We start from the raw sequence: 72,089 nt of genomic DNA, 5'->3' as shown, positions 1-72,089 counted from the left end.
ACAAAGTTGAGCCACAGTCATGGAATAATTTTTAAAAGAGTAAACCGCCATTTGACTGTGTATTACTACATTTATCTTCTGTACTCTCTGCATTTCGGTTTTTGTGTCATTATCGAATACAATGCTAAAAGCGAGAACCAAACACGTAACCAAATGTGTTTGGGAGGAGGGGCGGGAAGCGGCAATGCAGTGGGTCCGTATCGCCCTATCACCTAAATGAAATTACAAACGATCTAGTTGCTGTGTACTGAAACTGAAAGAGACAAGGAGCGATCAAAAAATTTCCGTTTTAGGGTAGTGTCGTGATGTATATACTACAAAGCGCGACTCTGATGTGGGTATACCTGTATGAGCACTGACATGCGGACAAGGGATTAGTGTCGTACTGGTGTCTTTTAGACGTGCACACGATAAATGTGGAAACATGAACTATTCCCAAACGGGTATCTTCAACTTGGTACGTCGGTGGGATGCTTGCCTAAATGCCCGCCGGCCGATGTGGCCGAGCGGTTCTAGGCGCTTCAGTCTGGAACTGCGCGACCACTACGGTCGCAGGTTCGATTCCTGCCTCGGGCATGGATGTGTGTGACATCCTTAGGTTAGTTAGGTTTAGATAGTTCTAAGTTCTAGGGGACTGATGACGTCAGACGTTAAGTCCCATAGTGCTCAGAGCCATTTGAACCATTTGAAACTAAATGCCCACTTTTGCATGAGTAGAATACCAATGCTGGACTGTACGGCCTTCGAATGGAAACTTTTGATCGCCCCATATATTTTGACTGTCGAAAAAGCAATCTGCACTACCGATAGTCAATAAGGCCATTGATAGTTTTTCACTATCGATATATCGATAGCTCAGTCTGTTATCGCCTATCCCCACTTTAGACAACTATTGCACATTGTTGGCCTTACTTGAGGTCACTTCGTACTTGCAGTTGACTTAAATGCAAGTGCTGGCGTTTATTGTTTTGTGCCGTGATCTGTTCAAATGGTTCAAATGGCTCTGAGCACTATGGGACTTAACATCTGTGGTCATCAGTCCCTTAGAACTTAGAACTACTTAAACCTAACTAACCTAAGGACGTCACACACATCCATGCCCGAGGCAGGATTCGAACCTGCGACCGTAGCGGTCGCGCGGTTCCGGACTGAGCGCCTAGAACCGCTAGACCACCGCGGCCGGCGTGATCTGTTCCGATAGTTTCTAATTATGTATAAGTTTGTTACAAGAAAGAAGAGAAAAACCAATTTTGATTCATCCACTAGCGTTATGGTAAGTAAAAAACTTGTGCCCACTTCTATAATAGCCAATTAACTGTCTATAGCACGTTAGGGTTAGCACTTGAGTCGTTGTTTGGACATGGGTAGAACTTTGGGGTACAAATATTTCAGTTTTTAAATTACAATGAAATGGATACCCCTAGCTGCATACAGTCGTGCATATAAGTCAACGGGAACAGTTGAAAATGTGTGCCTCGACTGGGACTCGAACCCGGGATCTGCTGCTTACATGGCAGACGCTCTATCCATCTTTTTTTTTTTTTTCGATGTAGTTCGTTGCGTTTGGTCTGGGCGGACGTCACAAGACATCCGTTCAAGTTGATCGTTGATTCTTTAACTCAGTTTTTTTTTATTACAGAGAGCACACAGCCATCTGGCCGAACACGCTGAGCTACCGTGGGGCAAACTTATCTCTTGCACGCCTCCAGTGAGACCCAAATTCCCAACTTTTTGTCCCGCACTATATTCTGTAGTGCCCTGCCCATTATGCTCATTACTCGCGGCTTTCTGCCGATTCCCGTAAGAGTTCGGACACTGTTTGTGCATCCGCATTCGGACATGTCCGAAAGAACAGATACCATCTTCATACATATTTTGCTGTGTTTCATGCAGCGGAGCAGTAAACATCAATACAAATAACATAAAACTGAAATCGGTGCCTAAAAGTACATTTGAATTTTCTGTGTCGCCCAAAAATCACAGTTATAAACAGAAATATCGCCCAAACGGCGATGGTTGCATTTCATTAAAAATTCCCTCAAAATTCTACAATTATTAGCCCAAATGGCACAATATGGCCCATTCTGGTCACCCAGGCGGTATTGAATCATGAAAACCAGTTCCGACATGGAATGATGGGGACAGGTTTATGGAGAGTTGAAGGGGTATCTGATGACAGCACATTCTGTAGTTCGCTCGTTTGTAAAAAATTTTTTAGGCAGGCTGCTAGAATTCGCCGAGCAGACTGCCCTCCCTATTTCCTCCAAAATCTATTTACGCTCTTATAATAATATAATAACTGAAACGACGAATTCCTTGCACAATTAAATCTTAAAACATGCATGCATTCATGCATTATCGGATGACGAAACATGTATAGTTAGAGGAAAAAGGTGCAGTATCAGAATTCCATCTTTTGTTATGATGCATTTTATTTTATTTGGAAACAACGTACAACGACCAGTTATTCCAAGCTCTCCACCGAGCGGGGTAGCTCTGCGCCTAGAGCCTCTGAAGCAGTACCTGAATTTGGGTGGCGAGGTGGTTCCAATCTTTCCCCAGGCAACCTTGAAAACGATTTTCTGTGGTCTCCTATTTTCAGTTCAGGCAAATGCGAGGACTGATCCCTTACTAAAAGCCAATTCCCTCCGAATTCCTTTCTTTCCTGACAGATTCCTGTTCCCTTTAAGATGCAGCTTCTCTGCCTAAATGAAACAGAGCTGCATCAAAGGCGAACCAAACATCTCTTCGGAGACTCCCTGCACTAAAACTCATATTTCTACTGGAAGACTGCTACCGACTGTCATTTTGTACTATGTATCTGTGCATTAAGATGGCTCACTTGTGGGACGGCAATGTATCATGTCTTCAAGTTTTACTGCAAGAACGATGTGCTACTGTGAAATGTCTTTATTCGTAATATCCTTGGAACACTGAGTCCAACAGTCACAACTTCAACGTATTTGTAAGTAAACGTCAAATAAACGACATTGTATGTTGTGTATCATTGCAATGTTTAATGGCATCAAAGACCGTATAACCACATTATCATGGATAAGTAAAAACTCATTTATGATGTTCAGTGCGTTACAAATGTAGTTGAAATTAATGCTTGAATCAGTATTAAGATCGCAAAACTGTAGCTCACAGCATTTTTTAGTCCATTTTGTTTTATAAGTAAATTTTGTTGCTATAGTTTTAAGCTGGCTATTGAAATAACAGATTTTTTAAAAAAGTTTCGATCACTTAAGGAAACTGAATAATTTTAATGAAATGATGTTTGAGAGTGCGTTGTGGAGCTAGGGGTAGTTTGATGTGCTTGAGAAATTATGACTTGGCTTGAAATGAGTCGTAAATTTAAATACAAGATTGTATTAGAAGAAATATAATGAACGTCAAAAGAAAGTTGAACCCATTTAACTTTACAAGTTATTCAGCTGAACGTTAAGATTCTTCTGCTCTGTGATAGTGATCCTTGCACCAGAAGACCTCGCTGTGTTGTGTTACCAAAAAAGGCAGCATATGATATTCGAATTTTTATTCGTTTGCCAACAGAGTGAAGTTATCAAAGTGCCAACTAAAGAACTATGGAATTGCGCATTTGGTTTTCTTTTTCTCTATATTGCGTTCCGAAACTATTCTTTCATATTAATACAAGAGGAGAGAACATCAAAACAAATATATTCAGTTATAGTACATATGATCCCTTTCGGCAATTTGTGATTCTAGGGACCATCTACATCTACATCCATACTCCGCAAGTCACCTGACGGTGTGTGGCGGAGGGTACTTTGAGTACCTCTATCGGTTCTCCCTTCTATTCCAGTCTCGTATTGTTCGTAGAAAGGATTGTCGGTCTGCCTGTGTGTGGGCTCTAACCTCTCTGATTTTATCCTCATGGTCTCTTCGCGAGATATACGTAGGAGGGAGCAATATACTGCTTGACTCCTCGGTGAAGGTATGTTCTCGAAACTTCAACAAAAGCCCATACCGAGCTACTGAGCGTCTTTCCCGCAGAGTCTTCCACTGGAGTTTATCTATCATCTCCTTAACGCTTTCGCGATTACTAAAAGATCCTGTAACTAAGCGCGCTGCTCTCCGTTGGATCTTCTCTATCTCTTCTCCCTTCTATTCCAGTCTCGTATTGTTCGTAGAAAGGATTGTCGGTCTGCCTGTGTGTGGGCTCTAACCTCTCTGATTTTATCCTCATGGTCTCTTCGCGAGATATACGTAGGAGGGAGCAATATACTGCTTGACTCCTCGGTGAAGGTATGTTCTCGAAACTTCAACAAAAGCCCATACCGAGCTACTGAGCGTCTTTCCCGCAGAGTCTTCCACTGGAGTTTATCTATCATCTCCTTAACGCTTTCGCGATTACTAAAAGATCCTGTAACGAAGCGCGCTGCTCTCCGTTGGATCTTCTCTATCTCTTCTACACAGAAGGTAGTTTAGCATGCTAATTGCAGAAGTGGAAGTCACAGGAACTGCTCGAATACGCGACCACTGACCTGTGCGTACGCAGTACATGGTCGGACTATTGACTGTCGTGTCCGTTCGAAGATTCCTGGCATGTCCGCAGTGGTACCAGCAGCGACGGCAGCTCAGGCGACGAGGTCTCGTTCTGTTTCACAACAGTTTCATTCGCTATCTGTTTCATATGCCCCAGAGGAAGGAACCCAGACACGCGAGGTCACGTGACCTGTGTGGTCAGGCCACAGAAGCACCTCCGCCGAGCCAGCGATTCCCGAATGTGGTGCTCAGACGATTCCTCACGGCGATGATGAAATGGGCTGGCGGCCCGTCGTGCTGGAAGTACGCACTTTGCCTAACATTCAGAGATACATCCTCCAGCAGTTCTGGCGACACATGTTCCACGACGATGCGATATCCCCATCCGTTGAGGCGGAATGGAATAATATATGGCACAATCAGCTAATTACCGATAATATCAACCGACCCATTAATACCCAGTCGCTGTTGATGAGCACGAGGTCGAGTACCTCGTGGATTCACATGTGCCCAACAATGCGAATTGTCGATATCTGAATGTCAGTACACATTCCCAGTCAGTAACACTGTCACCACACCTTACGTCAGCACCATTACCAAAATGATGCCAAAGATTACAAGTTGTCACCAGTGACCATATGACCTTCGCCGAAACATATTTGCTTTGATATTCTGTGCCTCTTGTAATAATTTGAATGAATAGTTATGGAACACCGTATGCATGAATACACTTTTCTTGCTTAATTTTTTAGATCAAATACCATTTATATGAAGGCCTCCCCAAAGCAAATTATGTACATAAAATTAACAGTAAATATATATGTTTTCATCGTAAAATGAGAAACATGAGCCTTTTGAGATCTTCCATAGCAAATTTGACCCCCTACCCCTCTTTTTACAAAATTCTGGCCTCGTCCTTGCTGCAACAAGCAAATAGTAAGAAAAATAGTAAAAAAGATTATTGTTTTTAATATTAGATGCACAGTGATATAAAATTTTGAGATATTCTCTTACTTGTTAGACCATTATTATGTCACATCCGTTAAGACAGTCCAAAGCAGGTACATATGTCTTTAAGATGTAACTGTGAAACAATGCGAACTGTAAAAGACATAGTAATTATAGATGTATCACAGATATAAGTTTACATGTGTTACGTGTAATCTGACCACATGTGGCTACCTTTGAAGGCAGCATCGTGAATCATCATCATTGCATTTACATGTATACATCAGGTCGTTAATAACATGAAGTGAGCATACGTTATACGGCATGAAGAAACCGAATTCTGTAAGGGACAGACGAAGTAAAGTAAAGAAGCCTATGAAACTCACTTAACAGTATAGTATGCGACAGTAGTAATATAAAACAACAGGAGTGAAAAAAGACGAATGAAGTATAGAAGCCAATGAATCGCACTTAATGATATACGCGGTGTTCAAAAAGTCTCTCCGGAGTGCCGTATGATTGTTAGCCGCGCGTGCCGTATGCCGCAGTGAATATACCGAAATGAAACTCAGTGAAATACGAGTTATTAATTTATTGAATATTCATTTTTACTTACAAATTTTCACATTAAATGTTGAAAGTGTTCCCCTCCATTGTCGAATACACAATTCAATTCGTCTAATCATGTTTCCAAACACAAGTTTGTTAATCAAATCTCGCACAGTATCGCGTTGAGGGAGTCTTGCCTCCGGGAAAACTGATTTAAATGTTTGAAGAACTGGAACTGTGTATTTACCGAGAGCTTTGAATACTTGTACCACTAAAAACACACGTTCTTCGATGGTTAGCATTTTAACAGTGACAGAAACGAAAGAAACGAACAAAGGAACTAAACTTAAACATTCACGAGTAACGACACACACCAACGATACTGCTGACGCTGGCTAAGGTAAACAAAACAGTGGAATGTCGGGTGAGTCCACTTGAAGGGAAGTAACCCAGGCAGGCGAACAATCATACGGCACGCGCGACTAACAGTCATACGGCACTGCGGAGAGATTTTTTGAACACCCCGTAGTAAGTGCCAGTAATAACATAAATAGTACTAAATATAATAATATGAGTGAAGAAACGGGAGGGGAGGGGGACGAGAACGTGGGCTGTGGAACTGGGGGGAAAAGAAATAGGATAGATATTATTACGTGAAGGTCGTATAAGATTAAGAAAAAGAAGAAAGTGAAGAGAGTGGCTGTAAGGGTACGAGGGGTTCGGGGGAAGGGTGGCCCAAGTATGATCAGTTACTGGAATGGATAAGTAGGAACTTAAGTGTTGCGAGTAGGTACTTTAAGGTGTGAAGGAGCTCGGGGGGGGGCGGGGGGGGGGGGGGGAGAGTGCTGTCTACGAGGTGGAGTTTCGAGGAGGGAAACAGCGTAAGGAGCATGAATGAATATGTGATTATGTGATTGAGTGCTGAAGTTGAGCAGATCAGAATGGGCCTACGGAGGTTGGGGTGGGGGAAGACTTGAAAGGGGGGAGGTCAAGAAATTACAACGGACAGTGCAATTAAGAAGGAGCTGACAGCTCCCCGTTAGTTACGTGATCTGTCTACGTAATCTTCAGTACTTTTCTGTAGGACCACAATTCAAAAGTTCCTATTCCCTTCTTGACAGGACTGCTTATCGTGCACGTTACACTTCTGTACAAGGCTATTCTCCAGACAATACATTCAGAAAAGACTTCCTAACCATTAAATTTATATTACATTTTAAATTCCTTTTTTTCAAAGCTACTTACCTTGCTACAGCTAGTGTGAATTTTATAAGTTCTCTGCTTCGACCATCACCTGATATTTTGTTATCCAAATAGCAAACTAATCTGTTGCTTTTAGTGTCTTGTTTCCTAATCTAATTCCGTCAGCATCGCCTGATTTAATGCAGCTATTATCCTTGCTTTAATTTTGTTGATGTTCATCTTATAATCGATTCCGATTAATTGCACTCCCGAATCCCTTGCCGACATAGTTACACTGTCATCGGCAAACTTCAATGTTTTTGTTTCTTCTTCCTGAACTTTAATTTCTTCTCCAATTTTTTGTTCACTTCCCAGTACCGCTCTATCAATGTGCTCTCTGAACAACATCGGAGTAGATTACAACAATGTGACTCCTTTCTCAACTACTGTATCACTTTTGTATATTTTGAATTTTACAACTGCAACCTGGTTTCTGTACAGGCTGTGTATAACTTTTCGCTCCCTGTGTTTCACTCTTACTATTTTGAGAATATCAAAGGTGTGTTACAGGCACCATTGTCAAATCTTCCTCTAAGTCTATAAATGCTGTAAACTTACGTCTGCCTTTCATTATCCGATCTTCTAAGGTAAGTCGTTGGGTCAGTATCGCTTCGCGTTTTCACACATTGCTCTGGTGCCCAGTCTGATCTTCCACGACGACAGTTTTTACCAGTTTTTCGTTTCTCCTGTAAAACATGCAACAATGACTTATTAAACTGATAGTTCGATGATATTCATGCCTATCATAACATGCTTTCTTTGGAATTACGATAGGGTATTTGAATGTTTTCTGGAAATTGTCTTAAATGATTAATTATGTCGTTTTATTCTCCAAAGACGCTTTTTTCCCTCTAGAATTTCGGTATTTTTTTTATAAAAAGGAACTGAAATTGAAATACTGAAAAGCCCGCTAAAACGCTCCATTCTAGTCATGTGATGCCTGTGACGTCACTGGCTAGCTCGCTGCTCCTTCTGTCATAATGCAAATTCACAGTGATGTTTTGTTTAGGAATTTAGGTTTCCGTGTGTTACAAATGGTGCGTAGTACCATACTGTACAAATACATTTATAAAAACTCTTGAAAAGTTGTTTTTGATTGTTCCAGAGAATGAGAAGATGCGTAAAACGTGGTTGCACTGTGCCGGCAAATTGACACCATGTCGACGCACAAGTTCACCAACTTAATTAAAAATGTGTGGCACTGTTAAGTTACCATTAACTTACCTCCGAAGTATGCTCTCCCTCTGTTGCAACGAAGAATAGCGTCTTTCAAAAAAAAAAAAAAATTGTACAAATGGCTCTAAGCACTATGGGACTTAACATCTGAGGTCATCAGCCCCTAGACTTAGAATTACCCGGTACGTAAACCTAACTAACCTAAGGACATCACACACATACATGCCCGAGGCAGGATTCGAACCTGCGACCACAGGAGCAGCGCGGTTCCGGACTGAAGCGCCAAGAACCTCTCGGCCCCAACGGCCGGCTAGCGTCTTTCAACGAAGTTAAACTCCTAATGAAAATTATCGTTTTACCCAACACATCTCAATTATTCGGTAGCGCAGTTGTTAGTACGGTAGAACGTCGCATTGTAGAATATGATGTGTACAGATCGCTCGTTCGAATCTAACCGGCCAGAACTTTTTTAATTTATTTGTAAAATGACTCGGCAGTTCTCTCATACGAAAACCAAATCACAATTACAAAACTTCACCACACCGATCAGAAACAGAATATTACTGTGTTTTCCTTCTTGTTTGCATGTGTTTTCATTTGCAATCGCTGTTCACACAAATCACGTTCGAAAATATATTTTCTAGTTAATGCGATCACACACTTTTTCATGTTATTAGGAACAATGTTTTTGTCTTCGTACTGTCCAGCTAGGATCCTTTTGGGTAAACTTTTGCAGTGTCATCACCTTACATAAAGATGAAGTGCGTGTACTTCACACGCCAACGTTTTACACTCACAGATATCGCAGCGCTTACGTTTATGTAACCTGCATGTTGAACACGCTTTATATCTCTCCGTATAACCTCGTCGTCCTACACCTCGTTGTACTTTGGGCGTATGGTGATATATTCACTATAAGCAATACCTTCCGAAAAATTGAAATGTTTGTTCGCAAAGTAGATGCATTTATCTTCTGTTGTCCAATTCTCAAACTAACACTAATGTGAAGCTATAAATGTGACATCCCACAATCGAAACACCTGCTACAATCAGCTCTTTGTAACGTTATTTTTGTATATCGTGTAAAAGTTTGAAAGTATGTAGCACTTTCACGACTCGAAAATGTAGCCTCTTTATCTGCAACCCCATGTTCTCTCCGGCGGCCGGAGTGGCCGAGCGGTTCTAGGCGCTTCAGTCTGGAACCACGCGACCGTTACGGTCACAGGTTCGAATCCTGCTTCGGGTATGGATGTGTGTGATGTCCTTAGGTTAGTTAGGTTTAAGTAGTTCTAAGTTCTATGGGGCTGATGACCTGAGATGTTAAGTCCCATAGTGCTCAGAGCCATTTGAATCGATGCGCTTTCCGTTGCACCACCAAGCTCAACTGTAGGCACAATGTCTGCTGAGTGTCTCCTGTATAGGAAGTCAGCATTAAGTTTTGCAAAGAATAATTTTGTTGTGCAGCTCATGGCTGATAGCAACAATCTAGTAATAATACACGGACTCATTTGCGAAAGTTCTACAGTTCCTTAGTTTTGCGTGAGTTTAATGATGTTGCAGGGAGCAGGGGCAATCATGTCCGTTGTTGCACATATCGCCCCTCTAAATGGGTATAACATCAACTTTCCCAAGCTTCCACTATTAGCGTTCAAAAAATTCCTTTCTATTGTGACTTAAAATTTGTAATTGCGTGTTACATCACCAAATAGCTAAACTCTTTGCAGAAAAAGTATGTAAAAACCTCGATACTTCGACTAACGCTCCTGTAGTAAACGTATAGCTTCGTCTTACACCTAGTCTGTGACGTCACCAGAGCATCAGTCAATAATAGAGCGTTTTCGATGACGTGACCAGTTCTTGATATGTAATGATTTTTAAACTTGAAGCACATAAAATTAATAGATATTTTGTGAGAATAATGACCGTAAATGTTATTTAAATGTTATAATCAATTAGAAGAACAACAATCCGAACTGTACTTCTCACATAGGAAAATAGCCTATTACGGTGTAACATTCTTCGTGAAACTATTCTTTCTCATTGTGATGGCAACAAGTTTTAAGACGCACACGGGATTACAATGCAGCCACGCGTACCTAGTGCTCAATAATTCGGATCTCCGGTTAAGCTGGGTCGTTATTATTTTTCAGAAGAATATTTCATACTCCCGAAGTAATAGCAGCAAAAAAAGAAGTTTCACCAACAGCCAAAAAAAAAAAAAAGGTTCAAATGGCTCTGAGCACTATGGGACTTAACTTCTAAGGTCATCAGTCCCCTAGAACTTAGAACTACTTAAACCTAACTAACCTAAGGACATCACACACATCCATGCCCGAGGCAGGATTCGAACCTGCGACCGCAGCAGTCGCGCGGTTCCAGACTGTAGCGCCTTTAACCGCTTGGCCACCACGGTCGGCACCAACAGCCATACAAGGATTCTGGCACGATGTAGGTTAACAATGAGCTGTATGGTACTGCACTGCCCCGTTTGTTGCGACTGTAAAATGACATTAAGAGAAAGGGGGTAGTTGTCTATGGTTGTGTACAAAGACAAGAAGTTTGATGCACTATGGACCGCCACTTGTGTGTCCACCGATGCTGTTTATGTGCTCTTCTTCTCTCATATAACAGTCGTCACTGATTATACGTCATGCAGTGGACGGATTTCAATTAAAAAGGCACTGACGATATGTGTGTACCACTTTTTGTGGTCAACGTGTGGCACTGTCTTTTAGAGGTCACAGGCTGCCTTACCCGTTGTACTAACATTACGTAAACTCCTATGAACAGGACAAGTCCCTACATGCAAAGTTTATTCTTACACTCATGCTATTCTTGTCTTATCCTTCGTGGACAACTTGAGATGTTGCCTTAACGAAAGTAGATGTGCACTGCATGATTGAAGGACACAACAACTATGTTAAATGTTTACAAATTAGACTGGCAAGTTGACTACTTATATTCCTTGAATTATGGTCAAATTAACGTATGTTCAACATAAATTACAAAGATAATGTCAAATCAAACACCTATCAGCCGACTAATTTCCACACTATTATTTTATTTGGCTACAAGTTTCTGCGATATATTACACCATCTTCAGCCCCCCCCCCCCCCCCCCGACTTGTGGGAAGATTTCAGCCTCGGTTCCGGTCAAAATATGGGCCAGCATTCAAAGACTGGTATCTGTAGATTTTTGATACAGCGATTTTTGATGAAGATGGTGTAGTATATCGCTGAAACTGGTAGCCCAAAAAGATAACAGTTTGGAAAATAGTCGGCTGAAAGGTGTTTGATTTGACGTTCTGTACGGAACAGCCTAGGTCCCGCAACCATCTCTGAACAGATGGACATACAGAGACTTGAATTACAAAAGTCAAGAAGAATTGTATGTAGGGAAGATCCATATCGGAATATTAAAACGCACAAGTAAAGATTACACACATTGGAGGCAAGGCACACATCAGAATGTTAAAACGCCTACTAGAAATTACATGAGTAAGACTAGTAATGGAAAAATCTCGAGAACACGAGAAAAATCTTAAACTGGCCTTTATAGGGTCAGAACAAGTTTCTGACCGAGTACCAAGTGAGCCGTGGCGAGCTGGCGCCAGTCTTATTTTGTTCGTGTATCGTTGAGATCGATTGTGGTTGAGGTAAGCTATCTTTGCTTTTTGCGTGTTTTATCTTGCGGCTTCGCAGGCGAAGCGAGTTGGTTGGCAGCCTTCGACGGGAACGGCCGGCCGGAGTGGCCGAGCGGTTAAAGGCGCTACAGTTTGGAACCGCACGACCGCTACGGTCGCAGGTTCGAATCCTGCCTCGGGCATGGATGTGTGTGATGTCCTTAGTTAGGTTTAAGTAGTTCTAAGTTCTAGGGGACTTATGACCACAGCAGTTGAGTCCCATAGTGCTCAGAGCCATTTTTTTTCGACGGTAACACTCGAGATCTCGTGTCATTCGCGGGGGAGACGAGTGGCAACGGCTGCCGAACAAGTTTGATGACCGTTACACGTTGTGGTGTGAAATTGGTTGGGCATTTTGCCGACATGGGCAGCTCTGAGATACGAGTTCTGTGACTTCGCTGGGAACAAAATTTGAAGGGAAGCGGGGAAGCTATGGAACCCGCTTCCTCGTATTGTGTACCTGATATGGAGTAAGTCGTAATTGTTCGTTCCGCGACGCACTCAGAGATTTTAAACTTTATTATTATTGTGGGAGACTTTATTGGACTAGTTAAATGGTGGCCGCTATGTGAAAAGTTTCTTAGAAGTTTCTTGTGTCTCTTACAGTCAAATGATTTTATGTTGCTGTTTTTAAAGCCTGCGCTCCATTAATACAGTTGTCCATGTGTGAGTCAAAGGTTCTGCCCAGTGCTTGTATTTCTCAGAGTTAATGGTATGTCTTTGTGATTTGGGCAGAAATTTCTAATTGTGCCAGCGCTTTGGCGGGGAGTGAAATGTCATCCGAGGTCTAGGCCTGGCATTGTTTAAGAGCCTGGCCACGACCGGAGTTGGTCACATACCCCCTCCAAAGTTTAGTATTTACTTCCTTCCGTCAAGGCGGGTTGAGCTGGTAGATATATATATTGTATGTATCTGTTTGTATATGAGCTTGTTTTCTTAAACATTACGGACTGGCAACTGGCTAAACCTTAAACTGCACAGTATCTGCTGAGTTCCTTGTGCAGCTTTTTCTGAGTACGTCTGAGTACGTAAACATTTTTTTTAAGATCAGTGTCTCTGTTGCAGTTTTTTTAATTAACTGATTCTATCGTGTTATGTAATGACATCTTAGTTTGGCACTAGTGCTAAAGTGTTATTAAGTCACCCTTTACCTGTAATTGTTTCATTATATCTATTTTGAGGGAAGTCCTAGATGGGAGTTTTAAGTTCTCAACTTTGTCAGTAACCCCCTTTTTTAAATTTGGAGTTGTTTGTTAGAGTACTGAGTACGTTGGGTTTCTAACTGCATTTTCAAATTTTTATCTAGTGACTAGTCCACGATTTGTAACTCTCAAATTATTTTTTTAAAGGCGTAATGCCAATAAACTGTCTTAATTACAAAGTGTGACTACCAACCATGATTCCATCCCGCTTCCTCTGTTATGGTATTTAAGATATGCTGTGCAAGAGTGGTACGACTAAGGAATAACGTATCAGCAAGAACACAAATATGAAAACTGCTAAGTGCACGTCATCTCTCGGAGTTCTATACATGACTCATCATGGATATGTACAACAATGAGCAAACTTGTGTCCTGCAGAAGTATCAAGAAAATGTGAACTTAATTTATAAGGTGCCATCAAAAAGCTTCCTTTCTAAGGCCGTACAGTCCAGAATCGGTATGTGAGTGAGGCAAAGTCGTGGTGCGCATCGATGTAATCATACCACCGACGCAACATGCTGAAGATAGCAGTTTGGTGAAAGACAGTGTCCTGCTGCGTGAAGAAGTACGTGGTGGTGGTGGTGGTTCGTGTTGAACGTCCCGTCGACAACGAGGTCATTAGAGACGGAAAGAAGTACGTAGCATCGTGCTGCACATCCCCGTCCGACAGGAATCGTCGACCATTCACTGTCTTTCTTAAGGGACCAATCGCATGGAGAGAAATCAGGACTATAGGTCGGCTGCTCGAGTGGCTCGTACTTACCTAGAATTAACTTTTCAAGTTTAGCGACTGGGGACGTGCGATGTCACGAAGCAGCAGCAACGCTTGCCGCGCGCCATTCCGCAACAGTGGTTTTGGGCAGACAAATTGTCATTCTGTGAAGGTTGTCTGCCTGTGTTTGTCGTTCGGCGGCCAAGAAAAGAATAACAGCACGTTGGTCCCAGTTGGACGCATTTGGTAACAACGTCGCCATAGTTCACGTTTCCGCATTTACCTCTCACACATACGGGATACATGATTGCCACACCTACTGCCTACATGCCGGTGCTTATGTACCCGTACCCGCGTGGGATTCGCCCTACGTTCCATATACGCTGCAGCAATGCCCTCAAACTTTTTGAGCAGCACTTATAGGTGTCCATCAAGGCAGTGCACTAAGACCCTTATTGTTTAATGTCTTAATGAATCATCTAACTACAAAAATACAAAAAAGAACACAGTGGAGTCTTTTGTATGTTGATTACATAAAAATGGAAATGTCGGGTGGCTAGGGCCTCCCGTCGGGTAGACCGTTCGCCTGGTGCAGGTCTTTCGATTTGACGCCACTTCGGCGAGCTGCGTGTCGATGGGGATGAAAATGATGATGGTTAGGACAACACAACACCCAGTCCCTGAGCGGAGAAAATCTCCGACCCAGCCGGGAATCGAACCCGGGCCCTTAGGATTGACAGTCTGTCACGCTGACCACTTTTTTTTTTTTTTTTTTTTTTTTATAAATCTCATTTTGTTCACTTTTGTTCGTTGCATCTGTTCGGGGCGGACGTCGTAAGACATCCGTTTAAGTTCGTTGTTGATCGATTAGCTCAGTTTTTTTTATTACAGAGGGCTGTTAACCCTCTGACCGAACACGCTGAGCTACCGTGCCAGCACCACTCAGCTACCGGGGCGGACGCTGATTACATAACCACAATATCTGGTAACATTATGAAATTCAAGCGGACTTTGAGGAGTAGAGGAAGGCACTTGATGCTTAAGCAAATTTGAGAAAAGACCTAGTTCATAAGGTGCTACTTCAACCCTATTGACAAACAAGCCAAAGATATCAAGCTTGATAACTGCACATTCCAAGAGTTACAGTATTTGCACTATCACAGAATGTATTAACTAAAGCAGACGTAACTCTTAGAATAACATTTGGTAGGAACAGGTGGCATATGGTTTCAGGGATTCGAAGACTTCAACCCAGCTGGTTGACGAATATGCAAAATGATATCAAGAAGCTAAGCCTTTGTGAAAATGATACAAATAGGAAAGCCGACCCTCTGCACTGCAAAAAAGACGAGGACAAAGAAGAAAAGAAGAAGACCAAGAAACAGTAAAAATTACAAACTAACAACGAACAGGTGTTGACGTACGCCGACCGTGAAAAAGCTCGTTCTGTAAGGTGAAGTATACATCAGCAAAGCTAAATAGCCTACGGCCCTTCCTAACGTGGCGTGTACCCCTACGTTGGTTCGAAGTAAATCAAGCGACTTCAATAGGAAAGTCCTTGACCCCAAGACACGTCAATGCACGTCGATATTTCAGTATCTCAAGCTATGTGGCCCAATTTGTTATGAGGCACTAAATTTTAGAAAATTCCACTGGATAAATATTGGGTCGAAATATGGTCGAATGCAAACAAAATTCACGAGGTCAACCAGCTGTCTACGGAATCTCGTTAGACTATCTCACTTGATGGTCCTACGTGCTCGGTGATGCGGATCGTACCGACTACTGGAAAATAATCTTAGTAAGCCATGTGCTGCCTCAGAGATTAGATTAGATAGATAAATTTTTTATTCCATAGATTCATAATGAAGAGATCATCAAGAATGCAGAGTATGGCATGAAACGGTAAACAATACATACTTACAGAGACAAGGAGAGATATGTTGATGTCTCTTCTACAGATCGTAAGTGAATTGCTCTATATGGATGTGCCGTTGGTCAAAAAGTCTTAAACGTGCAGTCATTTAAGAAACTGGTCGCAAAACATATAAATATACAATACACAGAGGTGCATATTAGAATTCATATTCTACTGTGGCCACACATCATAAAACAGAAGAACAGTAATACAACACTTCTCTACAGTAGCTGTGCAGAAGTTAATTTTTTTTAAGTAACAGTCAAGTTATTTGATATTAATAATACTGCAGACACATCAATCAGTTCTGCTAAGAAGTTCATCAACGAAGTAGGAGTTGGTCATAAATTAAACATAGGTTCCTTTTAAATTGAACTTTATTAGAAGTTATACTTTTCATTGCTGCTGGCAAGTTATTAAAAAATGTATTTTCCTGGTAAATGGAAATTTTTCTCCGTCAAAATAAGAGATTCATTCTTGTTTTTCATATCGATCCCGTGAACTGATCTGTTGATTTGAAAATGATATATACAGTTTATAAGCAAAAAATATCCCGACTTCTGCAGGTTTTTTTGACGTCACACAACAAATAATTTGTTTTAGATACTTTTGATTTCAGAAAATTTTAGTTTGATTTGATGAGTTACCCCGAAAAATGATCCTTCATGGCAAACCGTATTGAAAGTAAGGAAAGTATGCTAGCTTTTTTCTATTTTTGTATCACACGAGTCTGTAACATCCACATATAGAGATTTATTTAGACTCTTCAGAAGTTATGTAGTATGCATCTCCCAAGTGGAGTTATTAGCAAGTTGTAATGCCAAGAATTTAACACTGTCTACGTTTTCTGTCTCTTTGTTGTCATATTTTAGACATAGACATACTGGGAGGAAACCTGTTTCAAGATGTGAACTGCTTATAGTCTGTCTTCTCAGAGTGTATAGACAAAGAACTAACTAGAAACAATTTGCTAATATTAACATCCATAAAAATGTAATCAGTGGATCTTCCTAAAACTACAATTCATTTGCTATTTGTTGTGAAGTTTCTACCATTTGCAAATAAAATGAACTTGGCATCTGGCAGTATTATTGATGAAAGTTCATTCAACACACAATAAAAAGTAAGGGCCCTAAGATGAAGCCTTGTGGGACTCTACATGCAATTAGTTCCTAGTTGGATGCCAAATGACAGCTTAATACAGGATGTAACGTACTTGAAAGGATATTATGTTTTACACAGTCAAGTACCCCTGACAAGTCACAGAATGCACCATTAGCCTATAAGTCCTGCAACATTCTAATATTGTAACTTGCTGTTTTACACAGTCAAATACATTTGATAGATGACAGAATGTACCATTAGCCTGTAATTTATAGTCTGACGAATTAAGAACATTCTATATGCATAATTAGCCTTCTCAATACCGGAATCCCTTAGAAATCCGATTACCTTGACAATATATTATTTGTAATCAGACGGTTAAGAGCAGTTTTGTATTACCTTTTTATAATTTTCGATAACGATGGCAGAAGAGAAAATAGACAGAATTTAGGAGATATTTCTATACATCCTTTATTATAAAGATACAGGCTTAACTTGAGCCTATTATAGCCAATTGCGGAATGTTTCAGTGATAAACAACTATTTATAGAAGTAACTTAATAAACTCAGAATAATATTTTTTAATTAACGTTATTGATATTTTATCATAACTACTATAATTCTTTTATTTTAATATTTTACTGTGGATATTACTCCATAGCCAGCCTCAGTAGCCGAGGTCACTAACACACCCTTGTGCTGTGGTGCTCGACTCCAGGATAAGCCAGTTCGAATCCTGGAGGTGGATGAAATTTTCACTGACAATATTTGACCAGCACGGGAAGGATAGGTATTGGCGTAAAATTCCTATCACCAGTCTTTCCGCTAATCTCCTGGATTAAATTCCAAACCTCTCTGCACTGTCTGCAACGGAAGTCTTGTGACACGGTTGATGGTGATCCGTCTGTCGGATGGGGACATTAAGGTCAGCAGCCCCCTTGGTGCTATTTACGAGGAGTAGGCAACGTCCCAGCACCGTGTTTCACCCCCTCCCTTCCTACACCCGTAACAACAGAAACCCAGCACTACACTTTGACACAGACAACACAGACACACACTTGACATTTCGTAACAGGTCGGAGGAAGGCAGCGGCAAACCAGAAATTTATCGAGCTTCACTTCATGATGTAAGGGTGCGGGCAATGATGAAAGGAGGGAAGATAAAATAGACTTCTTCCAGGTTCTTGGGCGATAGAATGCAATATATTTAAAGTTTTAAACATGGCTGCGTTGTCAGCTACCGTTACGCATCCCGACATGTGATGCAGCCCTTAGTGGCCTACCTCTGTGTTTTCTGTTTTAATATTTTGTGACTAAAGCTTTATCGCTTCATATTTATTTTATACGTGACATGCCAGTTTTAAATGTTTTATTTCTGATGAAGGCACTGTTAGAAGTGGCCGAAACCTAGGTCAAAAACTTCGTTTTAGCGACCGAGGGCTGCAATTGTTTTAATTTGACATTTTAACGGTCGCTGACAACGCAGTCATGTATAAAGCTTAAGATTTCTGCCTGCCCAAGCAGCCAAGGATGCCTCTAAATACAAAGATCTAAAGAAGAAACTGCTAAGTACGGGTATGACCATTCAGTTTAATTAGCAATATCATAAAAGGGGGCTAGTCCCTAACTATATGAAAGCCTTTATTAATTTCACAAATTGTAAAAAAGATTCCAAGTTTTTTATACATGTAGTTAAAAATCTCATTTCTGATCGTGTTAAAAAGCTATACGCTAGAAAAGATATTCTCAATGAAGAGGCACATTATCTATATTTAGAGGTCACAAATATCTTCTGTATTAATTATAATTTTAATGTTGACGATTTCTGGATAGAGATTAACAAACATTTACAAATTTTTAAACAAGGTATATTGCGTAAGCACGAAGAGAATCTTAGTAAAATTTTTGTCTGTATCCTGCTGACAAATGTCCTCAAAGTACTTTTAAGAAGAGCAGCCATGTATTTTATAAAACAATTTTAAGTAAGACACATTACGTTTATACAGAATGAAACTATCTTACTCGAGAAAGATCTAAAGTACAGCGCCATGCTCAACTTGGCAGACAAAAATGTAATAGAAAATATGCTTGTCGACCTAAAAACTGGTCTTGATAATATAAAAATGGGAAATTCATGTTAAACTAGAATTGCCTTTCACGTAGCTAACATTCTTAGTAAAAACACGGCCTGTTTTCAAAATGTTACGCATAACGATAGGAAATTGGTTAAATCTATCAATAATAAATTTAAAGAAAAAAATGGCTCTGAGCACTATGGGACTTAACATCTGTGGTCATCAGTCCCCTAGAACTTAGAACTACTTAAACCTAACTAACCTAAGGACATCACAAACATCCATGCCCGAGGCAGGATTCGAACCTGCGACCGTAGCAGTCGCGCGGTTCCGGACTGAGCGCCTAGAACCGCAAGACCACCGCGGCCGGCAATAAATTTAAAGAAGCTGACGCTCTAATAACTAAGTGTGACAAAGGCTGTCTTTGGTTATTGCCTACAATTATGAATATATTTCTGAAACATTAGATTTTTTAACGAAAATAATAGTTCGGAACTGCCTTAGGATCTGACTCCGAAGTTACAAAAAGAAGTCATGTCAGCTATCAGTGACCTAAAATTTTTAATCAATCCTTTCAATAAGAAAATGTTTATCAACATGGACCTTCAGCCCCAAAAACTTCGTTCTCAGTTCAAAGTTCACAAACCTAACCATCCAATATGCCCGATTTCTAAGAGTATGTAGACCGCGTACCACGATTTAGCCAAATTTCTTCATGAAACTGTGAAAAAAATTATTCGTTTTCGAGAACAATTATTTCATCCACAACAGTCACGCCTTAGTTCACAAAATAAAAGATTTAGAATGCAGCCCAGATACCAAGTTGTTTTCATTAGACATCAAAAATCTTTATACAAACGTTGCCGTACAATAAATGCTTACAGCCGTTGAAAAAACTTACGTTATTTCAAAAAAGTACTTTGAGACGAACAAATCACTGACTTTATGAATCTAATTACAGTCGTAGACAAATACAACTATTTTGAATGTTATGAACAGTTGTATCAGCAGCCCAACGATCTCGCTATGGGAAATCCGTTAGTTGGGATCCTTGCTGACATTTTCATTAACTAAGCTCTTCAACTGTTTCTCAGCTACAGAGCTAGGCATTCTATCCTATTTCAGATATGTCGATGATATTCTAGTCATCTACAAAGGACCCGTTGATGGCACTGGGTGTATTTTCAATTTCTTCAATGAACTTCACGAGAAAATATTCTTCATCAGCGAACTCGAAAACGAGGCCAATCAACTGAATTTTCTTTTTATACGCTTACAGTAGAAGAAGATAAAATCTCATTTAATGCTTTTCGTGAAGAAACATATACAAATCAGATCGTACCTGCGTCTTCTATGCACCCACAACCTCTTTAAGATCGCTTTCTTGCACTCTGCTATTCACAGAGCTACTTCTACTCCATTCTCGAAATAAAAATTCGAGGAAGAAATTAATATAATCAAAACGATAGCAGTTACTAACGAATACGAGCCTGCCATAGTGGACAACACACTTGAAAAGAAAACTGTAAAAAGAGTTACTACGCACGGCACATCTATCATTGAGTCTAGCCTAAAGAAGAAGTTTTTTTCTAATCCTTTCTTGGGGCACATCTCCTATCACATCCAACGCCGACTTCGTAATAAATACAACTGTAATGTTGCAGTTTCAACCAATAATCGTTTGAAAAAAATTTTATTCATAATTTAAAGTCGACCCGTTCCCCTTTGAAAAACTCTGGTATCTATAACATTCTATGCGACACCTACTCTTCTTACTACATAGGACAAACAGGACGTGCCTTTACAGTCAGATATAAAGAACATCTTTTAAGAAAACTGGTACTAACACCCAAAATTCGTCTTTTGATGACCACGTTCTAATTACAGGTCATACCCCTAAAGCTGTTCACGATATCAACATTTTCCACAGTGAGAAGAAAGGGGCGTATATTAGATGTCCCCGAAGAATCAGAAATGTTTAAACATCTTTCTCAAAATGATGGCCTCATTCTTAATTAGCAGCTACAATTACGTAATAAAAGCTTCTTCAACGATATAAAGCCGTTACTTGATATTTGATTTCGTGTTACCTCGTGCAGTTACCGAAATACACTCCTGGAAATGGAAAAAAGAACACATTGACACCGGTGTGTCAGACCCACCATACTTGCTCCGGACACTGCGAGAGGGCTGTACAAGCAATGATCACACGCACGGCACAGCCGACACACCAGGAACCGCGGTGTTGGCCGTCGAATGGCGCTAGCTGCGCAGCATTTGTGCACCGCCGCCGTCAGTGTCAGCCAGTTTGCCGTGGCATACGGAGCTCCATCGCAGTCTTTAACACTGGTAGCATGCCGCGACAGCGTGGACGTGAACCGTATGTGCAGTTGACGGACTTTGAGCGAGGGCGTATAGTGGGCATGCGGGAGGCCGGGTGGACGTACCGCCGAATTGCTCAACACGTGGGGCGTGAGGTCTCCACAGTACATCGATGTTGTCGCCAGTGGTCGGCGGAAGGTGCACGTGCCCGTCGACCTGGGATCGGACCGCAGCGACGCACGGATGCACGCCAAGACCGTAGGATCCTACGCAGTGCCGTAGGGGACCGCACCGCCACTTCCCAGCAAATTAGGGACACTGTTGCTCCTGGGGTATCGGCGAGGACCATTCGCAACCGTCTCCATGAAGCTGGGCTACGATCCTGCACACCGTTAGGCCGTCTTCCGCTCACGCCCCAACATCGTGCAGCCCGCCTCCAGTGGTGTCGCGACAGGCGTCTTCAGCGATGAGAGTCGCTTCTGCCTTGGTGCCAATGATGGTCGTAAGCGTGTTTGGCGCCGTGCAGGTGAGCGCCACAATCAGGACTGTATACGACCGAGGCACACAGGGCCAACACCCGGCATCATGGTGTGGGGAGCGATCTCCTACACTGGCCGTACACCACTGGTGATCGTCGAGGGGACACTGAATAGTGCACGGTACATCCAAACCGTCATCGAACCCATCGTTCTACCATTCCTAGACCGGCAAGGGAACTTGCTGTTCCAACAGGACAATGCACGTCCGCATGTATCCCGTGCCACCCAACGTGCTCTAGAAGGTGTAAGTCAACTACCCTGGCCAGCAAGATCTCCGGATCTGTCCACCATTGAGCATGTTTGGGACTGGATGAAGCGTCGTCTCACGCGGTCTGCACGTCCAGCACGAACGCTGGTCCAACTGAGGCGCCAGGTGGAAATGGCATGGCAAGCCGTTCCACAGGACTACATCCAGCATCTCTACGATCGTCTCCATGGGAGAATAGCAGCCTGCATTGCTGCGAAAGGTGGATATACACTGTACTAGTGCCGACATTGTGCATGCTCTGTTGCCTGTGTCTATGTGCCTGTGGTTCTGTCAGTGTGATCATGTGATGTATCTGACCCCAGGAATGTGTCAATAAAGTTTCCCCTTCCTGGGACAATGAATTCACGGTGTTCTTATTTCAATTTCCAGGAGTGTATTTCTTCAATCTAATTCGATTCAAAATCTGTTTATTCATTAAATGGTTTATATTAACTATATTTCATGCTATACCGTTTGTCTATTCGCTAAGTTATTTAGCTCCTTTTTGTAATTCTGTAATGGCGTTTTTCCGTCCATAAACTGTACTTCTAAGCTCCTTATGTAGACAAATTGTTACCATGTCTGCTGCTGTCAGATAAAATATTGCCTCTTACTTCATGTATTACACGTTTCACCTGTCTTTATTTGTAATGTTAAGCTGCCAGTTTGTATTTGCGGCTACTAGATGACACTTTTGGTATAACGTTCTCTGCCCACATTTGCTAACACGGGCGCCTCAGTCTGATACTACCGCTGCTCAATATTTGGTGCAGCCCTTAGTGGCCTGCGACTATGTTTTCTATTTAAATATTTTGCGACTAAAGCGTTATCGCTTCATATTTATTTCATACTCGACATGCCAGTTTTAAATGTTTTATTTCTGATGTAGGCACTCGCAGAAGTGGCCGAAACCTAGGTCAAAAAGACTTCATTTTCGTGACCGAGGGCTGCAATTGTTTTATTTTTAAATAAATTTAATTTTTATACGTGTCTTGTGGACAGTCTATGACTTTATGAATTCCATCGTTACGTCCTACAACCAGTGACTATCGATCATTTGTATTTTATTAATAAATTGTGTTGAAAGAAACAGATGTTCACAAGAAAAATTCCTCGCTACTGCCAGACAACCATACCCACACAGTTTCCCAGAAACGACTGCAGGGTTATGATGCTGAATTTCTATGGACCGTGTACCAGGCCCGCTACGCACAATCTCCAAACACAGTTTCCTTTAGGTGTTGAGATTGGCGCATTCAACAAGGAAAGTCAGGGAGGACGTCACATTGGAGGAACATGTCTTTTCGTACAGACGCGGGAACATCGCCTCAACCAAAGAAAATATGATCTGAACAATACCAGGAAAAGCCTTCATACAGAACAGCCTCAACAGATAACGATCAGAAATTCCATCGCAGATGATGCAAGAAAAATCTGCTAAGGAGTTCTACCCAACACTGCATGAAGAATGTTTGTACTCAAGACGTCGTAGTTGTTAGGGTAGGCACCCATCGTGGGTGAAACAGTCCACTTGAACAAACCATGCGGGTATTGGAAACACAAGATCAGCGGTATTTCGTTACACGGACCTTGTGGTAAAGTAAGCACGAGATGGACAGTGGTTTGGCTTCAGTTTCTTTCATATTTTTGAAATACGAAAAATCTTCGTCAAACTGCTCTATTGCAACTTCCTGGCAGATTAAAACTGTGTGCCGGACCGAGACTCGAACTCGGGACCTTTGCCTTTCGCGGGCAAGTGCCTTTACCAACTGAGCTATCCAAGCACGAGTCACGCCCCGTCCTCACAGCCTTACTTCTGCCAGTATTTCGTCTGCTACATTGCAAACTTCACAGAAGCTCTCCCACGAACCTCCTGGAAGAAAGGATATTGCGGAGATATGGCTTAGCCACAGCCTGGGGGATGTTTCCAGAATGAGATTTTCACTCTGTAGTGCAGGGTGCGCAGTTTTCATCTGCCAGGAAGTTTCGTATCGGCGCACACTCCGCTGCAAAGTGAAAATCTCATTCTGCTGTATTGCAGCTAAGCAACTAATGGAGTATTTATGAAGGCGTATTAAATTCAAGTGTTGTATTTACAGAGAAGGAACCTAGAGTAGATGACAGAGCCTGAAAATCAGTGGGATAACTGAGAGAACAGACTATGGTGAAACTACTCCACCTGTTGTGCAAAATACACTGACGGAAAAAAATCGCAACACCAAGGAGATGTTACGCAACATAAACATAAGCAGGTAGGCATGTTTCTACCTCTGAAAGATGACGTCTATTAAAATTTCACGCCAGTTCGTGAGAGTGACACTAGTAGCGCCACTATGAGGAAGCAAATCACGTTTGCTTCAAATACACGTTGATGTTAGTCAAGAATGCCTTTAAGGCACAAAGGCCCCATTATCAACACCAAACTGAGTTTGAACGAAGTAGTGTTATAGGGGTACGAGAAGCTGTATCTTCATTCGGCGATACTGCAGAAAAAGACTTGGCAGGAATGTAGCCTCTGATGATTGCAGGCAGCGGTGGTCAGGAGAATGTACGGTGGCGAGAAGAAATGGTTCAAATGGCTCTAAGCACAAATGGACTAAACATCTGAGGTCATCAGTCCCCTAGACTTAGAACTACTTAAACCTAACTAACCTAAGGACATCACACATATTCATGCCCGAGGCAGGATTCGAACCTGCGACCGCACCAGCAGCGCGATTCCAGACTGAAGCGCCTGGAACCCCTCGGCCACAACGGCCAGCTGGCTAGAAGACCTAGCTCCGGAAGGCCACGTGGTACTACCGTGCGGGAAAACAATCGTGTTCGGCGTATGGATGTGGCGCGTCGTATTGCTTCTTCAGCAGCAGTTTGGTCAGCGGTTGGCACCACAGTGACTCAACAAACTGTTACAAGTCGATTACTTCAAGGACAGCTTCGAGCCAGAGGCCCTGTAGCGCTCTTTCCGTGACCCAAAACCATCGCCATTTGCTACTTCAGCGGTGTCTAGCGGGAGCTCATTGGATTGCAAGATGGAGGTCTGTTGTGTTTTCTGATAAATGCTGGTTCTACCTCGGTGCCACTGATGGCCGTGTGTTCGTAAGGAGGAGGGCAGCTGAAGGCCTACAATCAACCTGCCTGCGTGCTAGACACACTGGACCTATACCTGGAGCTATGGTCGTGGGTGCGATGTCGTACGACAATAGGAGCAGTCTCGTAGTTATCCCACGCACCCTGACTGCAAATCTCTACGTCAGTCTGGTGATTCAACCTGTTGTGCTGCCATTCCTGCCCAGCATTCCAGGGGGTGTTTTCCAAGAGGATAACACTCGCCCACATACCGCTATTGTAACCCAACATGCTCTACAGAGTGTCGACATGTTGTCTTGGTCTGCTGGGTCACCAGGTCTGTCTCCAGTCGAGCACGTATGGGACATCATCGGACGATAACTCCAGCGTCATCCACAAAATACATTAACCGTCCGTATATTGACCGACCAGGCACCAAAGACATGGAACTCCATCCCACAAACTATCTGGCACCTGTACAACACAATGCATGCACGTTAGCATGCTTGCGTTCAACATTCTGGTGGTTGCACCGGTTATTAATGTACCAGCATTTCACATTAAACTGTGATCTTTCAGTGTTAATTACTTACATATGTTACCTATAAAAAAATCTATTCCCGAAAATTAATTATTCTCTATTAATTATTTTTTGGTTTTGCGATTTTTTTTCCCCATCATTGTATATGAGGCAGAAGAAAAGACCTCAGATTTATAGTCGAATGCATAACTTCAATTTTCAAACGCGTCAGGTGCTTGCAGGTCTGAATATTACGCAGGTATTAGTTAACAAGCCTAGGTTGCAAAATAGTGACACGAATTCTATACAGTATAATGAAAAAATCTGGTGGGAGCTTAGCTGGCAAAAGATCATTTTCGGTTATGGAAAAACGAAGGAATACATGAGACAATATTAACCAGATGAATTATCTACGAAGATAGGTTCAGGGAAAGCAGAGCCACAGTTATAGAATTCTTAAATATTGAGTTATCTTTTGTCAGTGGTGACTGGATTACACTCTTTGAAACTCTACAGGTGGCAGGAGTAAAATACAGAGAACGAAAGGTTATTTACAAGTTCTACAGAAACCTGAAAGCAATATTAAGAGGCGAGGAAAGGAAAATGTGGTTGAAAAGGGAGTGGGACAAGGTTGTAGCCGATCTCCTCTGTTATTTAATCACTAGAGTGAGCAAGTAGTAAAGAAAACCAAAGACAAATTTGCAAACGGAATCGAAGTTCAGGTCTGAACTCTGCTGACGACGTTGTAACAATCTCAGAGACGGGAAAGGACTTGGCAGATCAGATGAATGGAATGGATGAACATCAACAATAATAAAACAAGAGTAACGGAGTGTAGCCTAATTAAATCAGGTGATGCTGAGGGAATTAGATTTGAAAATGAGACACCAAAAGTAGTAGCTGAGTTTTTCTAGAGTGCAGTAAAATAACTGATGATGGCCGAAGTAGAGACGACTGGTAATAGCGATACAAGTGTTTCTGAAAACATCGACTATAAAATTACAGTGTTACGAAGTCTCCTCTGAAGTTATTTGTACAGAGTGTAGCCTCCTATGGAAGTAAAACGTGAAAGATAAAACAGTAAATACAAGAATAGAATAGAAGCTCTTGAAATGTACTGCTGCGGAATAATGTTGAAGATTAGATGGGTAAATCGAATTATCAGTGAGGAAGTACTGAATCGAACTGGAATAAAAAGGAGTATTTGGCACAAACCGACTGAAAGAAGGCATTAGTTGATAGGACACATCCTATGGCATCGAAGAGTCGTCAGTTTGGTAAGTGAGGCAAGGGTGAATGGGGGATGGATGTTACAATTGTAGAATGAGGATAAGGGTTGAATACAGTAAGCAGGATGGTTGCAGTAGGTTGCAGTGAGTACGCAGAAAGAAATAGTGTTGCACAGGATAGACTACGGTGGGAGCTGTATCAAACCAGTTTGCGGAATGAAGGTCACAAGAACAACAGATGTAAACAAGTTTTACATAGCATAGAATTGCGGGTATGAACTAACTAGTTGCAGCACAACTAAGCAAACTACGTATCACTTAGGTGTTTTGGAGAATATTTCGAGACCGGACGATCCTATCGATAAGAATGACAGTCGCTTTGAAATGTACCTTTTATGTCACTGGCACTCTGCTATGTGTTTGTACCGGGACTTCTTTTTACTCATCAGTCGTCTGACTGGTTCGATGCTGCCCGCCACGAATTCCTCTCCTGTGCTACCGTCTTCATCTCACCGTAGCACTTGCAACCTACGTCCTCAATTATTTGCTGGATGAATTCCAATATTTCTCTTCCCTCTACAGCTTCCCTCTACAGCTCCCTCTAGTACCATGGAAGTCAGTCCCTGATGTCTTAACAGAGATCCTATGATCCTGTCCCTTCTCCTCGTCAGTGTTTTTCACATATTCCTTTCCTCTCCAATTCTGTACGAGACCTCCTCATTCCTTATCTTATCAGTTCACCTAATTTTCAACATTCGTCTGTAGCACCACAGCTCCAGTGCTTCGATTTTCTTCTGTTCCGGTTTTCCCACAGTCCATGAGTCACTACCATACAATGCTGTTCTCCAGACGTACATTCTCAATGGTTTCTTCCTCAAATTAAGGCGTTTGTTTGATACTAGTAGACTTCTCTTGACCAGGAATGCCATTTTTGCCATTGCTAGTCTGCTTTTGATTTCCTCCTTGCTCCGTCCGTCCGTTACTGCCTAGGGAGTAGAATTCCTTGACTTTATCTATTTCATGACCATCAATCGTGATGTTAAATTTCTCGCTGTTCTCATTTCTGCTACTTCTCATTACTTTCGTCTTTCTTCGATTTACTCTCAATCAATATTATATACTCATTAGACTGTTCATTCGATTCAACAGATCATGTTATTCTTCTTCACTTTCACTCAGGGTAGTAATGACATCAGCGAATCGTATCAATGATATCCTTTCATTTTGAATTTTAACTCCATTACTGAACCTATCTTTTATTTCCATTATTGCTTCTTCGGTGCACAGATTGAACAGAAGGGGCGAAAGACTACATCGTTGCCTTACATCATTTTCAATCCGAGCACTTCGTTCTTGGTCGTCCACTTTTAATATTCCCTCTTGGCTTTTGTACATATTGTATATTACCGATCTCTCCCTATAGCTTACCCCAGTTTTTCTCAGAATTTCGAACACCTTGTACCAATTTACATTCCTGAACGCTTTTTCCAGGTCGACAAATCCTATGAAAGTTTCTTGATTTTTCTTTAGTCTTGCTTCCAGTATCAACCACAATGTCAGAATTGCTCTCTGGTACCCTTAACTTTCTTAAAGCCAAACTGATAGTCATCTAACACATCTACCACTCATACATTTCACGTAAATCGCCTAGAAACGAGCATCTTGTGAATGAAAGCCGAAGCGATTTACTAAAACAGTGTGCCTAGCTCCTGAACTGACCACATGCCCCGGCAGCTAGTCTCCGTCGGTGCGTCGGTGTGTCGCCTTCGTCTTTTCAAAAGACGCAGTGATCGTGAGAGGGGCGACAGACCTGTGTAAGAGATTGAGACGTCACCTGCCTCTCGCCGGTAGCTGGCGGCGCGTAACTACGACGGCGTCCACCGCTCGGTAATCAGATTTACTGGCGAGCCTGCGGGCCGCCAGTGGCCGGTAAAGGCTCTTGACGAGGCCGTATTTATGACGCACGCTCCCAACACTTGCGTTCCGGACCTCTGAGCCGGGATAAGACGTCGGCCCTCACTGCAAAGCTGGCACTGGTTCCCACGCTACACAGCAGGTGTTCACGTCTGGCGTCCACCAAAACGCAGAGGTTGGTCATTGCACCTTACAGGAAAAGGGTGGGTCCCAGCGTGTGATACCACTTCATTACGATTATCGATCATCGACTCAAAGTCGATCACGACACCTAGTAAGAATCTCTTTGATCCTAAACAAAATTCATACACATGAGTCCTCAGCCAAATTCAACATCCAATTTTTTTTCTAGCAAAATCAGACCGGAAAACACATGTATGATTTTGAAAACTCATGTATGAAAACGAGGAGCTGGCAACACCGTCATTGGTGCAGAGCATCGGAATGTACAGAGGAAAGTGTATCAAGCTGCGCTACCATACCAGTCGTCGTAGCTGAGTGATTGCCGGCACGGTAACTCAGCATGTTCTACCAGAGGGTTAGCTACCCTGTGTATAAACAAAAAAAACTGAGTGAATTATCAACGATGAAATTGAACGGGTGTCCTGGGACGTCCGCTCTGAATCAGTGCAAAGAACAATAACGAGCTAAAGGAGATTAAAAAAAGTGGACTGCTAGGATATAAAACACATATCCACCTAGGAGCTATGGTTCGAATCCTCGTCAACTTCTTTTTTTTTTTTTTTTAATTTTTTAAACGTCCGTTCCCTGGCTCTCGTCGTTTGCAAGCAGGAATCATTTTGCCACATGACAATACCCTATCCGATGACAGTGGGATCCATTAAACTGCATGCATGTGTCTACTAAACGCGCAGTGCACAACCATAATTGATCCTGTCAGTTCCTGTAAGGCGGCTTCTCGATGCAGAACACAAACGATGACTACATCGATATGCTTTTTGTACTAAGTGGATCCGATGACAAAGGTGCCGCTGCTGCTACTACGCATGCTGCCGGGTACCCCAAAGACACCATCCCCATAAGAACGGTTTTCATCTCTTGGAGCAACGTCTCCGGGAAACCGCTAAATTTCGTCCACCAGCAATGGACAAAGGTCGTCCAAGGACTAGACATATTCCAAAAACAGAGAACGCGATCGCTGGAAACCATTCAACAATCGAATCGGTGAAATTCTCGCGATATTTCAAGGCAGTTCAGATATCGCAAAGACTAATCGTTGAGTGCTGCGCGATGCAGAACTTCATCCATATCATTACACGTTAACTCAACGCCAGTGGCCAGAAGACGACTTAAGCCGAGTACAGTTATGAGAATGGCTTTTTCGCCAAATGGAACATAACCACCACTGTATAAATAACGTGACATGGACTGATGAATCTGTCTTCACTCGTGAAGGTAACTTCAACCTCCACAAAAGCCGTTATTGGTCGGAATGCAATCCATATGTCATCCGTGAACGTGCCTGGCCTGTACGCTTTGGCACAAACCTGTGGGCTGGACACATGGAGGGGGTGCTTTTGGGGCCTTCCCTAACCCCGGTTCAAAAATGGTTCAAATGGCTCTGAGCACTATGGGACTTAACATCTGAGGTCATCAGTCCCCTAAAACTTAGAACTACTTAAACCTAACTAACCTAAGGACATCACACACATCCATGCCCGAGGCAGGATTCGAACCTGCGACCGTAGCGGTCGCCCGGTTCCAGACTGAAGCGTCTAGAATCGCCCGGCCACACCGGCCGGCCCCTAACCCCGGCCAAGTTGACTGTGCCCCTGTATCGTACGTTCCTTTGAAATACTTTTCCTGTCTCATTAGAAAAAGTTCCACTTGGTGTTCGGCAACAGCCGTGGTTTCAGCATGATAGTACACCGCCACACTTTGGCATGAAACTGCGTAACTATTTAAATGAAGCGTACATGCCGCCTCGTAGTGGTGTATGCATGTGTGTTGCGTAGCTTCCAGCAATGACCCAGCGAGTGGCAAAGTGTTCGCAAATGCAAGGAGGTCGCTTTGAATATCTTCTCTAAACTGAACGTTGCTCATACGTCTGCATACCGGCTCTCGAAGGCCTGGAAGTCAAACGTACAGAATAGAATTATTGTACAATCTAGTGTAGCCTACCTGTTGTGTGTTTTTTTTTTACCTCACTGGATACTGACGATGTTACTCTATGCACTATGGTTTTCTATTGGCTTTATTTGTTTCATAGACCTAAAAAAATTGGTCGTTTACGTCAGTAAGAAGTTCATGTTACTTCTTGACATTTAAATAACGGTAACAGTAATAGAAAGAAAAACACAATATACCGCGTTGTGGATGTGTCAATTGAATACAATTTGAAGTTATAACTGGAAAAAAAGTCTGGCACGAGCTCGAATCAGCGTTGATAAGTCCATATATTCGTTCCCCAAGACATTGCTACCTAAAATTACTGAAGAAGGGGAGGCTAATGCCATCGCCACTTTTACTCCAAACTTTTAACAAGAAGCCCCAAAAGAAAATTTCCACCACTTCAGGCGTTGGCCCTTACTAAGGAAGACCCCAATAACTTCTACCAAATAAAAAAATAAAATAAAAAGCAGGAAAGGTGGAAACAAGGAAGGTGCCTTTTTTATTGTTTAAGAATATTTATTTGCTTTATTTATTTATTTGTTTTATTTATGAATATTGCCTTCTTTATCATGAATGGGTCCATCTCCGTCGCACCAGCACGTCCTCGCGAAGGCTGGCGATCGCCTTCGGCATCAGCAGGAAATAAAATACCGCGTGGTGGCGACACATCAGTACATCATCGATGCACGTCTTCTCGGAAGTGTTATGAATAACCGTTGAGGGTCGAATATGAAAACGGAAGAAGGGACATCTGTCAGTTGCTCCTTGCATGGATGACCCAGCTGCGAGGGAGGTTGTGGGAATGTGCTCCAGAGAAATTTCGAGAAACATCGTTGGTACTTTGGATTCTTCACAACTGCACAATCCCATTGAACTAATGGGCCCGCTTCGACAGGTAACAGAGTTCATACAATCTGTTCTTGACCACAATGCGCTCTATTACAGCGTTGCCAGAGCCTCCTTTTTTTCTATGTTTTTCTTTATCGCATTTCTGTTCTACCTACTGAGGGAAGTAGGTTTTGTTATGTTCACCTTTGTCTTGAGGTTGGGATGAGATAATAGCAAGCCGACCGCCAAGTGCGGAATCTTTTCTTCACGCTGTATTTGTAACAATAGTACAACATTGCTTTGCTGATAGCCTACATGGTGTGGGTTTTGTGTGGAATGGTGTTTGACTTGGGGGTTGTGCGAGCGTGAGACTATAGTGACTACCGTCTTTATTAAACAACAAATACGAATATTCTTACACGTAAGAAATTTAAACTTTAGCCCTCAATAACACAAAGAGTAGGCTGAAATTTAAGACATTAGTTAGGAAGAATCAATACGCAAAGAAGAGGGGTACTAGTGAATAATGAGATAAGCTTGCAGTTTTCTAAGCCTAGATAAAGCAAAAAGGAATACCTCAGTAGACAGTACAGTTGAAGAGGAATGTACATCTCTAAGAAGGGCAATCAAAAAAGTTGGAAAGAAAAACAGATACAAAGATGATAACTGCGAAGAAACGTTGGGTAACAAAATAACTACTTCAATTGATCGATGAAAGAAGGAAGTACAAAACTGATCAGGGAAGTTTCGGAATACAGAAATACGAGCCACTGAGGAATGAAATAAATAGAAAGTGCAGGGAAGCTAAGACGAAATGGCTACATGAAAAAAAGTGAGGAAATCGAAAAATAAATGCCGGAATGACTGAGACGGGATATGGGGAAGTTAAAACAACCTTCGGTGAAACTAAAAGTAGGTGTGGTAACATTAAGAGTGCGACGGGAATTCCACTGTTAAATACAGAGGAGACATTGGATATGTGAAAAGATTACAGTGAAGGTCTCTATGAACGGGAAGATCTGTCTGATGTGATAGAAGAATATACAGGAGCCGATTTTGAAGAGATAGGGGATTCAGTAATAGAATTTAAGAGAGCTTTGGAGGACTTAAAATCAAATAAAGCAGAAGGGATAAATACCATTCCATCACAATTTCTAAAATCATTGGGGGAAGTGGCACCAAAACAACTATTCACGTTGGTGCGTAGAATGTATGAGTCTGACAACATATGACTTAGGGAAAAAATCCTTTACACAGTTTCAAAGACTGCAAGAGCCGACGAGTGCGAGAATTATCGCACAATCAGCTGAACAGCTAATCAATACAAGTTGCCGACAAGAATAATATACAGAAGAAAGGATGTGTTAGACGACGATCAGCTTGGCTTTAGGAAAGGTAAAGGCACCAGAGACGCAATTCTGACGTTGTGGTTCATAATGGAAGCAAGACGAGTTCATAGTACTTGTTGGCCTGGAAAAAGCGTTCGACAATGTCAAACAATGCATGATGTTCGAAATTCTAAGAAAAATAGGGGTAGGCTATAGGGAGAGACTGGTACTATACTATATGCACAAGAGCCAAGAGGAAATAATAAGAGTGCCGCGCGGGATTAGCCGACCGGTTAGGGGCGCTGCAGTCATGGACTGTGCCGCTGATCCCGGCGGAGGTTCGAGTCCTCCCTTGGGTATGGGTGTGTGTGTGTTTGTCCTTAGGATAATTTAGGTTAAGTAGTGTGTAAGCTTAGGGACTGACGACCTTAGCAGTTAATTCCCATAAGATTTCACGCACATTTGAACATTTTCAATAATAAGAGTTGACGAATAAGAACGAACTGCTCGGATTAAAAAGGATGTACGACAGGGATGTAGTCTTTTGCCTCTACTGTTGAATTTGTACATCGAAACAGCAGTGATGGAAATAAAAGAAAGGTTCAGGTGTATGATAAAAATTCAAGGTGAAAGGATATGAATGATACGATTCGCTGATGACATTGCTATCCTGAGTGAAAGTGAAGAAGAATTGTATATCGGCTGAATGGAATGAACAGTGTAATGAGTGCAGAATATGGATCGAGAGTAAATCGAAGAAGTATTTGTAATGAGAAGTAGCAGAAATGTGAACAGCGAGAAACTTAATATCCGAATTGATGGCCACGAAGTAGACTAAGTTAAGGAATTCTAATAATTAAGCAGCAAAATTAGCAATGTCGGACAGAGCCAGGATGACATCAAAAGCAGAGTAGCATTGGCAAAAATGGCATTCCTCGCAGAGAAGTCTACTAGTATCAAACACAGGAGTTAATTTGAGGAAGAAATTTCTGAAAATTTCTGAAAACGTTCGTTTGGAGTACAGCATTGTTTGGTAGTGAAATATGGACCGTGGGAAAACCGGAGCAGAATAGAATCCAAGCATTTGAGATGTGGTGTATAGACCAATGTTGAAAATTAGATGGAATGAGGAGGTTCTGCGCAGAATCGGAGAGGACAGAAATATGCGGAAAACACAGACAAGGAGGACAGAATGATGGGACATCTGTTAAGACATCAGGGAGTGACTTTCATGGTACTAGGGGGAGCTGTAGAAGGCAAAAACTGTAGAGGAAGACACAGATTGGAATACATCCAGCAAATAATTAGGACATAGGTTGCAAGTGCTACTCTGAGATGAAGAGGTTAGCACAGGAGAGGTATTCATGAAGGGCCACATCAAACCAGTCAGAAGACTAATGACTCAAAAAACAAAAAGATAACACACATAGGTATTCATAAAAGTGCTGATTTGTGGCACCTGCTGTACAACTTTTTTTTGGGTTCTCTATCGGCTTCGATGACTGCAACCATCTTCACATGAGGAAACCAGTTAACATCAATGGATAAAAATACATTTTCGTCAAGTATGATCGAGCAAATGTAGAACATACGTAACTGTCTTAACAGTCTGTCTTAACACAGTCCATATCAACGCGCTGTGCTGCCCTTGGCACAATTACAGTGTGAGGAAAATGTATTTTTGATCCACTGATATAAACTATTTTTCTCTTGTGTAGATGGTTGTAGTAATCGAAACTGGTAGAGAATATACATACAATTGTACAGCTGATAGCTCAAATTTGTCTTTTTTTTTCAAAATACCTAGCAGTTGTCGACAATAACCAACGAAAAAATTCTGGAAATATAAGAATTCTTAACCTAAAATTGGTATCAACTGAGCCGTGGCGCCATATTTTACTTCGCTTGGGTCTTATCTGGCGCCACTGGCTCGAGTCTGCTATCGATTTACTGTTTGTTCAGTAAGCATCTTTGGTCAAAGTCGGCCTAGGAGGGAGTGCTGTCTCTGTGGTATGTCTCTGGGTGGGGAGACAGTTGGTCTGAGACAGCGGAGTCGCGCGTTAGAGCCGAGTGGTTTGTGACATCGGGTTCCTATGTGAGAGCTGAGTTGGGATGTTTGAGAGAGGATGGTCTGCGAAAGCCGCTTTCGGCCGACACAGGAAATTGGCTGAAGGACGAGTGGTGTGCGGGGCATGTCGGTTGGTTGGTGGGGTCAGCCTTCCTCTTGTCCGCCAGCTAGTGCGGGCCTAAGGCTGTGGAAAGGGGCACTTTGCAGTCGTCCAATCGTTGGATAGTGACACCGCAATTCATCGGGTTGTATGGACTGACGCTTCACGTTGCTCAGCCTGGTTCGTCCGCTTAAACCTGGATCGATCTACTGGATACGCCAACCCACTGTTTCCAGAATGAGATTTTCACTCTGCAGCGGAGTGTGCGCTGTTACGAAACTTCCTGGTGGATTAAAACTGTGTGCTGCTCCGAGAGTCGAACTCAGGACCTTTGCCTTTCGCAGGCAAGTGACCCACCAACTGGGCTACCCAAGCAAGACTTACGACCCGTCCTCACAGCTTCAATTCTGCCAGTACCTCGTCTCCTACATTCAAAAAAATGGCTCTGAGTTCTATGGGACTTAACATCTGAGGTCATCAGTCCCCTAGAACTTAGAACTACTTAAACCTAACTAACCTAAGGACGTCACACACATCCATGCCCGAGGCAGGATTCGAACCTGCGACTGTAGCGATCGCATGGTTCGGGACTGAAGCGCCTAGAACTGCTCGGCCACTCGGGCCGGCTCCTACATTCCATACTACACAGAAGGTATTCTGTAAACCTAGCAGAACTAGCACTCCTGGAAGAAAGGATATTATGGCTTAGCCACAGCCTGGGGTCCTGAGTTAGAGTCTCGGCCCAGCACACAGTTTTAATCTGCCAGGAAGTTTCATCCCATTGTTTGTTTAAAAATTACCATCTCAAGGCACCTCTTGCATCCATGCAGCGCTGACACCTTACAGAAGATGAGTATTAAGTGTGGCTTCGTTTGCTACAATAGTCTGAAAAGAGTAACCTTGCTGTCATATTTCTCCAAACTGTGGCCTCGAGAGGTGGCATGAGCCCCCTCTCATATTTCTATCTTACTCTAATTCGATTTTCATCTCTAATTGCATGAGGTGAAAAGTTGCTACTCCTTCACATGCGGACTTCCCACGCAGTGTCTCTCGTCACCCGGGTGGTCCGGTGACAGGCAAGTTAGCTTGAAAGGGTTAAGCCGACGGGTGTGAGGGAGTCGAGTGGATACTTTCCAGACATCGACATTGTCATAAGAGCAGGGGCGACACGCCCACAGCGGCCTGACGGAGCAGCTGGGTTGGAGATTCCGTTACTTCGCAGAAACTTAGTGAAAACACTTTCTGGCGGGCTACCAGCGAGTCGTGGGAATGACTTGTGTTCCCAGGCAGTCTTGGCGGGCAAATTCCCGCCTTTTCTGCAAAAGTATAACTGTGATTGGCTTGCTCACGGGATAGCTCCGTGACGTAGCAAAATCGGCGCAGAAATTGGCGCCAAGTATCTCCATTGGTGGAATAGTAGTGCGTCAGCAATAGAGTGGAATTTTCCGCCGGTTTTCGAGTGGCTATTGGAGCGTTTAACCACGGCCACTGTCGTGGGGGCGGGAATGTTCTGTGTTTGGTTTGTACAGGTGCTCTTGACGGGGTCGGCTCTCCCCTTTCGGTCGGGGTAGGTTACAAGACTGAGCTCTCGCTGCTCTGGACAGCCTGCCATCCGTTGGCTGTCTAATACACTTTCATTTAATTGTAACTGGTTGACGGAGTTGCTGAAGTTTCTACATCAACGTAACTTTCCGAGTACAGTTGGCAATTGAGCGTTGTGCGTACAAGCGGCCTATGTTGTCTCTCTTCAGCAGTTTTGGCTAAATTTGACTGTATCGGGGTTGTGTGATTTTGCGTGTTAAAATCAATCACTGTACCAGCAGTAATTGTGTGGCAGGCCTTCTTCGTCTCCCTCAGAGGCGCATTTGTATTGCTAGGAAGTCTTTAGTCTGGAACAACCAGACCAGGATAATTTGTTTCGGGCTATACTCGCGACATTATCATCAGCACGACGGGACGTCGAAGCAACCAGTCATTGCCTCCGATACGCCAGATCGGGTTCTTGCAGTTAAGAAGACAGCTTGGTAACGTATGTCCACAGCACCCGTAGATTAGTGATTTTCCTAGGTGATAATCAGAGCTAAGCAGCGCGCCTGTTCGTCTTTACTAACTTTGTTCTGTCTTGGGTGTTCATTGTCTGAGTTCTCACTACTGTAGCAGCAATTAATGTTGGGTTGGCTGGGTGTTTCTCTTAAGATTTGAGGTGCAAGGAATTGGCTCCACATACCACTTGGTCGTAAATGTAACAATCTAGTTTATGAAAAAGCTCACCTTCACAGCATTTATTTGAATATCCAATTTGATGTATTGTAAATGTTTCATGTGTTTTGCTTATTATTTTGAGTTTAGTCATAATAAATCAAATTGTTATTTTGGACAGAACTTTCATTCTGTTAATCAGTAGAGCAACCCTTTCATTTCTCACCACGTTAATGAAACTTTCCTTTATTAAATTATTGCAGGTGCCAAAATCTTTTCTACTCCACTTGCAGGGTCGATTACAGTCAGTTTGTGTTTCTTCTTAATCCATGTGCAACAGCAAAAGTCGGAGTTAAAAGAAAAGGGGGGCCTTAGAGCATCATTTCCGTATGAAGATTCTAGACGAATTTTGTGTTAAATACACTGTTAGCCCCGGCACCTCGCAACCCTAAGATTTAAATTGCAAATTTCACCTGAAATTTTACGTAGCTGACCCTTTTCTTGTAATTATTATTATTATAAGCATATTATATCTCCCCAAAGTGTGGCCTTAAGGTTTAAATTGCAAATTTGACCTGAGCTTTTACGTGGCTGCCCCTTTTGATGTTGTTATTATTACTAAAAGCGTATTATATTTCTCCAAACTGTAGCCTTAAGATTCAAATTGCAAATTTCACCTTAGCTTTTGCGTAGCTGGCACTTTTAATATTATTATTAAAAGAGTGTTGTATATCTTTTAAAATGTGGCCTTAAGATTTAAATTTCAGTATTTACTCCTTTGATTTTAAGTTAAATTTTAACTTATCAATAAACTGTTATTTGCATGAAATAACAACCAGTTGATTTGTGGGCCCAGTCCTTCCCGTATTCCTTGATTCCCAACTGTTCGGTTCTACAACGCAACAGAACTCACTTCTAAAACACATCCATGTATTTCTTGGATAAAGTAACCTTGCTTGGCCCAGATAACTATGCTAATGGGCTTCAATTACACGAGCGGTTCTAGGTGCTACAGTCTGGAACCGCGCGTCCGTTACGGTCGCAGGTTCAAATCCTGCCTCGGGCATGGATGTGTGTGATGTCCTTAGGTTAGTTAGGTGTAAGTAGTTCTAAGTTCTTGAGGACTGATGACCTCAGAAGTTAAGTCCCATAGTGCGCAGACCCATTAGAATCATTTGAACCACCTAAATATCCACTCAAACCATTTTAATATGCAACAGAAAAAACTCTTTTAAGTTAATATTATTACGTTATAGCTTTGATTCCGCCGTTTTTTTTCTGCAACTTCGAGGCTTTCTTATGTAAAACATACAAAAAAACGATTCAGAATATTGCCCATCGCTGGCCACTACTTTCTCCCATCTTTCGGGCAGCATGCGAATTCCGTAGAGGAAGAACTGGGCGTCTTTTGAGCTTATCTATGAATCGATCTAATTTTGCACTCTGTCATACGACCGGATGTCCTGGTCAGATAGGCCGTGAGCCATTGATCAGGAAAGGTGGTAGTCAGACGGAGCAATCTCTGGAGAATATGGCGGGTAGGGTAGGACTTTCCACTTCAATGTTTCTAAGTGTTTTGTCGGGTTTTGTGACATGGGGCCGAGCACTGTCACGTTGCAAAATCATGTTTTCACGTCTGTTGCTGTGTTGTAGCAGTTCGTCTTCCAACGATCTGCTATTTCTGTCGGTTTCAGCAGCTTCGAAAACCATCTGTCTCTCACCGCCATAGCGATCGTCGACGTCAAAGTCACCGTTCTTGAAGCGTTGATAAAATTCTTTCCAACTTCTTTCACTAATAGGTGCCTCACCATGGGTCTTACCCAACAATGTTTGAGACTCGACCGCGTATTTCTTCGTACTGAAGCAGAAAATTAAAACTTCCTGCAAATGACGAGAATAGGGCTGCTTCATTGACATATTCAGTCAAGAACAAATTTATGATGCAATCACAAATCGATTTATATTTTGATGGCAGGCAGCTTCACTCTATTATTAAATACATGTTTATATTTCATTTTAGTCTGCCTCCATAGTTCCACAATTGAGTGGTCAGCGTAGACGGGTTCGATTCCCGATACTGCCAGGGACTTTTACTTGCTGAGAGGACTGATATGGATGAACCAATTGAGGAGCTACTTGAATGAGAAGTAACGGAGCCACGTTCTGGAATGTCGGCAACACGACCAGGAGAGCGGTGTGCTGACTGCGTGACCCTCCATACCGCATCTGCTGACGCTGCAGGTAGAGGATGACACGGCGGCGGATCAACGTCCCTTGAGCGTTCAATGCTGGACGAGGCACTGTTTTTTTATGCTTCATTTGTGAGATCACATCCATTAAACTGATGTGGGAGAGAGAAACCTTTAAACATATTTTACACAAATAGCAAGCACCACATCAGGGTGAAGTGATGTAGAAGATCATGTAGACCTGCAGTACTCTTAATTTTTGTGAGTGCCATCCAAACCGTACGTTAACAACAGTGTAAAAAAAAGTTGTGATTCCCAGCACCTTTCGTGAGTATTTTAAGAAACAGATACTATGCGATGGAGACATGTTTTGTTTCCACAGTATTTACATTGTACATAATTACAAAAACCTTACAGCACAAGTGAACTTCGGCACTAGACACCTCGAATCGAGTGTAGCCATTCAGTTCATCAAATTACGATATTGGGATCCACAAACTGAACTTGTGCCCCAGACATTATTTTTTCGATCACAAGCAGAAGATAACGCCCCAAGTGCTGTGCCACCGCCATCATCAGCAGCATCATCGTCAATATTATCATCGTCGTCAGGGTTTTATTACCTAATGGTACATAAAAAAGCTCTCCTATTACACTTATCGGCATGACATCAGATGACTGAAATCAAATTTTTGGTCTTTAACTTCTAATGCCAATGTCAAAACTGTTCTCAATTTCATTCTATCAGTTACACTTCTTTTCGTAATGGAATAAAGTTTATTTTACTTTTAGTTATAGGAATGTATTAGAAAGCAAGCTGGGTGCACAAAAATGCTCTGTTTTTTATGTGAGCGAGGTCGTTGAATAAAGCAAAAGCGGCCGACCGCGGTGGTCTCGCGGTTCTAGGCGCGCAGTCCGGAACCGTGCGACTGCTACGGTCGCAGGTTCGAATCCTGCCTCGGGCATGGCTGTGTGTGATGTCCTTAGGTTAGTTAGGTTTAAGTAGTTCTAAGTTCTAGGGGACTGATGACCACAGCAGTTGAGTCCCATAGTGCTCAGAGCCATTTGAACCATTTTAAAGCAAAAGCAGTAGAGTGTATAGGTTCCGCAAATCAGAGACATTTTGTGTCTGAGAGTAAAAACATCTTGCATGAGCCGCTTGTAGATAAAAAAAAGTATATTGCTTCCACAATCATGAATAGAAACTGAGGCTGATGAACTAGTTTGGAAGAGCTCTTCCACAAGATAGGCTCTGCTTTAAATCCGTTTCTATTACACTTGACTCTGCGAATCAATAAGAACTCAAACCTGGATTTTTTTGTTGATCCTCAAATTAAAAAATTGGTAAAGGATCACGACTAGATGCATGGACCACCATGAGCCCTGTTATCGAAAACTTTCTATGGAATAAAACACATCCAAATTTGAAGCCATTTTGACTATTTTTCGACTGTGACTGTCTCAAGAAACATGTAAAGTTTATTTTTTTTACATTACCGCTACCAGTCACAAACTTTGTTAACTAATGAAACTTTCTGGCAGATTAAAACTGTGTGCCCGACCGAGACTCGAACTGTTAACTAATGTATTATTTACTTATTCTGCGACATGTCGCGCAATAAATGAATAATACATTTGTTATCAAAGTTTGTGACTGGTAGTGGTAATTTAAAAAATCTTTATACATAACCAAATTACTAGAACATTATCAAAACTACGTTGGAGAATAACAAGTTATTGGGTTTTATATTACGACCATCATCACCCTCTCGTTGCCCAATGTTGATTTATTAATTTTTGAAGTAAGTTACTAATTTGGGCGGCTGCTTACATTTTCACAGAACTTGCCACTGTGAGATAACGACACACTGCAGCAAGAGATAGCAACTGTAGAATTTGAATAACCGGTTTTATTAATAAAACTCATCTTTTGTTCCTCTTGTTTGTTGTAAGTTGAAGGCACGTTATCCTATTCTTTTGTATAACGTTTTAAGATCGTCTAGAGGATGTCTCCGTTGCTTCTACAAAATCATGTGAACACTATTGGACTTTCTGATGAATAACAAATATATTTTTAGTCATTTCACTTCAGAATACAAATCATTACAACACACATAACTTGTACTCCACCCTCGCACTTCATACTCATACAACTAACTGAACAAAAACAAAGATTAACCTCTAACAGCATGTAGCAAAGAAATTACTATGATATCTTGATCTATTTATGCAAAATAGTCTTTGGAACATACGTTTCATAATTAAAATACAAATAATTGTTTATCTCTTATGAGAAGTCCATAATCATCATTGTAATTACATTGGTTATATAAGCTGATGTTTAAATATTTTTGTGTAGCTATGTGGTGGTGGATTTCTGAGTTTTTTGTCTCTAATATGGAATTGGTCATTTCATATGATACAAGATCAGTTAGGACATTTATCTCACCATAACCAGTTTTATTATAATTAACTCCCAAAAGTTTTGAAAGCATAAAATGCGAGAAAAATTTTGAAACAAAATAATAAAACTAGCTATGCCAACAGGTATTGGAATACAACAAATCAATATTCATCGGTTCTTCATCACAAGATGAATATTTTGCCTGCCTTAGCATCTATACTTCATTCAAATGAGGTCAGGAGCAAAATTTCGGTTTACAAAGTTCTTTTCTTACTAATTTTCAAGACAGTTTCAGATACTGACCTTTTACCTATTTTGTAGTTCTTAAATTTTTACCAAATATCATATAACACACATGGGGTATGCAAAAGATTGTACACATAACAGCCATTTTGTCGTTTTGGCACAACAGTAAAACTTGTATTACATGATAGTGTCTGTGAGCATTTTGTGGAATCCAAAAATACTGTGATCAACAAAAGTCTGTTAGTAATCACTACATGAAAACATTTTCTTTATACTCCTTTATATATCAACATTTATAAATCTGCTTCCAATAAGGTGAAATACCATTGATTGGTAAGGCCCTATGACCAAAGAAAACATATTAGTCCATATAGAGGTATTTGAAGTGCTTTAAAGAGAATATCGTAAAATACATTAGAACACAGAATAAAATTAACGTACTTGGTTAGGAACTTTCTCCTTTTGCTCATAACACCAGTGAAATGTTTTTGTAACAATATTTTACATTGTCTTACTTCGAAATTTAACTTTCAGACAGAAAACTGAACCCTCAGCTTATAAACAAATGTTACAACAAAAATTATTTCTATCCTACCTTGCAAGAATTATTTTCACATCATGGCATGTGTTTTAACGATAGAACTGTTATATAATCTCATCCACAGAAGTTGTGGTGACAGAAAATAGGATAGATCCTCAGATAGAAAACAGCAAAAAAAATTGAAAAGCACAGTGGGAACAGAATTCACATAGGAAAGAGGTAGAATACAGTGCATCAGAAATTAAGAATGGTTATACCCAGCTAGGGAAGGCACCACTAGCCATGTGGTGTTCCTACTAAAGTCAATAGACCCCTGCCCGTGAGATTATCAGTTTTATAACTCATTTTGTCCTTTAGTCTCTCATTGTTACAAACATTTTGCATTCATTAGTTGCCAGCCGGTGTGGCCGAGCGGTTCTAGGCGCTTCAGTCTGGAACCGCGCGACCGCTACGGTTGCAGGTTCGAATCCTGCCTCGGGCACGCATGTGTGTGATGTCCTTAGGTTGGTTAGGTTTAAGTAGTTCTAAGTTCTAGGGGACTGATGACCTCAGATGTTAAGTCCCATAGTGCTCAGAGCCATTTGAACCATTTCCCACTCATTAGTTTTGATGTCACACAATAGATTATTCAATAACCTATGAAAAATTGCTTTTCAGTTCTATCAAATTATGTTACAAGAAGAGATAACTAGCTCATTCTTACATGTTTTCTTGAAAACTGAATTATTTAGTTACTTATGTAAAAAATATTGGCCATTAATTAAGCAAAAAGTGTCAGCAACACTGAAATTTGCTTTAAAGTTCTGTTCATTAACTATTTGTCATTGTTATATTTAAAATTCTACTTTCGCATCTACGTAAAGTACATTGATTCAATGGGACAACATGAAAGTTCAATACATATACAAAATAATGTTGAACATTTAAAAAAATCTATCATAGTAAACACAAATAAAATACATAGCACAAGAAATTAGTTATTTTGTGCTAAATGGTGTAGTGTTTTCCATATATCCTCCAAAAATCTGGTACACAAGGAATGTCCAAGTTTTATTGGATGACAGATAATTCTAGACAGTAAAAAGGAATACTCTAATGGGCATTTTTCAGATTCCAAAGCCATCTTACACAAATATCATGACTAAAAATAACATGGAAATGACATAAGTTCTAATTCATTATGTACCAAAAAGAAAGTTATATCAAGAACTGAATAGATGCTCAGGAATTGATTGAGACTTGCACTTAAAGCTTCAGCTTTTCAAATGATTAGTTACGTAAAACATTATTCTAAATATTGACAAATAACATTGTAAAAAACTTATTAATTCTCATGAAAGAACGTAATAAAAAACAAATTGTGACTTATTTACAACCTGTAGAAAGTAACACAGTACAAGCAAAAGTAAAAATTTACCATATTTAAATTGTCAGAGCAAAAATTTATGAAAACCTGTAACTACAAAGTTATTTACATATAGTAGATAACATTTTGTTTCTGCAATATTCCTTTTTTGTGGGACACACACATATAACTTTTCTCTTTACTTTTTCTTTTTTGTTCTAGGCGCTCCGTCCGGAGCCGGGCGACTGCTACGGTCGCAGGTTCGAATCCTGCCTCGGGCATGGACGTGTGTGATGTCCTTAGGTTAGTTAGGTTTAAGTACTTCTAAGTTCTAGGGGACTGATGACCTCAGATGTAAGTCCCATAGTGCTCAGAGCCATTTGAACCATTTTTTTTTTCTTTTTGATGCAGCTATGTTGCTTCCAGAATGAAAATTTTTACCAGTTGTTCTATTGTGTTTCTTCTGATGATAGCTGTTAACACTGGGGTTACTGTGTTTCCTCCTGTTGTGATTGTTACTGCGCTAATTTTGATTACTACCTCTTTCAAAATGTTTGTGTCTATCGTGGTTGTATTTCTCTGGTTTTTTTCCAACACTGACTTTCTCAAAGTCTGCATAGGTTGCGTCATCATTACTATACTAATTTCTCCAACATAATGCTTCACCTTCAAGAAACTTCTTGACAAACTTGATTTTCATGATATCAGTCACATTAGACACAAAAATATGTCTGCAATGCTGCAGAAAATCTACACGATGTAAACATCTTTCACCTGAATAGTTTTTCACTATAATGTTGACAAATATGATTAATTAGTATTGTTAACAAGATTTCTATTAACTTCATCACTGGATAATTCTTCAACTTTATTGAAGGAAAAAGAAACACTACTGTCTAGGGTGCTGATTTTGTTGTTACTTAACATTACATTTTCTACGAATTTGCTGTGTTCTGTCTTCACATGATCGCAAAACACTTTTCAACAAGTGCCAGTTTGGTATTAACATTAATTTCCAAAGTCTAAATTCGACTATTTACATTTTTGTCAGCAGTTTTTATTTCCTCATGCACATTTTCAAGAGAAATTTTGTTTTTCTCCTTATGTTCAGTGATCTCAGCTTCAACATTTTTGACTTCAGTATTAAATTTTAGTTCAATTTCTTTCATTTTGGAGTCAAAAGATTCTACTCTAACATCTAATCTGTCAATTTTTTTTATTATGTCATTTATTCGAACTGCATTTTTACTGATACGATCAAATAACTTTCCTATTGACCATGTTTTGTAAACTGCTTCATACTTTCTTTTTTATTATTTTCAAGTTGTTCATTAATTTCTGCAAACTTAATTTCTTGCTTATGACTTTCAAGATACACATTCATTTTGCAAACTAGTCATTGCTCATTTTTATTAACTGATCCATGTTATCCCCACTCAGTTTCATTACCTATGCCAACGTGGTACTTATGTCATTATTATCATCTCTTTTCAATGCATCAGTTTGTTTTTCCTCTTTTACAATTTCATCACTGAAGTTTTCCTGTTCTTGTTTCACTGCAGGTCTTATGTCTTCTCTGTATTACTCCCTACTGTTCCATATTCTTCAATGACTATCATCATTAATATTTATACAATAAAATGCTTCACCAAAAGGAAAAAAACAAAGAAAATATAGCTATGTGGTGGTTGATTTTTCCTTTCTTTTTTTTTTTTTTTTTGTCTACGATAAGGAATCGCTCTTTTCATATGATCAGAGATCTGATAGTACATTTATCTCTCCATAGCCAGTTTTATTACGACATGAGCGTAAATGTCGAATTAATTCACATATTGACTAGTTTCTGACAACTCTGGAACATTACAGTGAAGAACAAGGAGAACGCTTCCAAAGGATATTAAGATGGACAGGAGGTATCAGGGAAGACAGAATGATGGCTGAACGTTGTTAGATTTTGTAGAGGGACAATAAAGAAGAAAATCCTGCAAAAAGAAAAAAAGGGAGATAGAGAGAGAGAAATTTCGAAAATTGATATAAACAATTGTGAGGCAGCAGTGAAGCAAAGACAGGATCCGTGGCAGAGATGGAGTGGCAAGAAAAATGAAGCTAACAGAACTAACTTCCTAGGTGCTAGAAAACAAGCTGCAAAGATCATACAGGAATGAAGCGTGCATTTGAGAAAATGCAGTTGGCACAGATTGAACAAGAGTCCCAGCAGACAAATACACGAAACTTCTATGGAACTTTTAAGGCCAATCTCACCAAGTACAATCCTCTAAACCTACACTTCAAAGCTCCCAACGGGATACAAGCTCACAATGATAAAGACAACTGCCAGATATTAGCGAATTACTTTGTAATGTGGCAGAATAAATGAAGGTCGGATTCGCACCTTACATCTACATCTACATCTACATGACTACTCTGCAATTCACATTTAAGTGCTTGGCAGAGGGTTCGTCGAACCACAATCATACTATCTCTCTACCATTCCACTCCCGAACAGCGCGCGGGAAAAACGAACACCTAAACCTTTCTGTTCGAGCTCTGATTTCTCTTATTTTATTTTGATGATCATTCCTACCTATGTAGGTTGGGCTCAACAAAATATTTTCGCATTCGGAAGAGAAAGTTGGTGACTGATACTTCGTAAATAGATCTCGCCGCGACGAAAAACGTCTTTGCTGTAATGACTTCCATCCCAACTCGCGTATCATATCTGCCACACTCTCTCCCCTATTACGTGATAATAAAAAACGAGCTGCCTTTTTTTTGCACCCTTTCGATGTCCTCTGTCAATCCCACCTGGTAAGGATCCCACACCGCGTAGCAATATTCTAACAGAGGACGAACGAGTGTAGTGTAAGCTGTCTCTTTAGTGGACTTATTGCATCTTCTAAGTGTCCTGCCAATGAAACGCAACCTTTGGCTCGCCTTCCCCACAATATTATCTATGTGGTCTTTCCAACTGAAGTTGTTCGTAATTTTAACACCCAGGTACTTAGTTGAATTGACACCCTTGAGAATTGTACTATTTATCGAGTAATCGAATTCCAACGGATTTCTTTTGGAACTCATGTGGATCACCTCACACTTTTCGTTATTTAGCGTCAACTGCCACCTGCCACACCATACAGCCATCTTTTCTAAATCGCTTTGCAACTGATACTGGTCTTCGGATGACCTTACTAGACGGTAAATTACAGCATCATCTGCGAACAACCTAAGAGAACTGTTCAGATTGTCACCCAGGTCATTTATATAGATCAGGAACAGCAGAGGTCCCAGGACGCTTTCCTGGGGAACACCTGATATCACTTCAGTTTTACTCGATGATTTGCCGTCTATTACTACGAACTGCGACCTTCCTGACAGGAAATCACGAATCCAGTCGCACAACTGAGACGATACCCCATAGGCCCGCAGCTTGATTAGAAGTCGCTTGTGAGGAACGGTGTCAAAAGCTATGCGGAAATCTAGAAATACGGAATCAACTTGAGATCCCCTGTCGATAGCGGCCATTACTTCGTGCGAATAAACAGCTAGCTGCGTTGCACAAGAACGATGTTTTCTGAAACCATGCTGATTACGTATCAATAGATCGGTTCCTTCGAGGTGATTCATAATGTTTGAATACAGTATATGCTCCAAAACCCTACTGCAAACCGACGTCAATGATATAGGCCTGTAGTTCGATGGATTACTCCTACTACCCTTCTTAAACATTGGTGCGACCTGCGCAATTTTCCAATCTGTAGGTACAGATCTATCGGTGAGCGAGCGGGTGTATATGATTGCTAAGTAGGGAGCTATTGTATCAGCGTAATCTGAAAGGAACCTAATCGGTATACAATCTGGACCTGAAGACTTGCCGGTATCAAGCGATTTGAGTTGCTTCGCAACCCCTAAGGTATCTACTTCTAAGAAACTCATGCTAGCAGCTGTTCGTGTTTAAAATTCTGGAATATTCCATTCATCTTCCCTGATGAAGGAATTTCGGAAAACTGCGTTCAATAACTCCGCTTTAGCGGCACAGTCGTCGGTAACAGTACCATCGGCACTGCGCAGCGAAGGTATTGACTGCGTCTTGCCGCTTGTGTACTTTACAAACGACCAGAATTTCTTCGGATTTTCTACCAAATTTCGAGACAATGTTTCGTTGTGGAACCTATTAAAGGCATCGCGCATTGAAGTCCGTGTCAAATTTCGTGCGTCTGTAAATTTTAGCCAATCTTCGGGATTTCGCGTGCTTCTGAACTTCTCATGCTTTTTCCGTTGCCTCTGCAACAGAGTTCGGACCTGTTTTGTGTACCACGGGGGATCGGTTCCATCTCTTACCAATTTATGAGGTATGAATCTCTCAATTGCTGTTGTTACTATATCTTTGAATTTGAGCCACATCTCGTCTACATTTGCATAGTCAGTTCGGAAGGAATGGAGATTGTCTCTTAGGAAGGCTTCTAGTGACACTTTGTCCGCTTTTTTAAATAAAATTATTTTGCGTTTGTTTCTGGTGGATTTGGAAGAAACGGTATTGAGCCTAGCTACAACGACCTTGTGATCACTAATCCCTGTATCAGTCATGATGCTCTCCATCAGCTCTGGATTGTTTGTGGCTAAGAGGTCAAGTGTGTTTTCGCAACCATTTACAATTCGCGTGGGTTCGTGGACTAACTGCTCGAAATAATTTTCGGAGAAAGCATTTAGGACAATCTCGGAAGATGTTTTCTGCCTACCACCGGTTTTGAACAAGTATTTTTGCCAACATATCGAGGGAAGGTTGAAGTCCCCACCAACTATAACCGTATGAGTGGGGGTATTTATTTGTTACGAGACTCAAATTTTCTCTGAACTGTTCCGCAACTATATCGTCGGAGTCTGGGGGTCGGTAGAAGGAGCCAATTATTAACTTATTTCGGCTGTTAAGTATAACATCCACCCATACCAATTCGCACGGAGTATCTACTTTGACTTCACTACAAGATAAACCACTACTGACAGACACTAACACTCCACCACCAATTCTGCCTACTCTATCTTTCCTGAACACCGTTTGAGACTTCGTAAAAATTTCTGCAGAACTTATTTCAGGCTTTAGCCAGCTTTCTGTACCTAAAACGATTTCAGCTTCTGTGCTTTCTATTAGCGCTTGAAGCTCAGGGACTTTCCCAGCACAACTACAACAATTTACAACTACAATTCCGACTGTTCCTTGATCCAAGCACGTCCTGTATTTGCCATGCACCCTTTGAGATTGCAGCCCACCCCGCACTTTCCCGAGGCCTTCTAACCTAAAAAACCGCCCAGTCGACGCCACACAGCCTCCGCTACCCGTGTAGCCGCCAGCTGAGTGTAGTGAACTCCTGACCTATTCAGCGGAACCCGAAACCCCACCACCCTATGGCGCAAGTCAAGGAATCTGCATGAGAGCTTTATATATACTGCCGTATGACATGAATAATGTCACCTCTATTGTTGTACCGTATCCCTCGCAGTTGTTCTTTCACATTGACAAAGACGTAATCTAAGGGAATCATGTCGGATGAGTAGATCACCGAAGTTAAGTGCTGTCAGGAGTGGCCGGCACTTGAATGGGTGACCATCGGACCGCCATGCGCTGTTGCCATTTTTCGGGGTGCACTCAGCCTCGTGATGCCAATTGAGGAGCTACTCGACCGAATAGTAGCGGCTCCGGTCAAAGAAAACCATCATAACAACTGGAAGAGCGGTGTGCTGACCACACACACCTCCTATCTGCATCCTTAAGGTACGTTGTCCAAGACGCGACGCACACTAGCGACTGCGACGGGTCGCTACGTGACGTCAGAAGTTGCCTGCTGGCGCATGCGCAGTTCGAGTTTGGGATGCGACGCGCGACTGTTGCGGCAGCTGCCGCAGCACTGCACCAGTGAGCAGTGTTGCGACGGAAGTCGCACGACACAAAGATGTACGGCTGCCAGAAAGATGTCGAGCCGGTCAAGGAAAACTGAAATGAGCCACTCACAGGATGTGATGCTCTGTGAGCTGGTCTCGCAACATCCTTGCCTTTACTATTTGAAGAACCCTAAATATAGAGACACTATGTTCAGAGACAGAATTTGGGAAGAAATTGGTGAACAGTTGAAACTGGCAGGTGAGTGAAATATATAATATTTTCCCATTAATGCAAATTTTTCAGGCCTGTTATGAAAATCAGTATAATCCATGCAGATGTAGAATTAGAATGATGAAAATGAACTTGAAGGTCAATTTTCGCATTACTCTTTTTTGTGACGATAAAAATTGAAAACGGCAAGTACATTATAAAATGAACAATCTAAAGTACAACGAGAAAGCTACATTTTACAATACCTTCACTTTGAAAGTAAACGGTAGATTGGTGTCTTGATGATACCTTCTAGTTGTGAAAAACCACCACCAGATTGTTGTACAGCTTTCTGTAATCAATAGATGTTCGTTTTTGAGGAAGGCGCTTCTCAACAGATTGCGCAAACAGTATGCTGCAATAAGTAATTTGTCACATTCACTTCAATTCATTGGTAGAAGATGGTGCTCAAAAAACTTGTGCCAAAAGTGCACTACTGTTTTACAAGGCCCTTCTGGTCTGACACAGTTCACAATTGAAATTCGTCTTTTGTAAATCCTGGAGTCATCTTTTGAGTGCAGCTAGGCAAGTTTAAATGTTCATGTCATCCATAACGATGTATGCTGTCAGAATATAAGAATATGGAAGTTCATTTGGATGGGAATAAAGAGTCAGTCGGCTATGAAAGTTGCCTTAGCTTGTTCCAAAAGCTTCTGCATGGGAGAAACTGACAAGTACAATTTGGGGAAATTTTGTGAACAAGCACGGACATTATTTCTTCCACATTTCTGCCAGTGTATTCTGTAGACGTTCAGAATGAAAATTTTAGAGATGTTTAAGGTGTAACCCTATCTTGTTGTCAAGAACTTGAAACAATGCAATGACGCTAGCGTGCGCTTATTGTTAATAAACTTATCTTTCATTGGAATTTTAGGCGAAATGTGCAAAAACAGATGGAGGAATATTCGGGACTCGTATCAGAGAAATAAACGAGAAAGAAAGCTTGGAACAGGTTCAGATGCCTCAGCAAAACCAAGAAAATGGGTTCTGCTTGATCACTTGGCTTTAAGAAACCTACATTTCGTGGCATTTTAAATGAAATTGTCAAGAGCATATGGAGAAATATTAGTAACTCATACCGGAGAAATATATGACATAAAATGGTTTCATTAGGTCCAAATGTGTCAGCGAAACAAAACAAATGCATTCTCTATCGTGTGATGACCACACGATTCTCGTTGCGCGTCGACAGAACTGGCGGCTAGTCGCGACGCTCCCGGAGATATATGAGCCCAAATCTCGGAAACGGAGATCGATATCATTCTGATCTCAACTTTAAAAATAATTGCGATATGTTGGCTTCTTTTCATCAGCAACGATGTATGACCTAACGTGAACCATACGTAAAGTAGCCAGCGACCACATTTTTCACTGTACACAATTCAAATTTTATGCAGTAGGTTACTTGTAAATTAAGTATCGGAATAACTGTGACGAATATCGGAAAAATAGACACCTCATTATCAAGCTGTGATGTGAAACTGTAAGATACGCAAACATCAATTTTTTGTGCCTTTTACTTTCCTCACAATTGATAGAGAAGTAATATACAGCGAAAAAAACACGCAAAACCGGAAGAGATACTTTTCAATTTTTTAAAGTAAAAGGAGAATCTGTATCGAAAAAGTAACTCTGGGAGCCGATGTAACTTTGTTGCATTAACATACAGTATTTTTTACAGCAAGAAAATCGGAATTCTTATTTTTCTTATGTATTTGAATCCGCCGCCGCCGCCGACCGGAGCTTGGGAAACGGCGACGACTCCAGTCGTGTTGCGGCCGTGTCGCCGTCTGCCAGGGTGGGAAAAGAGGAGGGGGCAGCGTCGCAGTCGCAGCCAACTGTCGCGTCTTGCACAACGTAACTTTAGCTGAGGATGACACGGCAGTCGGATGGTCCCATGGGCCACTTATGACCTGAAGACGGAGCGCTATAATGTCGGGTGAGTACGGTGGATGTTCCAGACTCTGCCATTGCCAGCGGCGCAAGAGTTCCCGGACAGCGCCAACGACATGGCACCGTGCATTGTCACGCAGAATGATGGGGTGCTGTTCCACAAAAAGTTGTCGCTTTCGCCTGAGCGCTGAATGAAGGTTGTGTTGCAGGAAAGTGCATTAGTAGGCAGCGTCTACCGTCACCATCGGTGGTACAGCGTGACGCTGTATTACCCCATCAATGTCATACGCCACAATGAACGTTAGCTTCAGAGCATTTGGCGTTCCGCGCACTTTCTGTGGACGAGAAGAACCGAGAAGCCTCCATTCACTGGTTTGGCGTTTCAAGTTCGGTTCGTACGAGCGCGCCCAGGTTTCGTCTACAGTGACGATGAGTCGAGGAAAGTTGTTACCTTCCATTTGGTACCGGCCCAACAAATCCTGGGCGACAGCATAGCGGTGCCATTGTTGCAACGCGGACATTTCATGACGTATCCAAGGCGCTGCAGTTTTGCGGTAACCCAAAATGACAAGCAGAATATGGAGCACAGTTTTGTGGCAAATTCAGACTTCTGTTGTTAAATCGTCCTCATTCCAACGGCGATCAACGTCCAACAAGAAAGCTAGAAGTTGAAATGTACTGTCCTCCACGTAGCTTCGTCCTGTACGGAGGTTATTCTTCACAGTACCTCTGCCTAACCTGAAGGCTGTAACTCATCGTGCGACTATGCTGTATGGCAACGCTTCGCCACCACATTCTTCACGCAGTCTCTGGACACATTCTTGCGCACACCGACCTCGTGCCACTTCAGTTTAAGCCAATGACCCTCCGTCCTTGTGAACGTGATGTTATGGTGGTTGCGCTATTGCTATGACGTTCAGCGATCTACACACTACAGTAGATTGACCGAATAATGTCCCCGCTGTATTGTACAACTCGTCTCGCAGGCCTTCGTTGTGTCAACTCAGATGGCAGCTCGCCGGTTTGACGTTACAGCAGTGTTACCACTACTTTGTATCCAGCCCTTGTATTATACTAATATTCCGCAAGCCACTTGGTGTGTAGCGCAGTGTACTTCTGGTACCCCTGACTCACCCCTTTCACACCCTCCCTGTTCTATTCGCGAATGACGCTTTGGAAGAACGATTATCGGTATACCTCAGTTTCAGCTCTACCTTATCGTTGAAGTCATGTAAAAATGTATGGTGGGAGGAAGTAATACGTTGTCCAACTCCTTTCAGAATGTACTGTAAGTAGGCTGTTTATGTTTTCTTATTGGCAACGTTACGTAGCGCTCTGTATGAAAATCACTGGCTGTGCTGTGTGCAGTCTGTGGCTGGTTTGCATTGTTGTCTGCCATTGTAGTGTTGGGCAGCGGCAGCTGGATGTTAACAGCGCGTAGCGTTGCGCAGTTGGAGGTGAGCCGCCAGCAGTGGTGGATGTGGGGAGAGAGATGGCGGAGTTTTGAAATTTGTCATGAACTGCTATATATATTATGACTATTGAGGTAAATACATTGTTTGTTCTCTATCAAAATCTTTCATTTGCTAACTATGCCTATCAGTAGTTAGTGCCTTCAGTACTTTGAATCTTTTATTTAGCTGGCAGTAGTGGCGCTCGCTGTATTGCAGTAGCTTGAGTAATGAAGATTTTTGTGAGGTAAGTGATTTGTGAAAGGTATAGTTTAATGTTACTCAGGGCCATTCTTTTGCAGGGATCTTTGATAGTCAGATTGCGTTGCGCTAAAAATATTGTGTGTCAGTTTAAGCACAGTCATGTATAATTGTTCATAGGGGACGTTTCAGTACTCTCGTGGAATTGCAGAAGTAAACCCCTCTTGTAACTCTGCCACTGGAGGTTGTTCAGCATCTCGCGCCAGCTGAGCGATCCCGTGACGAAACGCGCTCATCTTCATTGGACCTTATTTCTTCTATTACTCGTTCCCAGTGAGGATTCCAGACTGATGACTAGTACTCAAGTATCGGTCAAACAAGTGTTTTGCGAGCGACTTTTTTCGTGGACGCGTTAGGTTGCCGCAAGATTTCCTACCACTGTTCGTGTTTAGCGCTGTTACCAGGCCTAGTAGGTTATAGAGGTGGCATGAACAGCATCAGATGATGAATTATCACTGAGATGCCGAGTACTCATGCAAGTGTATTGTCATATCGCTGGCTTGGTTGCGGGGTATCTTGGCGAGCGGCTGCACTGCAGGGTCGAGCACGGGACGGAGCTGCTATGTTGTGTTGTGGGTAACACTGCGTGGGAAAGGCAAACTATTATGGAATGAGATTTTCACTCTGCAGTGGAGTGTGCGCTGATATGAAACTTCCTGGCACATTAAAACTGTGTGCCGGACCGAGACTCGAACTCGGGACTTTACAGAAATTTTGGAAGGTAGGAGACTAGGTATTGACGGAATTAAAGCTGTGAGGACGGGGCGTGAGTCGTGCTTGGGTAGCTCAGTTGATAGAGCACTTGCCCGCAAAAGGCAAAGGTCCCGTGTTCGAGTCTCGGTCGGGCACACAGTTTTAATATGCCAGGAAGTTTCAGTATTATGGAAGTTCAAGTGTGGCTGCAAGTACTATTATTATGAAGTAAGGAGATGTGGAAGTGGATTCAGTGAAAAGTGTGTAAAGAAGTAATTAAGTATGAGCATTGCTGCCAATAACGAACTTGAGTATACGGCCGTTTGCGTGTCGTACCGTACATCAGTCATCTGCGCGGTGTTCGGCCTCCCAGAATGAAACTAATGTGAATCACTAAAATAGTTCACCACAATGGAGAGCAGTCAAGTGCCAGTGTCTTGTAGCGAGCGTGAGAACATGCGTTCGGTCATCGCGTTTCCGCACCATCAACAATCAGCCGCGTCGCGGCGGTTACGCGCACGCTAGTACAAGTGAGAACTGTGAACTGTAAATGAACTTTTATGAACAGCTGAAACTCCTTTATTTAAATGTGTGAATCTGTACTTAAATTGCTGAATGACTGAGAAGATGAAACTTCTACGTCATTTGATTCTGAAACAGCTGAGTAAAACTGAACGTGAGCCTACTTTCTCTTTACTTATTCTTATCCTGTCAAACTGATCCACAATATTGTAGCGCAACACAGTCTGACTGCTCAAAAAAATTACAACCTGACTTCAAATAATTAATACAAAAGAATGGCCCTGAATAAGAAGCAATCCTGACAATACCTATACATTTCATTAAGCACTTACCTCACAAAAATCTTCATTACTCGAACCACTGCAATACAGCGAGGTCAATACTGCCAGCTAAATAAAAGATTCTAACTACAAAAGCCCCTAACTACTAATAGGCATGTGGTTAGCAAAGGAAAGATCCAGTTCAAACACGAATACAAATCGTCATTGACACCCAGTACAAAGATACATTATCTTGAATAATTTTCAATGTCCAAGTCGTATACTTCCATATCGTTAGCCGACGCTAACACATCAGACCTCAATGCTAACTTTTCACTTCTAACATCCATCACTGCTGGCTGTTCACCTCCAACTGCCCAACAGTATTTCCAGCACTCCTGGCGACTAACTTCCAACTGCCCAACACTACTAGCGATTAACTTCCAACAACGAGTCCGACCAGCCACAGAGTCTCTTACAAAGAAAGTGCAGTCAGAGATCAAATGCAAAGCGCTACACAGCGCTGCCAACACAGAAGCAGCCCACTTACACCGTGTTTACTATGACAAGTGTCAATAAGGACTGGTACCAAATATTTGTGTGTACATGACGAGCGTAATAACTGTCGTTCGACTAACATCAACAATCATCCGCGTCTTGTCAGTTACACGTACGCTCGTCCAAGTGATAAGTGTGGACAGATAACTATAATCAATGCCTGTGTATCTATCACCGAAGGTTCGGCCAAAGTAAGACTGTGAAATATGTGTGACGGCGTGAAGTACAACATTGACAGACATTAACATCGTCAATACTACTGTACAGTAATAAGGGAATGATAATTATGACCTCTCGTCAAATTAGCAAGAATATTAATTGGTATCAACACTTATGGCTTACATTGTAAACAGTGCAACCTGCGATTTTCTTATCGTCTCAGAATATAATTGTTCATACCAGACGAAGGACAGTGTTGTGTTTAGTGTTGAGTGGCTCCCCTAAACCTGCTTGCATATTTACGAGGGTTGGAACTTTAATAGTAGCAACTATTTACTTACATCTCGTACAAAATAGATACGTTTTTCAAAGTCTTACTGACCTTCAAAGTAGTCACCAGCATTGTGTGTAACCCGTTGCCAGCGATGTGGAAGTCGTAGGATACTCTTAGCAGTGCCAGTTGTGATGACAGTTCGAGCGGCGCGGTCTATTGCCCGACTAATTTGTAGCAGTTCTAAGGCGCATGCCGTGTAGTGTTTCCTTCACTTTAGAAATCGAGTTGAACTTACGAGGGCTTAAGTCAGGGGAGTGTAGTAGGTGGTACAGCACTTAGCGTCCCCATCAGTCAAACAAAGCAGTAACAGCTTGCACTGTACGAGTACGTGCTAGAGCTTTGTCCTGCAAAATGATGGTCAGGTCCTCTAGAAAGTGTCATCACTTCTGTCTCCGAGCTGGTCGTAGGTTGTGCTCCAAAAATGAACAGTACAGAATACGGACTTAGAGCAAGTCGGGGAAACACGGAAGTAATGAGAAGTAGCAGAAATAATAGCGAGAAAGCTAATAGGTGATCACGAAGTAGATGAAGTTAAAGAATTCTGCTAACTAAGCAGCAGAACAATCTGATACGGACAGAGAAAGGAGGACATCAAAAGGAGACTAGCACTGGCAAAAAGGGCGTTCCTGGCCAAGAGAAGTCTACTGGTATCAAACATAGGCCTTACATTGAGGCTGCATTGTATGGTAGTGACCCTGTGTTACCACGAGACCACGAGCGGCTGTACATAGTCGGCTGAAAATGTTATATTTCTCATATCTAGAATGAAATTTTCACTTTTCAGCGGAGTGTATGCTGATATGAAACTTCCTGGTAGATTCAAACTGTGTGCCGGACCGAGACTCGAACTCAGGACCATTGCCTTTCGCTGGCAAATGCTCTACCGACTGAGCTTTCCAAGCAAGACTCAGGACACGTCCTCACAGCTTTACCTCCACCAGTAAGTTTCAAATTCTCATATGTACTGACTCGAGGAGTCCTTACAGTCTCTTACGAGGGCAGCTGAAAGAAGAACCGTAAATACCTTGCCACAGGATATACGGAGAAGTCTCAATGCAGCAAAGGCGCTGCGTCAACTGTTTCATTCTTAATAAATGCCATGGTATTTGTTAAACTTAAGGCCCTCTTCAAACAGTGATTCCTATTACACTGACGAGGACATTGTACATAAAGGGCATACTAATAGAATGTGATAAATATTTGTAAATCAAGGATTACTTTTCTCTTGTTAGAGTAGCTCTTAATTCCAGGAATAAATCCGCTGCCAAATGTATTTGCCATTTCATCTATCTTTGTAAGAGGGAACTTGGAAATTTGAGGAGCTGTTTTTCAGTTTCACTATATATACCTCTTATTCACTTTCACTATATGTGTGTGTGTGTGTGTGTTTTAATAAATAAATAGTTGCTTTTTTGTGATGTTGCAGTCATACTATTGTATTTCTCCGACCAATTACGTTGTACAATTATGTTTTATATTTTGAAATAACGGCAAACAAATTTTCTGGGTGTATCATTATTTGATGTACTTTAACCGGTGAATTTGGCTTTCCTGAAACCACTAAAATAAAATAAAAATTAATAAAATAAGATTGCGATTCATGGCAAGGATCATTAGGAAAGGTTATTGCTCACGATGGAGGTAACTCGCAAACTCTTCGTTCGATTTAATCTTGAGTAGTGTTCTTCAGTGTGGGATTGTCACTATGTATCACTAATATAGCACATCTGCGTTCTCCGAAGAAGGACACGTGTCCTCACGGGTTCGTTGAGCCATTGTGAAAGCTCATTATAGGCCAGCGATCGACTCTGCATGGAAGTCGTGTTTCACGGACAGATCTACTGTTATAATTACAGGAATACTGCTTCCAAGAAGAATCGAGTGGGGTATTACTTCCTATTACATATATCTCACGAAGGTAACCTGATGCTAAAATCTAGAAATTTAAGCTCATCGACGGTCAATCTTTCATCTCATTTTTCGCAGATGGAGCAGTAAAACACGAAAAAGATAGTAGTGTTTAAGTTACACTCCGCTATACACTGTAAGTTGACTTGAGAAGTATTATACATCGTCGGTTGCTGATGAATCCTCTGGCACGACGTCATGTAGCTTCGCCAGTTTTATCCAAATGGAAGACGCTATGATTCGATCATGTACCACAATGCACGCCTTGTACGTATTTCCATCGCCAGCCGTTATAATTTGTACCCCTTTTATTTTATTCGTGGTTTCTTCTTTATCCTACAGAAATTTATATCTGTAGAGTTGACTGTACTGTTGGTGAAGTACATAGGACGTCTGCGAAACGGAAACCTCTATCTTGCAAGACTATAATGCGACCAGAGATATTACTTACGATCGTGCGACGGGCGTCTGAGAAGAAGACACGAGGCTGTCGCTTAGGCGGTGTGTATTATCTCGTCTTCTTCTTTACTGCGCATCCTGACCTAGCACAGTAAAAGGCATAATCGAACGTCATGACACCTACCGTCATTTACATGCACGCAAATCTTCCGTGAGTCACGTGTGGGATGTAGTTCAGACTGTCGCGCCTTTTGTGGGATAGTAGGCAAGATGGCAAGTGAAAGCTTCGACCGCAGATTACGCGCTAGGCGTGACAAAGGACCGTGGGAGCTCTCATCGGAAAATAGTCCCACGTTTCGCAGTCGTCACAGAAGGCGCGTAAAATTCTTAAGAATTATCACAAATGAGAATGCCGACAGGGCAAAAGATGTTACAATCATAAAGCATGCAAAAGGAAATTTACTATCGAATGGATGAGTTCAAGTCTAGTAAAATGAAATGAAATGAATGCAAACGATATCACCGACGTGATATAGGCCGTCGCGAGACAAACGTATTTAAGCAACGTTTTCGAGAAGATGAGGTGACAGTTTGATTAGATACACGAATGAAAATAGGGTACCAGGAACAAACAAAAAATGGGCCAAATGCGAGGAGAGCTCGTTCACTGAGGTTTTCGTACCAACTTGATTTACATATATATCAAATCGTTGAGCTTCTCGACTGCCGGTATGGATGATATATATATATATATATATATATATATATATATATATATATATATATATATATATATATATATACTCCTGGAAATGGAAAAAAGAACACATTGACACCGGTGTGTCAGACCCACCATACTTGCTCTGGACACTGCGAGACGGCTGTACAAGCAATGATCACACGCACGGCACAGCGGACACACCAGGAACCGCGGTGTTGGCCGTCGAATGGCGCTAGCTGCGCAGCATTTGTGCACCGCCGCCGTCAGTGTCAGCCAGTTTGCCGTGGCATACGGAGCTCCATCGCAGTCTTTAACACTGGTAGCATGCCGCGACAGCGTGGACATGAACCGTATGTGCAGTTGACGGACTTTGAGCGAGGGCGTATAGTGGGCATGCGGGAGGCCGGGTGGACGTACCGCCGAATTGCTCAACACGTGGGGCGTGAGGTCTCCACAGTACATCGATGTTGTCGCCAGTGGTTGGCGGAAGGTGCACGTGCCCGTCGACCTGGGACCGGACCGCAGCGACGCACGGATGCACGCCAAGACCGTAGGATCCTACGCAGTGCCGTAGGGGACCGCACCGCCACTTCCCAGCAAATTAGGGACACTGTTGCTCCTGGGGTATCGGCGAGGACCATTCGCAACCGTCTCCATGAAGCTGGGCTACGGTCCCGCACATCGTTAGGCCGTCTTCCGCTCACGCCCCAACATCGTGCAGCCCGCCTCCAGTGGTGTCGCGACAGGCGTGAATGGAGGGACGAATGGAGACGTGTCGTCTTCAGCGATGAGAGTCGCTTCTGCCTTGGTGCCAATGATGGTCGTATGCGTGTTTGGCGCCGTGCAGGTGAGCGCCACAATCAGGACTGCATACGACCGAGGCACACAGGGCCAACACCCGGCATTATGGTGTGGGGAGCGATCTCCTACACTGGCCGTACACCACTGGTGATCGTCGAGGGGACACTGAATAGTGCACGGTACATCCAAACCGTCATCGAACCCATCGTTCTACCATTCCTAGACCGGCAAGGGAACTTGCTGTTCCAACAGGACAATGCACGTCCGCATGTATCCCGTGCCACCCAACGTGCTCTATAAGGTGTAAGTCAACTACCCTGGCCAGCAAGATCTCCGGATCTGTCCCCCATTGAGCATGTTTGGGACTGGATGAAACGTCGTCTCACGCGGTCTGCACGTCCGGCACGAACGCTGGTCCAACTGAGGCGCCAGGTGGAAATGGCATGGCAAGCCGTTCCACAGGACTACATCCAGCATCTCTACGATCGTCTCCATGGGAGAATAGCAGCCTGCATTGCTGCGAAAGGTGGATATACACTGTACTAGTGCCGACATTGTGCATGCTCTGTTGCCTGTGTCTATGTGCCTGTGGTTCTGTCAGTGTGATCATGTGATGTATCTGACCCCAGGAATGTGTCAATAAAGTTTCCCCTTCCTGGGACAATGAATTCACGGTGTTCTTATTTCAATTTCCAGGAGTGTATATATATATATATATATATATATTTCATCCATACTGGAACAATATGTACTGTATGCGTAGCCATGTTTTCACTGCATGACTGACACTCTCGTCATCTTCAAAGTTTGTTCCCCGTAGAGAATCTTTAAGCGGCCCAAAGAAATGGAAGTCCGAGGGTGCCAGGTCTGGATTGTAGGGTGGATGAGGCAATGATGTCCAACCCGATTTGGGGATGTATTCCCGGGTTCTCAGACTTCTGTGTGGGCGTACATTATCGTGTTGGAGCAAGATTTCTGCTGAATTCTTGTCCGATCGAACACTCGGAAATGGAACTAGGGTTTATTCAGAGTCCTCACGTATGCCTCTGAATTGATGGTTAATCCTCTTGGCGTCACGTCCACGAGAATGACGCCATCACAATCCCAGAAGATTGTCACCATGACTTACCCGAGGGTGAGGGTCGTCTTTAATTCCTTCTTTTGTGGTGAATGAGGATGATGCCACTCCACGGACTGCCTTCTTGTTTCCGGCGCAAAGTGGTGCACCCAGCTTTCGCCCCCGTAACGATCCGTGAAAGGCCTCTCCGTCAGCCTCAAAACGCTACAACAATTCAGATGAAATGGCGTTTCTTTGATTCTTGTGGTCCGCTGTGAGCATTCGTGGAACCCGTCGGCAGCACCTCTTTAAATATCCGAGAGTTTCGATCGTTGCAGACGCACTTCCAATGTTGACCGACAAGTGCAGAGCCAATTGTCGAGTTGCGATGCGCCGTTTGGCGCGAATAATGGCATCCGCACGATTCAGCATGTCTGGAGCAGTGGCTGCGACAGGACGTCCCGAGCGTAGGTGATCCTGGAGCTCTGTTTCTGCATTTCCTGAGGCTCTAACTGTCTTTACCCATCGCCTAACTGTACTCCTATCAACTGCAGCATCGCCATACACTGAGCACAAACGTTTATGGATGTTCACCACGGTTTCTTTTTCTGCATACAAGAATTCAATAACTGCACGCTGTTTGTAACGTGCGTCATATGTAGACACCACTTCGACGCTGTACTACGGCTCTACCATATGCCAGAACTGTTCGAAACTTCACCGACGCACAGAACAAAAATCAAATGTGAAGCATGAACAAGGACGTTTGTCTATGTTTATTAATGGCTTTTCAAAAAAAAAAAAAATGTGGGGCATTGCTTATTGAATGACTCTCGTATGTTAAAATGGCAAAAAGATGTTTTTTATGCTATATAATGACAATTTAATAAGTTTCAGATTTTATACGTTACTTGTACTTTGGAACCTTGCTTCTTGCCAAATTTCATGATTCTGCATCAAAGGGAAGTAGCCTACAGATTTTGATGAGTGAGTTTGCGAGAAAAGACATATGTGACACAAATGACCGAATCTTTTGGTTGCATTGACTTAGAATGTTAGGGACCACAGACTTTAGTATGAGACACAAATCTGAACTTGATACACCACCCTGTTCCGGAGAAAAAGGGGCCTTGAAAGATGCACAGGCAGACACACCAATGAAAAAAATTAGAAAAAATATTTTTTCGTGTGATATAATTACAGATTAACAATTTTCAGATATTTTTCCTTTACCTGTACTGTCATATCTTACTTGCTGCCAAATTTCATGATTGTAGGTCAAGGAGAAGTACCCTATAGGTTTTGATGAGTGATTTTCCGAGTACCAAAGTGTGACATAAATGGCCAGGCCTTTCGTTTGCATTGACGTAAAAGATTAAAATTTTTACACTGCCAAGGACGCATATATCTTAGCGTGTGATATAAATTTGAACTTGATACGCCAACTTGTTCCAGAGTAAAAGTTTATGGATATACAAACAGTCAGAAGAATAAAAAAAAGGAAAAATATTTTTCGTCTTATATAATTACAAATTAACAATTTTCGGACTTTTTCCTTTACTTTTACTGTGAAACCTTGCTTACTGATAAATTTCGTGAGTCTAGGTGAACAGTAAGTACGCTGTATATTTTGATGAGTGAGTTTTCGACTATCAAAACATGTGACGTAAATGGCCGTATCTTTTGATTAAATTGAAGCTTAAAACTCTTACACCGTCAAAGTACCATAGACCTAAATATGCGACATATATTTGAAATTGTTACGTCAACATGTTCCTGAGAAAAAGGTTTCTTAACAGTCGGACAGACGGACGGACAATAAGCAGTCCCATAATGGTGTCGTTTTTACAAACTGGGGCACGGATCCCTAAAAATGACCTTTATTACCGTTTATGAAAGCTGTCAGTGTCTCAGAAAGGAATTCAATATGCAGCAAGTAAATTTTTAATCACTTCCCCAGCAACATAAGAGTCTGACAGGAGCAAACCAAGTTTTAATTCTAATCTAAAATCATGTATCTTTCAAAACTGATAGTATGTAAAAAATAAATAAAATAAAAAAGGAAGTATACTGTCATGAGAAGGTTAAAAATAATTTGTTCGTTAATGTCATGCATATGCTGTAATCTGACTCATTCCACATTATTTCGATAAAAAGATCGTTCAAATGATCCATGGGACATATAAGTGTCTAACAACTACAATAGCTCAACTGAGAAGCACCATATACTGCAGACATTTCCGCAGCTTACCAAGTTGCCATTTCATGCTGATGGTCACTATGTGATTTTATTTCAGTGACTGCACAATCAAGTCGAAACTATGCACTGAGTATCGTAGGAGCTGGGGATTGGTGGTGGGGCAAACAAGGAAGTAATTGTTCTGAACTGGCTGTAATCCGCCTTCACGTACTCACAGTTCTCAACCACTCGTTAAAATAGAATCATCAGACAACTATGAGTGTAGTTCGGTGGTCTGCTGGTATGATTCTACCGTCATTTGCTTAAGGTATGGGTTCCATTCACAACTCTGCCAGCCATTTTTAACAAGCACTAAGAATCCCTCTTCACCTCTGGTAACGACACTTGAACTATGTATCGTTGCACCATGGTTCTAAATTATAGTAAACTTGATGTCCCTTCACTACCGACTGGAGGAGTATCGGTGTAGTTTGGGTCCCGACAGGGCCAGAAGGCGCTCCAAGTAGAATCACTGTCACCAGTAAGCTTTCAGATGCCAGAAATTTTAATTTATTAATGATCCAATCGTAATCTAAGGTGACAGGGCTCTTATTTCTTATTGTATTTCAACCTGAGATGAAAATATTGGTGCTGGACTGGGATCTGAACTGACATCTCCCCTTTTGCAGAATCTGTCTCCTTTTGAAACGAAACAGTTCTATCGTTTAGTTGTTTCCCCATTGTTCCAAACTGCTCAGTGTCTCCACGGCAGTCGACCGTCTGGATTCAAATCGTGATCGGGCACAAAAATTTCCATCATGTCATTTCAAGCAACAGCACGTGCCCATCAAACTACAAGTGAAAAATAATACTTCGATTTTTGAAGTCTCTCTGCGCGTTATAAACTATACTGATTGGTGCCGGTTTCGACTCCTAGTCAGACACAGAACTTCTGGTCAGACGCAGAACTTTTTGTCATGTTACTTTCAGTTCAAGTATGCGCACATCTCGCAAATGGTGAAATATTCATTCATTCATAACGTCTATTCATGATTAGAAAACAACAGCTATAGGTGCTTGGTTAGTACCCTGGTAAGGCAAATCTACTTCTTCTTGTAATTCTGTCTCGCTACGGGTGAGAGATTTTGATACCTAAAATATGAACGTAATTAGTTAACGATTCACTTAGATGCTGGGTTCGAAGCATTGTCCAATACAAAACCTCATCTCCAGTTTCAGCATGCACTCTCAGTTACTTGTTTCTCAGGGACTCTTTTCTGAACTGGCGATAAGTCCAGAACGGGGCGCATAACGCTCTGTACGATGCAGAGGAGAACTTTGTGTGAACACTGCGTTCACTGCAGCTGACATTCAGTTAGATATTAGCTGAAGCGTCGTTGAGCTCCAACCGTGGAGAAACGAATCAGCCAGTTAGTTAATTGTTCTTGTGAGGACTGAGAGGGCATTTTGATATGCTGGCTGCTCCAGTCATGCGCATGCATATCGCCATATTCTAAGACTAAGGATAAGTACATGTTTTTTCGTATAACGAGAAACACCGGGAAAGTTTCTGCTGGAAAAATCAGCAAAGGCTTAATTAGATTTTATAGAAATTTCAGAGGACGAGAGCAGCCATGCAGATGACAGTTCATCGCGAGGTACAGTTCTGCCAGTACCTCGTCTCCTACCTTCCAGAGATGTGAGGAGGGGCGTGAGTGGTGTTTGGGTAGCTCAGTTGGTAGAGCACTTGCCCGCGAAAGGCGGTGGTCCCGAGTTCGAGTCTCGGTCTGGCACACAGTTTTAATCTGTCAGTAAGTTTCATATCAGCGAACACTCCGCTGCAGAGCGAAAATCTCATTCTGGAAACAAATAATGTTGCTATGAAAGGTTCTAAAACTGTAACTATAAAAACAAGTGGACATGGAAAAATACACTTTACTGTTGTCCTTTCATGTTGTGCTGACTGTACTAAACTTAACCCAATGACCATTTTTAAGTGCAAGACAATGCCGAAACCTTCTGAAACATCGCCGAGTGTTGTTATTCACATACATGAGGGTTGGACAGAGAAGGCTGGTGTAAAATTATGGATTAACAAAAAAATGGTTCAAATGGCTCTAAGCACTATGGAACTTAACATCTGAGGTCATCAGTCCCCTAGACTTAGAACTACTTAAACCTAACTAAGCTAAGGACATCACACACATCCATGCCTGAGGCAGGATTCGAACCTGCGACCGTAGCAGCAGCGCGGTCCCGGACTGAAGGGCCTAGAACAGCTCGGCGACAGCGGTCGGCATGGATTAACAGAGTGTGAGAGAGAAGGAAAGATGATTTCTTGAAGAAGAGTTCTCTTCTAGTGCTAGATCAGTTTATAGTCATTTGAAAAATACTATGAACGGTAAATTGAGACAGGGAAATACAGTTCGCGCTGTTATCCCGAGAGGACTGACTTCACAACTGCAGCCTCTTGATGTCTAACTAAATGAACCATTTAAAGTGTATACGAGAGAGGAATGTAAAAAAATGGACGATGCATGAAACCCAACATGAATTCAAACCGAAGGGAACTTTAAAATGACCTACAATCAAACAAGTGTGTCAGTGGATAGAACAGTCTTGGTCTAGAATGAGAGAAGACGTTATTGTTAAATGTTTCAAGAAGTGTTGCGTTAAAAACGTTCACGATGGCAGTGAAAATCATGTTATATATGAAGAGGACAACGATGACGACGAAGAGAGCGAAGAACAAGAAGAAGAAGAAGAAGAAGAAAGTTCAGATGACGATTTTCAGGGATTTTAGAGGTCAGTTCTGTTTTATAAACCAAGAAATTTTTTTAGTCTGGCTTTTCAGTCAAATAATAAAAATGCTAAAAATGTTATTTTAAAAAAAAATTGCTTATAAATTAAAGTGCGTGTTACAGTACTTAGCGTCTTATAGTCCATAAAATACTGTTCTGGAAATAAGAATAGCTTTTACAAAGAATTAAAGTCGCTCACTTTGGTTCAAAAAGGTGATCACTATTCAGCAGTACACGTTTCTAATTTTATGCAGCAGCCATGAAAGCTTTAACTAGCAATAAAGGTCAGTTTGATATGAGTGTAAAGGATTTATTGGTGACCAGCTCTTTCTTCTCCATTTACGAATTTCTTAACAGAATTGATAGATGTGTGTACGTTATTAACAATATCATATAAAGTGAATATTGCGTACAACTTGACTTCTGTACAAATTTTGTGCAGTAATGAGTTCATTGTAAACAAGTGCTGTAAAACATTTTTATTTTATTTTATTTCATTTTTATTTGATGATGTATGGCTACAATAGCCTAAGAATTATCATAAGCATCTAAGTGTATTGAACATGTTCCATATCCCAGAGGATCTCCTCGCTATAGATCAACTGGAAGGAAAAGTACTTCTAATCTAATCTAATCAGAAGAGTGACGTGGTTGTTATTGATGCATATTGCCATTTTGAACTGTGGTAGCCAGATCATTGTGGAAAGTTTAAAAATATTATATGCGAAATGATGCAGACAGACAATAGGGCAGATATAATTTAACCACGCAGTTTTCTTATCTGAAAGACGAAAAACTGGTTTATACTTCCTAAATGTACTCGTATATTATTCTTACAACGAGAGAGCCACGTTTTCGTAGAACAGCCATAATAAACAGATGAGTAACACAATTTACTATTGCACGATCTTCCTTCTCGGACATTTATTAGTTGTACAACACTAGTGTTGCCATTACTGAAGAAAGTGAATTTAATTTGACGTTTCTCAGTTCGAACATGTTTAATGATTTTTAGCAATAATAGTGGAAGGGTTGTCGCTCGACCCAGTACAAAAATGTTCGTCATGTCACTCCAAGTTGAAACTTGCTTTTTGAAATGTCGTCACCTGAAATAATGAGTTTATAAACGACTGTACTTAAAAGATAGCAGAGGACTCGCAATACAGTTAAGTTGTGCGGGCTGCATGCAAAGTAGGCGGAACGCAATTCAGACCACCCAGACACTTTTGAGCACGATAGTACTACATTTCACATTCCATTACTCACATTTTATTTACTTTATATTCCTTATAACTGTCTCGCATATACCATTGGAGATGTCAGAAACTCTCAGACATAACAGCTATTGAAATGCGAAACCATTGCTAACGAAAATTTCTCCAGTTGTTAATAAAAAGATAGTAAATGCTGTCCTTTCTTCACGTTATGTTGTTCACCGGTAATTAACGTTCTGCTTTTGAATTTCCTCTTCAGTTCTAAGGAGAAGCCAGCGAAAACCGTCAATGTACATATGTGTAAAGATTTTGAATAATGCTGAGGAAAGTTGCAGCTGCAGTGTAGAGTTAAGTGCACTGCCTCCACGAATTACGTACGAGTTCAGACATCCAAATTCGTCTTTCCCTACCCTTACTGCTTTCTCTATGTAGTGTTGTATCCTGTGCCGATTTCTAACGCCAAACGATAACAGCGCAGCGTTAATAGGCTATGAGCAATATCTCGCGTTGTCTTCCGTTAACTCTAGTGTAAACGCTTCCATACAGATACAGGAGAATGGTGGTCAACATTGGCTAATTGTCTGCATATGCTCATTGTTTTGGTTCATTTCGCTGCAGGTGCAAATCAAGCTCAAGTAATGATTCTCCCCGCGCTGTATACGTGAACGGAACGGAGAAAGCCTTATCAACTGGTACACTGGGTTTGCCACGAACTTCACAGGGGTTTGCAAAGTATGCGTGAGATGTACGAGGGCGTGCTGAAAAGTCCTGTCTCTTCCAAGTTAAAACTGATGTAGATTAATCCCGATGATTTGGCATAAAACATTGTTCTTTACCTTATACGTGATGGTACTTGCGTAGCATTGGTTATAACTTTTCTGTGTAGGTTTGAATATGGCACAGGAAAATAGAGAATTCACAGTCAAAGAAAGTAGTATTGTGATTAAGTATCTTTGGGTAAAACGGATCACACCCAAATACAATTTATTATGACATCCGTGGTACATTGGGTGGTAAAAAAATGGTTCAAATGGCTCTGAGCACTATGGGACTTAACATCTGAAGTCATCAGTTCCCTATACTTAGAACTACTTAAACCTAACTAACCTAAGGACACCACACACATCCATGCCCGAGGCAGGATTCAAACCTGCGACCATAGCAGCAGCTCGGTTCCGGACTGAAAGGCCTAGAACCGCTGGGGCACAACGGCCGGCCATTAGGTGGTAACTGCCCTGCCTGTACCACTATCAAGAACTGGACTGTGGCATTTAAAACAGGACCTTTCAACACTGTAGTAGGAAGAGCGTCCTAGAATGACAACTCAGGTCACAGTTCTGGAAACCATGTTGTACCATGATCTTAGACGTTCGAAGGGCAACTGCTGTAAAGACAGCAGAGGTCCTTGGCGAATCCTGAGAGTGTGTGGGTCACATTATGTAAGAGATTTTGGGAATGAGAAAGCTCTCAGCCAAATAGGTTCCCAAATGTCTCAATGCAGACGAAAATCGTGAATGAGAGGATGTTACACAGTGCATTTTGGTTAAATTTCGCCTGCATCTTGTGGAATTTATGAATCTTATAGTCACCATGGAGGAAAAGCGAATATACACTTAAGATCCAGAGACCAAAGAACACCCCAAAGAGTTGAGACACAGTGGTTCTTCTCACCCAAAAATTTCAAAACACAAAGATCAAGTTCCATTCATCCATATTTTAAGATTAACTACTTACTATGCTGAGCTTCTCGACAAACTGGGGCAGTAGACTGTCTCCCAACGATCAGAAAAGTGACAAAAGGAAGCTTGTTTCTGCCAGATAATGCCCTTCCTCACGAGGCGGCCATCACGCAGCAAATATTGGCAGATCTCCAGAAACATCCATCCGGCTCATATGGTTTGGCCCCATCAGACTATTATCTGTTCTCAAACCTCAAGAAAAATCTCAAGCTCAAAGAAAGAGGGTTCTGCCGGCCGAAGTGGCCGTGCGGTTCTAGGCGCTGCAGTCTGGAACGGCGAGGCCGCTACGGTCGCAGGTTCGAATCCTGCCTCGGGCATGGATGTGTGTGATGTCCTTAGTTAGGTTTAACTAGTTCTAAGTTCTAGGGGACTAATGACCTGAGAAGTTGAGTCCCATAGTGCTCAGAGCCATTTGAACCATTTTTGAAAGAGGGTTCTGCGCAGTGGATTGCAGTAAACATGATGAGAACAAGGGGGTGTATGTTTATAAAGCCAAGGACGTATTAGCAGCCCTAGTAGAATGCATATTCTATTGTCTTTTCACTGCTCCGTCAAAAAAAAAAAAAAAAAAGTGCTTCTGTAGTAGAACGCTGTAGTCCCCTCTCAGAGGATTTCTGTTTGGGGATCGTGTGGGAAAGATACCTTCATAAAACGAAATAATCTTGAATAATAGGAGTTCAAACTTCGTGCGAGAACAAAAAAATCCAGCGACTTCTCTATTGTGTGGATACTGAGATTCTAAGATTTTGTTCGTCACGTCCAATGCGAGAAACACTAAGAAGCTAAAACTCAGCCATAACGCTTTTCCTTACTGACCGGCAGCAAAATGACCACCGAAGCGAGAGCTAGAATGTGGTATTAGTGAGGTCCCGTGTGGTGGGGACCGGACCGGTGAGCAGTGGACGGCGCGACCGAAGGCAGAGGAATGCGCATGCGCAACAAAGGCGGACCAATAAACATGTCTGCTCGGCCGGCCAGAAATTGAAACGCCCCGCTTCACGGCGGGTCGCCTAAGTAGCCGTTATTTACGACCCGACCGCTACACGTGTTAATTCCCCGCGCCGGATTGTCGGGAGGAAGACATTCCTATACCGCGCCTAACTTATTAAGCCGCGTATTAATTCCCAAAGGGCCATATCTCTGCCGCAGGACTCGACGTGAGCAACGCTTCTGAGCACCTTCACAGAGATTTCCTTTCTCTTCTACTTTTTTCCCCTCCCCGTTAAGTGAGAAACTGGCTACAGTTAAAATTATTATTAACAAACAGATTGTTTGATTCAATCGTAAATTTATAACGAGAGGCTTATGCAAGGCAATAATATTAAGTTATGACGACATCTGTTTTGCCGTGCTTTTTTTTCTTTTTTAGTTGCATAACCGCTCCGCGACTAGCGTATCTTTCAGGCTGACCGCATTGGAAGGAACGTTTCCCGTTGTGACTTCTCCACTCGATGGGATTAGAATCAGCGTTACTTAGCACGTAATAAATCTTAACAATGACAGCTACTCTGCTCGTTGGAATTAAGGTAATAAAGAACGTATTTCACAATCAATGAGCGTTTGTCTCAACTGAAGACTACAGAGTCCAAGCGAAAACCGGTAGGTTAACTGAAAAATTGTTGTCTGATTAAGGAAAATAGAGCATGTATAATGCTGTGTATGGCGCTTGAGATTTGTATTTTTGTTTGCCTTATGGCAATTCTTCATAGTATCAAATGCAAAGCAACGCCTAAATGCGATTTTATTGTCAGGCTTCGAGGCACACTGAAGGTATCCGTATGGGTTCAGACCTTATTTGTCCGCTTCGACCTGTTCCCTACAGAAATGTAGTAGAGAAAAGTCAGGACACTCCTCGGTTCTTTGGATGGAAGTCTTTTCCACTGTACAATGACGGCTACCATAACTTACATTTTATAGCACTGACTTTCCCTGACACAACTGTACAAGCCATTTGACATGTTACTTACAAAAATTTGAAAGTGTTATTAATAGTTAATTTAGGCAATCGGACTCAAACGCAAAGATAATTCTTCTTTTCCAAAACATACTATAATAAATGTAAAAAACGATGCGGATTACCAGTCGTTTCTATTACATCATACAGTTCTCTTGCCATGTCATTGCAAGGTAAAATTATATCTGGATATAATTTCTAATGAGTAAAGACACTGCAGTAATTGAACCCTACACTTCAGTAACAGGTAAGCCGGAGATGACCGTGCTGTCCCATGTGAAAATGATGAAATCTGAGGGATATATATGGGAAAATTTTTCAACGTCTTGAAGTTAGCTCGGAGGTATATTTTACTATCTTCAACAGTTTCCTTAAAAACATTCTTTTGTTACCGAGCCTGTTTTTTTTTAATGTTACATTCAATTAATTTACTTACACACTACGAACATATTCTCAAAGGGCTGTATTGAAATGTAATTTTGACCTCAAAGAGCACTATATGTAAGTTTGATCTGTCTACAGCTTGTTGCGAAAATGTTCCTCAAATTCAAAAACATCTGACTAACGGAAATGGCCTCTAAAGTTTCTCAATTCATTCGTGCACTACAGCATGGACTGTCAGGGTATTTTTTTTCATCCTCCAAGAGCTTCCTTTTCATTCTTCTTTTCTATCCATCATATTTCTTGTCCCTTTCTCTTCTTTC

The sequence above is a fragment of the Schistocerca nitens genome, chromosome 2 (genome assembly GCF_023898315.1).
Source record: "Schistocerca nitens isolate TAMUIC-IGC-003100 chromosome 2, iqSchNite1.1, whole genome shotgun sequence".
NCBI classification, from domain to species: Eukaryota; Metazoa; Arthropoda; class Insecta; order Orthoptera; family Acrididae; genus Schistocerca; species Schistocerca nitens.
Note: the sequence above shows the minus strand (reverse complement) of the source record.